Raw genomic sequence first — 70,434 nt, 5'->3', positions numbered from 1 at the left:
ATGAAAGACTTGGAGGACCTGCTGCCAAATAAGTCTCTAATACCACCTCCCACCGAGGAAGAGCCACCCCCACCTGGTACACACACACACACACACACACACACGCACACACACACTGGCTTATTCCTTTATTGCACACGCTATCAGCCAATTTGCACTTGACTGTCCTCATCGCTCTTTTTGTGCTCAATCTATCATCTCAGATGTCGTAACTGAGAAGGGCAGCAAGTCTCCCAAAACGAAGCCAGGTACAGCGGCGAAAGGGGTTAATCTGCAAAAGGATGTGTCACTAGCTGCCCCAAACCCCAGAGCACCGGTGACCCGTGCCCCGGGGCCAAGAGGAGCGCCTCCTGGAAATGTCAGGGGGCCTCAACCTGGGCCTGGGAGAGGAAGAGGTCGGGGTGGGCCTCCAAGACGATAAGAGCCGTGATTAATGAACTGAAATCCAGACAATACCCAGGATTCACCACGAACATCCAGTGTCCATGAACACGACCACTGCAGTCACAGTCATACTACACATGGAGGGTGCCACTAGAATAACCATATTTTTTTATTCTTTAGATGTAGTTGACTGATGAATTCTTACCTTTTAATGTTACACAAATTCATTAACAACTATTGACTTAAGGAAAAGCATCATAACTTATCTTTTAAACATGCCAATTAATCAAGTATGATCAACAACTGAAAAAGTCACACTACAGCCTCCACAGTCAAACCACAGTGTCCTCAGTGTGGAGGTGGAGATGAGCTGGAACAAGAAACTGACACAGCTGGTTTATCTGTAGTACTACTGCTATTTCTAGAAAGAAATGTAATTAAAAAAAACATGTTGTTGTAACATATAGCATGACCATATTTACTGCAATGCAATCAGTGTAAGGTTTACTGGTTATTGATATGGGTCAACAGTTTTATTGATTTCATTTGGAAATCTCTGTAAATAGGATGTAAAATGCCTTTCTATTTTTTGTATTACACCTATTAAAGTAATTCCTCTCTGGCAAAGTGCTGTTTAAGTGGTTTGCTCTGAACAATAGCGCGCTCTCTTAAGCTAACATATACATATAACAGACACAACTACAGAGAACATGCTGTCCACTAAACGGTGAAGTACATCTTAGATAGTACATTAGTGGAAGAGCAATGCATGAAAGTTGGCACTGACATGGTAATATGAAGAGACAGAGACACAGCATTGAGAAGAAGTTGAAAAAATAGAATATCTTCAGAGAAATGATAGAAATAGAAGTTCATGTGTTGACACAGAATCGGCGATGCCTTCGAAACACCAGTGTGAAATATGATTATTGCGTGTAAGTGTGTGTGGAAGATTTGAAGCCATGGGGGGGCAGGGAACTGAGGGGACGGGGAAAAGTTAGTCCTGTGATATGAAGGTATTATGAGTTCTTCTGTGAGACTTTGATGGTGACAGCCTTGACCTCGGTGTACTCCTGAAGAGCGTATTCCCCTCTGAAATGACAATAATAATAAAAAAAACAAAACACACCACTGATTATGTGAGGAACAACTGGACTAATAAGGTTTTATTGGTCACATGACATTTACCAGTCAAGTTACAAAGCAGAGGAGTACCAGCCTGTATGTAGCTGTGAGGTGGACATAAATACATACTAATATTATTACGGACAGCACGGTAACTAATGTCTTCACAATCTATTACTTGCAAGGTGATCTGAATCAATATAAATGAAGAAACTAACTTGAAAAACCTCAAACTTCGTTTTGCCACCCTCCAAAAACACTCCTTTGAGTACCATCAGTGCTAAACCTGCCATAATATATGATGGCATCACTCACAGTTCTCTGCCATTTCCAGACATCTTGAAGCCTCCAAAGGGACACTGGGCACTCATGGCATTATAGCAGTTCACCCTAATGAATAAACAAACAAATAAATACATAATGATAATTAGATAAATACTTAATGTCATTACATAAAATCAAAGTCATTTCACACAAGACGTCACTATGTGGCAAAATGTAAACGGATGATTTAATGGAGGTTTCTGTAAGGGTTTACTACTAAGTATCTCACCAGACCATGCCAGCCTGCAGAGCAGAGGAGACTAACAGGGCTTTGTCGATGCTGTTAGTGAATACTCCTGCTGCCAGGCCGTAGTGTGTGGCGTTGGCTCTCTGGATGACCTCATGGATGCTATGGAAACACATGATCTGCTGCACTGGACCAAAAATCTGACAGAGTGCGATCGCAGGAGGGAAAGATGAAAAGGTTACATGAGGAGGAAACTCACAGCACAGTGGTAGAATAAGGACAAATGGGTGTTTGTCACGTGTACCATCAAGTATGAGGTTATGTCGGTGCAGGTGTGCATTTTAGATCACAGTACCTCTTCTTTGGCGATGCGCATTTCGTCTGTGACATTTGAGAAGACGGTGGGTTGAATGAAAAGTCCCTGCTGACCCCACGCAGACCCCCCACACTCCAGCGTGGCGCCCTCCCTCTTCCCGCTCTCTATCAGCTCCATTATCTTATCAAACTGCTTCAGGTCGATCTGCAGACAGCAGCAAATCATGTTCTCTTTATGCGTGAAGAGATGAGCAGACAATCAAACCCCTGTCAAATAAAGGAAGTGGTCTTGCTCTGTCCTGTACCTGAGGTCCTTGGTCAACCCCTGGCACCAATGGATTTCCCAGGACTTTGGATCTGGCCTTCTCTACACTGCGGCGGACAAACTCCTCATAGATGGGTTCCTCTACAAACACCCTGGATCCAGCCAGACAGCACTGGCCCTGGTTAAAGAACAGACCACTGTGGGCCTGCTCCACTGCGTACTCTACTGCAACACAGACACATTCACATGGAAGTCCACGGTGCTGCAGCCACACTGCTGACAGGAAGTGACAAGGGCGATCCAGAGCGGCCCCTGTTGGAGCTACCAGTGCTATTTATGACTGTTTAAACATTTTGACCAGCATTAGGGGTTTACAGAAGTCCTGAGAAACAAGTTAGACAACAAAAACTGGCATTTCATCCAGTCTGATCTAAATTTTTGACTTAAGAATGAGCAATAAAAAGGGTTTGCCAGGATAATTAATAAGGATAAGAATAACAAGCTCCTTAATATTTTTCATCAACGAATATTGTCAAAAAAATAGAAAAAAGCACAATTTTTCTTTAAAAAAAAAGTTATTGCTCACTTTTCTAAGTATTTGTTGTAATACTAAATAAGAAATATGGCTGGTGGTGTTTAATAAGTCCCTGATGTGTTGATCTATCTAAGCAGAGCTTTCAGGTTGATGGTTGAATTCTATTATATCAGAGTGCCAGACGCACTCTGGTGGCTGAAATGAATATTACACAGCAAACACTAGTGTCACATCAGCGTTTAGCAAACTGAGCCTTTTTTTTTTCAACTTTGAGCGTAAAAATACACCTCCAGGAATTTGTTAAACACTGCCAGTCTTATTTAGAACAAAATATTACAACAACATAAACTTGAAAAAGTGAGCCAATTTCTTTATCTAAAAAAAATGCATGCAATGTTTTCACAGAAGAAGGTTTTAACAGATGAAAATGAATTAATGATCTTTTATCACCTGTGAGGCCTTTAATGGCCGCTCCACCGTCTACACTGATGGCACAGTAAAAGCTGATCTTGCTCTGCCCTGGAAATACTTTACCGGCAAGATCTGTCTAACCTGCTGCTGCTCTAATATTTTTCAGGTTTGTTCTATGGAAACATTTTAAAGCACACAGTACATGTACACCTTAACACATGGTGGCTGCATAAAAAGAGCACATTTCAAAAGTACCTATAAAGTAATCCATTATCTACTCACAATCACAGTCAGCAAAGACAATGTTTGGGTTTTTTCCACCGAGTTCTAGTGTGACTCTTTTCAGGTTGCTGTCACCTGCAGCCTTCTGGATGAGTTTCCCAACCTGGCAACCAATGACAAGAGTTACTTTATAGTGAAAGAGTTCATATAAGTTGGAGCAAAAGACACTAAAAACCAGTAGAGAAGAGAAAACTGAGTGACATTTGCTCAGTTTTCTATCTATTTCAATAGATACTAACAGCAGTAGATCCGGTGAAAGCTATTTTGTCGATGTCCATGTGGTGGGCAATGGCACATCCTGCTGTTTGACCATAACCGGGTACCACGTTCACCACTCCAGGAGGAAACCCAGCCTGAACACAGAGAGGAAGTTAGAGAGCTACTGCACGTGCTCATCTGTAGCTGAGACATAATCTTGGACATAATCTTTCTACCTCTCCAGCTGCGTCGGTCTTGACAATGTCTGAATGCAAGTTCATTGCTTTTGTCCACATGTTCTTTGTTCTTATATTATTGTTGGAAGGGGAGGGGGGGGCAGCAATAATCCAAGTACCTCTTTGATGAGCGCAGCCATGTGCAGGGCTGATAATGGGGTCTGCTCAGCAGGTTTGATGACTACAGTGTTCCCACAGCACAGAGCAGGAGCGATCTTCCACGCAAACATCATCACCGGGAAGTTCCACTGCAGCCCAGAGTGCATGAACACATTAGAGTTTCAACAACATGAGGGAAACTGTAAAATGTCTAAATCTGATTGAGAATTACATCACAAATAGTTTTAGTCTTTGTTTTGCAGCAGCTACACACAGATGCACATAGATATAGGTACAGTAGATAGACAGTAAACTTTAGCTTTGAAGTGTTTTTCCCACTCACAGGAATGATCTGGCCACATACTCCGATGGGCTCATGTCGTGTGTAAGTAAAATACTCTCCATCTAAAACATACACAGACAGATCATTTATTCATGCTTGCTTAGAACACACTGTGGCTTCTAGTTCGTCAAACAGGACATTATCTATAATCTGATTCTGCATTTAATGTGTCAGTACTGACAAGAGGGCAACTCACCTACTGGGATGGTTTTTCCGTGAATCTTGTCCGCCCAGCCGCCATAATACCTCAAGGTTTTAATTGTGGCCATCAGATCTACAAAATATGCCATGAGGAACACTTTGCCAGAGTCAAGAGCCTCTAGTGTCTGCAAATGAACAGACACAGTAATTATCACACTCAGGCCGTTACTTCACGGTGATAAACCAGTTCATCTTTCACTGCTGACCCAACGTTTGTGGAGCAATATTCACACTAAGGACTGATGGCATGTTTGTGTGGTCCTCACTGCCAATAGTAGCTGGTCTCTCTCCACTAAGTCGGCAAGCCTGTTAAGCAGTTGACCTCGGTCCGAGGCGTTCATGGATCGCCACGGTGACCCCATCTGGAAGGCGGCTCTGGCGCTCCTTACTGCCTTGTCCACATCTTCCTACGAGAGGTTCAAGTTGAGTCAAGTCCATTTTATTCATACAGCCCATTATCACAAAGCACAAATGAGCTCGTACTCTACAGTCTGTGCAGCATGAGGAGAAACTTTTAACTGGGTGTGAGGATCTCACTCCACCACTGTCAGTATCACATCCCTGCTGGTGAAGAGGCAAAAAGCATTCATTGGGGATGTATAATGTACTCACAGGGTCGGCCTCCTCCACTTCACACAGCAGCCTCCCTGTGGCAGGATCGTACACAGGAATCTTTCGCCCGCTGCAGGACTCTTGCCACTCGTTATTGATGAACAACTGCGATATCACAGGGGAATTAGAGAAGCAGAATACACACAGACACACACTCTTTAAGTACACACAGTCCCTTGCTCGTGTTCACGGTCAGTCACATGGTGCAGTGTATCAGCTCTTCTCAGCCTGATGAAATGAACAACAGGCTCCTTGTACTTAGTGGGAGTCATTTTGCCTGCTCTCATATCTTTTATGAGCTACATCTGCACACTGTAAAGCTGGCAGACTTTTTTGAGGTAATTACCCTCGACAGTACCCTAACTGATAAAGCACCAGTAAATATTTCCCTGTTTCATCTTTTTAAAAGCACATTTCCATTCTCCTCTAATTACAAGCAAAACTCAATCCCAAAAATCTTGAATGTCTTGTTGGTAAAAGTGGAGCTCTGTAAACTCCATCCCTTGAGCTAACTCCACTAATAAAGGAATCTGAGCCAATCTGGAGCTCAGTTGTACATTTTCTTCACGTTTGGTTCAGTCCTGATGGCTTTGACTCTTGGCTGTCTGGTGCAGCTTACCTTGGTGTGCACAACGGGGGGGTCAGGGATCGGCACGGGCAGCGCCTGCGTCTCTGGTCCATCTACATGGTCTAGTTTGTGGCTCTGGTTCGGACCCTTGTGGTTGCACCCGTTACCAGACTGCTGCTGGTGGCCGTTGTCGGGCTGGGAGGTCATGTTGGCATGCTTCCCCTCTGGAAAAAACAAATGTGAGCCAGTGTCCACGAGGTTAGTTCACTAAAACTAAACTATAAACTAAAATTACGTGTGAAAAAGAAAAAAATTACTACTCACTTTACTGAAATAAAAACAAAAACTAGACTTTAGAAACATGCAAAAAACTAGACTGAAATGATTTTGTGTACTAAGACAATGAACTAAAATAAAATGAAAATGCCTTTAGCTTCAGTCTTTGTCAATTTAGTCACATTCGTCAACACAACCAGCATGAGGAGGCTTTGAAAAGAAAAAATACAATACTACAATAACTCTGCGGTGCACAGGAGCTTGTTTTTGTGCTAATCCACACACTGTCCTGTCCTGCATGTGTGTGCGAACACTTGATTGTGAAAGTTAATATCTGGATCACTGAGTGAGAAAAGCTCCTTTCGTGCTTCATCACAACCCTGTGCATAAGTTGCCATCCCAACCCGCTAGGGAGAGACTGTGCCAAATGAGGTACTGGCATTGTCCGCAGTGTAACACCACGGGGTCAAGGGTCACGACTGGCACCATAAAGTCGGGCTGGCTCTGAGCTCTGGACTGGACTGACCTCATTTGGACAGCGAGGATCGGAGAAGTGGTTTGGATTTGGGACTGTAAAGAGCCCTGCACGCCCTGAATGATCTGTCTTTGCTAAATACGTTACTGAAGTGTTTATCTAGATGTTGTTGTTATTATGCAGGATTCAGTGGTTTGGCTGAATGGTGCTAAAGAGGAAACTCTCTTATCCTGAACAAGAACCTCAAGAAAAAATCTAGCAATTTGGTGCTCCTTCACGTGTTTTCACCTTTTGGTCATCCACACACACACAGTCCACAGGGGCTTATTCTGGGGATCTACCATTAGCTGGTTGTTGTTTGATTGATATGATTCAATGCATATCTCGAACTTCAATAAAAATTTGATCACAAAAAAAGAAGAGAGGATGCAAACTGGGATAAATATCCACCAGACCAGTGTGCTTCCTCATATTTATCAAAAAACTTTGATCATAAATGGGTTCAGTTGTAAGAAACAGTGAAAGGTTGCATGATGAAAAAGACACGGTTAAAAATGTGTTAATGATAAACACACCACAGTTTGTGCTTACATCTTTGGTTTCTTGTAACCTGCTCCATTCAAAATATTCTGAATTTTTTTGCAGATTAATTGATGTTTCAATGATTCATGTCAATGAACAAAAACATAATAAAAACAGAATGAATAATGGGCTGAGTTTTGCCCTGCAGCTTATTAATTGGCTGATTTTCCCTCCAGAATTAACTACACTTAGAGCAAATAAAAAAAAAACTACTGTTAATCTGTGAAATTTAGAAGGCAAGGCAATTTTATATCACACACAAAGGGACTTTTAAGTGATTAACATGATGCATTAAAGACCCAAGAAAAGGGAAGAAAAGCACAACTACATTACATTTTTTTTTATAAAAACATGAAAAGAATAGACGCATTTAAAAGGAAATCAAAAAGTTATTTCCCCCAGGATTTAAAGTTTAATGTCCCCTGGAATAAAAATGCCAATGCTTCTTTACCTTCATCAGACAAATAGCTGCTCCACTACAAAACACAATATGATGGTAATAAATTGGTCTTCACAGCCTCATAATAAGCCTGATACAGTGTTCCTACCTGTGGAGGATGCTGCTGAGGTGTCTCCTGGCTGCTGGATCCCCGCTCCGCTCACCGGCATGCTGCAGCCGTGTCCCTCCTCCCGCCGTCAGTGCGCCTTCAGCCTCCGAGCAGCTTTATATACCTGCTCTGCGCTCCGAGCCGCGAAACGGCAGCATCACATACGGTCGCACCGGGAGTCCCGTGAAGGTCCTGCTGCACGCGCTAATCACCGTTCAGATGGAACCAATCCCAGTTTACCCCACGTGCCCCGCGAGGCAGGCGCGCGCACCGCTCAGATTCCTTGACCACAAAGCACAATAGTCCCCGTTACATGGTAGGTGCTCCTCACTGCATGCATGTGTCACACACACACCATCTGCACAGCCAGGAGTCAGGACATGTAGTCTTAGCTGATATCATCTATGAATCATGATTAGTCACAGGGTTAATATCTTTCACCTTCACTTCCCCTTTTCTAATTAATCCCATTCCCACTTATCCTGCATGTCTCTAGTTTTAAGGTTTTAACCTCGTTCAGTAGGCCTACTGTGCATGTGTTTGGTCGATGTGTTCAGGTCCTGATTCTCCTCATGGGGTAATTTCAGTTTTCTCTGTGGAAACAAGACAAATTCACCTAATGACCAAGTCTGATCAGAACTTCGGCTCCAAGCGAAGGTCTTACTGTCTTACTGTGTACGATGAAGCACGCAAAAGGCTGCTTTGAGCTATAGGCCAGACATTTGGACTTCTCAGTCTCCGAAGTGATGGCCACTTGTTGCATCGCTCCAAATGCTTCACTGCATTACTTTGGTGTCCGCATGCAGCACATGCAGAGGACAGGCCCGTCTATGAGGCCGCAAACATAATTGGGAAGATGTTTGCTTTGATAATGGGCCTCCTGCTGCTTCGCTGTCTCCCAGGAACAATGCAATCACATAACTTTGTCTGGTGCACCTATTTTGATCTTGGCTGTCTGGAAACACACACATCCTTTTGAGAATTATCCCGAGGGACAACACAACCTCTTTAATTAACCCTTGTTAGACAATGAAAAGATCAGCAGAGCTGCTTTTTGGAAGTGTTGCAAAACACAGTGGAAACTACCTCCCCATACTAATGTGTGTAGCACTGCTTAGTCACACAGACGACTTGGAGCTTGTGACATGAAGGCAGTGGGTTTGGGTTAGTTTGATGAGTATTAAGAAACTATTCATCCAAATTCAGCTTGCTGTTGTATGTCTTTACAGTTTTGTGCCGAAGTGTGGAACTATATCAGGTATTTACTTGATACCTCACATAAATTGTTATATTTGCATTGTTTCCCACTTTGTATTGCAGCTGTCTGTTTTATTCACTTTTGATCCAAATGTACTATCACTGTAACAGAGAGAGTTGCAGACCTGCAGACCTGGTCTTGCTTTAATGTTTGAATACAAGCAGCACATTCTTCTCGACACTTCACCGTGCAGTCTGGCTCCACAGAGTCAGTGTGTGTGTGTGTGTCTCGGCTCCGTCTGCCAGAGCTAATGACGAGACCGGACCGCCTCGGCCTGGAGAGGACGTGGACGGCCGGGTCAAAGGAGCTGTCGCTCGGCCTGACAGCACCGGGTGTCCCACTGTTGAGCTTGAGCTAAATTGACAGTTTGGTGGAGAGCGAGAAAGAAAGGAGAATAAAAGGAATGAGGGTTAGAGAGTGAGAGGTAGTGAGAGAACCAGGGAGAAGGCACCAGACAGAAGGTGGGAAAAAGAGTGAAGAGAGAAGAAAGGAGGGAGAGAAGTTGAAGAAAAGAGAGAAACAAAGGGCTTTGATCTTAGATGCCACGAGATGCATATTACAAAAGCTAATATATAAAAAAAGAGGGCTGCTAGAATGAAAGAGAAGTAAATCAGTCAGGTTTTAAATGATTAGATCGTAGATAGTGGGAGCCTTTGTATTTCTATAACAGTGGACACATCATTATGCTGTTCTCAGTGTAACACCAATACTTTGTCTTTGGCAGATGCTTGTTCGACCATTGCAACAGACTTCTTAACATCATGACTGTAACTGGACACTATTTTTCATAGATACTCATAATTGTACACAACTACCTGGTGGTGCCAGCAGCTGTGTGTGAAACGTACAATGTGGATCCTTGTGACTTGGACTCAGCTTTTATTGTTTCAAACCAAGACCTGAGGCTGTTTTAATACTCACTGAGATGTTCCTGTTGTTTGTGTGTGTTGTTATTATGTGCTGTGGTTATGGTGAGGCAAGACGATCATAACAAAGCAACAAATCACTAAAGTCTCAGTCCAAACTGTAAAGGGCATGAAGTCAATCTGCACAGAAGGAGAGCGCCCCCTTGTGACACATTACATAACCTACATTAACAGTAAAACAATGCAGGGGCATGTGAGCCAGTGACGGAGGAAGCACGACTTCCTGCACTGACATCACAATGTTTTATCACAAAGTTTTATCCTGTTCAAACAACAGTTTTTAATCCAATTTGGTAATAAATGAATATGTGGATGATCATGTTGCATTTCCAGGGTGCTCATAGTCACCATCCTTCCATTCTCCTATTTTGAAACACATTTCATTTACTCATTTACTAGTAATGATATCATAAACCAATGCACAGCACCAACAAATTGCCTCCAACTTTGTGAGGGACAGAGGGAGCAGCAGGGGAGGGGCCCATGTTGTAAAAGGTTCCGGTCTGCGGTCAAATGGGCTGACTGGCTGGCCGGGCCGGATCCATCCTTCACCCAGAGCCAAGTTTCTCGCCATGTTTGCCTCTCTATTGTGAGCGGGCAGCAGCTCCCTCTGCAGGGGGCCGGCTGCCGCTCAAAGGGACGTCCCGGACTGCAAGCTGCTCTCACCAGCAAGTTCCCGAGGATCAGACCTCAGGAGTGTTTTGGTCGCTGCTCTGCTGTCTGTGGTCTCTTTACTTCATTACACCAAACTTACAGAGGATACTGCATGGTGAGTTTTCTATCAGAACTGTTTCTTCTTTCTTTTAGTAGCCCACTGTTTACTTTTTGTGAAAAAATAAAACCTTCTCTAGATTTTGAGCACCAAGTCACAGTTTCTTGATTTTGAGTGATTTCCTGTTTCATTTTTGACTATCTCTCTCTCTCTCTCTCTCTCTCTCTCTCTCTCTCTCTGTTTCTCTCTCTCTCTCTGTCTCTGTCTCTCTCTCTCTCTTCAGTATTTGCAGTTTACTTGACAAGATGAGACTGACGTTTGGGCCTCTGCCCGTCAAGGAGGACCCTTGTGTCTCTCTGTCCAGTGTCACTGTTGGTCTGTGTCTCCTCACCCTCTTCCTGATGGCCCTCAGGGGACGAAAGAGCCATCACCACTACTCCCAGTTGGACCACACCAAATATCCGCCTCCTCCTGGCCCCACTCCGTGGCCCCTTGTAGGGAATCTGATCCAGATGGGGGACCAGATTCATCTTTCTCTAACCTGCTTGAGGCTCCAGTATGGTGATGTTTTCAAGGTACATACAGTAAAAAGTGTTTTAGAAAAATGTTAGATGGACAGAGGATTAACTTTTCTTATTCATTCAGTCATTTGTTCATTCTTCCACTCCAGATGCGTCTGGGCTCGTTGACTGTTGTCGTTCTGAGTGGATACTCCACCATCAGACAGGCGCTGGTCCGGCAGGGAGAGGCTTTTGCTGGGCGGCCGGACCTATTCACCTTTTCCGCCGTAGCCAATGGGACCAGCATGACCTTCAGCGAGAAGTACGGACCGGCCTGGATGCTCCACAAGAAGCTGTGTAAGAATGCCCTCAGGTCGTTCTCCCAGGCGGAGCCCAGAGGATCTGGTGCCACCTGCCTGCTGGAGGAGCACGTCTGTGCGGAGGCTGCTGAGTTGGTGGAGGTGTTTCGGGAGGAGGCCGCTGCTAAAGGGGATGTGGCAGGTATAGATCCAGTTATGCCCCTGGTAACCTCAGTGGCAAATGTTGTCTGTGCCCTCTGTTTCGGGAAAAGGTATGACTACAATGACAAGGAGTTCCTCACTATTGTTCACATCAACAACGAGGTCCTGAGGATCTTTGCTGCAGGGAACCTGGCTGATTTTTTCCCCGTGTTCCGCTACTTTCCGAGTCCATCTCTGAGGAAGATGGTCCAGCACATCCGCAGGATGAACGGATTCATGGAGCGGAGCATCGAGGAACACATCAACACCTTTGATAAGGTAAGGAGGCCAGCAGATACATATGTAGATCAGAATATTGTTTAAATGGAAAGATGTTGTAAAAGGAAATGCAGGATGAGACATTATCCATTCAGGGACAACATCAGCGTCTCAGCATTGTGGAGCTCTGTACATGAGTTATTTTTTCTGACCCATTATATTGAAGGTTTTCACTTTACAGATGGAAACTGCATGGAAAAGTCAAGAAGAGTAACTCCCAATATAAATATAAAGGTTTCAAGGACATACGATGCAAAACAAAGATGAACAAAGAACAAAGTTTCAAAGAAATGAAGAAAAAGTCACATCCCTCCTAAGAGCAAGCCACCACAGTGATTCGTTAAATATTCTATTAGTACAATATAATGACTAACCAATCACTGGTCTGATTAATATCATCTTACCCTTAGCCAGTGAATTGTCTACAAAATACCAACAGCATATTTTCAGGACAGCCTGTTGTGGATGGCGTGTCTGTAAGTGTTGTTTTCTTTAGATCTGTCCCACTAATTTGCTGTCCCACTATTTAATCTGACATTGCACTCATACAGTAGTAGCTGTGAGCACAACGGTAGCCAAAAAAATAACAAACAAGTTCCCTGGGAGGGACCATTGTTCTTGTGCAGAGTGGCTAAAATGTTCGCACGCACTCTAATTAGGAATTAGCATCCCACTGGAAGACACGCGTCGTACCATAACAGATTACTGTCTCTTCCATAACTATTGCTTTTAAAACTTTTAACCTGTGTTTTTGCATTATCATAAGTCACATACATACAGTGTATGTGTAAAAACAGCTTGATGTTTCAGCGATGGTAATGACAGTGAATGAGAAAAGATAGCAGCATGATCAGTGTGTGTGATTACAGAACTGCATCCGGGACATCACAGACGCTCTGATCGCACTTTGTGAGGACAGAGAAGAAAAGAAAGACACGTCGACGCTCTCCAACTCTCAGATTATTCACAGTGTCATAGACATCTTTGGAGCAGGTGAGGAAGTTTCACCTATATCATCATTGACAGAGCTGGTATTGACGCTCACATTAATCATACTGTTGAAGGTGATAACTCTGTGTTCACTGCAGTTGTGTTTTTCGTGCTTTTCTAAAGGATTTGACACCATCATTGCTGGTTTACAGTGGAGCCTGTTGTACTTGATTAAATTCCCTGACATCCAGGACAGAATACACCAGGAGATAGGTACTGCCTTATGTTGAAACATGACTCTGCTATACAAATGAATCCAAGTCCTGAAATAGAAGGTTGCTCATGAATGATAAACACAACGCTAATGAGCAAAGATTGTGGCTGGTAGTTTATTATTGATACAGCAAAGCTGCTAAATTTAGAAGAGGTGTTGCTTCACATACAATAGCTCTTAGTATTTGAAACAGATACAGAAATTAATACCAAATTTGCCTCTTATGTGTTTAAATGTGTATCAACAAGATGCTTTTGTGGATCTAAACTAGTGAAAATGCATCTTTTCATGTCAAACTGATCATCACAGGAGCAGCCAGGTGATGACTATGTGTTGTCTGTTAGGAAGTATCAAACTTTCAGGCAGAGTCAGTATAATAAAAACCCATCAATGGCCAAATCAAGTGCCCTTCCTGGACAGACAGAATACGACAGCCACCAGAGAAGCTCACAAAAGCTCAGTCCAATTTGCTGACGCCAGAGCTACTTTTGTGGGTTGACAAAACTGGCGCTGTCTGTTCAGAGGCAGAGAGAGAGAGGGGAAGAGAGAGGAAGAGACAGAGAGAGAAAGAGGGAGAGAGGAGGGAGACACTAAGAGGAGATGGGATGAATCAGAACGAGAGAGAGGCACAAATAGCCAGAGAAAGGAAGAAAGGTTAGAGAGTTGTTCCAGACCGACACAAAGGCTGTAACACGCAAGGCAGTGAACACACATAGTTTGGCATTCTTTACTTACTCATCGCTTCAATTAATTCCAAGTTAACACAACTGATTGACTGAGAAGCTTTTACTTTTGCTCACAGCGTTAATTTGAACAAGGAACATACTTTATTTATTGTGTGGTTATTTGTGAAGTGCATGTTCCAAACCCAGAAGATACAACACATCTCAGCCCTTTTAACCCCTCATGAACTGAAGTGCGTTAAAGACAGGGAGTTTAAGAGTTGTTTTTAAGTCCACAGGATGTAGATGCAGTTATATAGGAACCCTACTGTTCAGCCAAAGGGTGATTTCAGGGGCCAAACACTGACTTAACCTGCCCCCCAGTTCAGGGACTGTATCCTTCAGTCTGTATTCCAGCCATGATCCCAGTCAACTCATAAATAGTCTGCTTTGGAATATTCACATTTTGGAATATATTATATTATAAAACAGCTTGAAATCATGTTTGTCAATGGATTTTGATGGGTTTTTTTTCTTCTGTAGACGAGCACATTGGCGCAGCCAGACTGCCCAGGTTTTCAGATAAGCCCAACATGCCTTTCACAGAGGCGTTCATATATGAAGTGTTCCGTCACGCTTCGTATGTCCCTTTCACCATTCCTCACTGGTGAGACAGTAGCTTTGCTTACAGTACATTCATGTTTACAGTCGTATGAAGTGTTAAAACTTAACTCTGGTTTTCTCCCCTTCAGTACCACCAGAAACATCACGCTGAATGGATATTTCATTCCCAAAGATACATGCGTCTTCATTAACCAGTACCAAGTCAATCACGATGTGTGAGTAGCCACATGCAATCATCACCACGTTATGACTTTAAATTTGGCTTTCATAAGACACACTGCTGTATCAGTAACCATCTTCATGTTCTTCTCTCTATCCCAGTGATCTCTGGGGTGACTCGGATACGTTTCGCCCCGAACGCTTCCTGGGTTCCTCAGGAGTCCTCAACAAGGAGCTGACGGAGAAGGTCCTCATCTTCGGCATGGGGAAGAGACGCTGTCTCGGTGATGGATTTGCACGTTTGGAGATGTTTGTCTTTCTCACCACGCTGCTCCATTCGCTGCGGATTGAAAATGTTCAGGGGCAGGAGCTGGATCTCAGCACCGATTTTGGTTTGACTATGAAACCACGTCCGTACCGGATCACCATCTCCTCGAGGTTTTAGACTCTGTGTGGATGTTTTGAATTATCACAGCACAAAGTTTTCTTCTTATTGTTTTTTTTTTTCTTTAACAATTGCTAACAAGTGTTTACCTAATACTTATTTTCCTAAATGTTAACATAGCAACACACCTACATCACACAAGTAGCCAAATAGTTAATCTAGTTAGTTAATTTTCTCCTCGAAACCACGTTTAGGTGATAAAATACCAACTGTACATTTCAAAATACAAAAAAACATTAACGCTAACTCTATCAAAACAAACAAACCCGGCTCAATATCATGTTAGTCTTTCAAAACACCAACACACATTTTCATTTTTCATGCTAACAGTTGATGGCATTACAAAAACTGGACTACTTTTCATGTTTCAGTTCTACCTGTACACAATATACAGTATGAAATCCATTGTTTTTTATAATTCAGTTGCCTTCTTCTGTAAACCCGTTGACATTTTTGGTTGACTGTTGATGTGTGCATTTTTGGAAACATGCTATCTACAAGTAAATGAGTCATCTTTATAGAGTGACAGAAATGCTTCAATAAAGTCTTTATCACCCTGCGACCTTTCTCTGGCTCAGATGTTTTGATGACTGATTTGACTTGTATAGACCTTTTAGAAAAAAATGTGATGTTGTGCTAATTGTGCTTGGAGTTTTGAATATGTGACTACAGATTGAACAAAAGCATGTTAGCAATTGTAAAAAAAGAAAAGCAGTATTAGCCACCAGGAACAGCTAACCTTCACAACGCCACAGTTATTGTTCACAGGCTGAAGTTTCTGTTTGGGGAAATGTGGTCAAGCACATACACAAAAATCAAAAGGGAAATGTGCTGTAGTCTGCGTGCAATTGTGTTTCTAAGATTATCTAAAGAAAAGCTGAAATTGCTTTGAATATGATATAAATGTATGTTTGCATTGAAAGCAACATTCATCCCAATCAAAGGTCATTCGAAGGGCTTCTGTTCGGTACTCTGACGGGGTTGAGTCCCTCCGCCTTCCTCTCCCACCACGTTAAAAATGAAACTAGCTTGAGAACAGAGCCTCATTAAAAGCCGTTATCTTAAGTTATTAGTTCCAGTTAAACACCGAGGGAGGGGGAGAGGATGTGTTACAGATTGGGGATCAACACTTCAGGCCTCAAACTGTGTTCATGCAGGGTTCATCCTCACTCTCGTCGGTCCTCTACTCCTTTGCTTTGCTTCAACTTTCTTCCTATCTCCTCCTCATCAGTTTGATTCCTTTCATCTCCTCGTCCCCCCTCATGTCCTCATCTTCTTCCTCCCTAGCTCCTCCTCCTCCTCCTCCTCCTTTCAATGTAGCCTCAAGGCAAACACTGTTTAGCTAAGACATCTGCTCCCGTCTCCAAAGTGTCTCCCAGTGGCTCTCGGAGGAATGATGCAGAAATGTATATTAAGAGACACAAGTTCCCCGTCTTTTTGAACATCCGCCGCCTCGTCCATCAGCACTGTGACCTCCCACACACACATTAGACACAGTCCCAGACATCTGTGAGGGAGGTAAAAAGGACAGCAAAGTGTGAAACTGGGCATTTAAAAAGCATGGGAACAGAGGAACAGAGGAGTCAGGCAGAATTACTTTAAACTTTAAATAGAAAGTTTCCAAGTTTGTTCATGACAGTACTATCTCTTTTAAACTTTTATCTACCCGGGGAAAGCCTACTGAGGGCTACTGTTCTTTTCCACCTGTTCTGAGTGTAAAATTGAAAGCCTCCCTTCCACTCAAACATGTGTCTTAGCTATCATGACGCCTTGGATCTTTCAGCGCTGTGCAGAATAATGTACATGCAGTGTTTGACACTACAAGGCTGTTTTTTACATTCAAGATTCTCTGTGCTCGCCTGAGATCTGAGTTTAAGACGTGTGACCGCACACACTAGGCCAACTTGCATAGTTGTGACAACTAGTTTTGAGGTCAATTGTGGTCCAATATGAAAGTTATACAATTGTAATGTGAAAATCTGAAACATCCAGCTAACGTACATGGAGAATAGACTGAATCTGTAGTGTCGTGTATCTTAAACCTCTGAGATGAATGGAACAGTGTTTCTGGGTGTTTCAACAGATGGAATAGACGTGTTTTTAAATCAAGTCAAGTGTTGACTTGAGGATCAGTAGTTATTATTTCTGTTTATATGCTGCTGTAGAAAATACTGACTCAGTGGGCCCAACATTGGTCATGAGTACTGGGACAGTCATGGCGCCCTTGATGAATCCTTTGGTGACTCTCGGACTTTACTTCTAGCAATACCAGCAGATTCACGTTTGTGGTTTTGAGTGAGATGTCTCTGTTGGATGGATGGATTTTCAGGAAAAACTGTAATCAGTCAGGTGATCCCCGTCTTTTTATGTGCCGCCATCATCACTCTGTCTAATACTTTATGATTAAATAGCTGCCAAACGAATGACATTGACATCAGCCTCAGCTGTGTTTTGTGTTAATTGTTGATTAGTTATTGATAACATGTTAAACTAAGATGTTGAACATGGTATTCATTTTATGTCAGAAAGTTAGCATTATTTTCGTAAGCATGTTAGCATGCTGATGTTAGCATTTAGCTAAAGCACAGCGTCACTTCTTGTTAACAAAAGTTCTTAATTTTTGAAATCCCTTTTATTTTTTGTTTTCTATCATAACTGTCAAGTATTTATGGTTCTTTATTGTTCCCTCTGATAAGTATTTATATCTGTAAACATCTTAAACTACTAATTTATAGTCTAGTCTAATTAATACTAATTTTACTCAAAGAACTGTTATCATTATAGTCAATAATGTCATCAGACTGTTTGATTCTTAATAGAAAAATAATACAAGTGGCACCAGTAATCTCTTGTTAACCTGTTAATAATCTCAAGTAAAACAGCAGTTTTTGGTTGAATGCCAACTTCTGACAATCAATCTATGTGGTGAAAATTAGAACATCTGAGGTCATACTTTTAATTTGAAAATAAAGAAGACATTGCTCAACATCTGCGTTGTACTAGCAAAATATCTATATTCAAGCGAAACATGTAATTGAAAATTTCTTATTTTAGGAGTACTGTTATTCTCTCAATGTCCTCAATGACTCAAACTGCCAACACTGTCTTGTGACAGCAGGCCTTCAGCCATTTGCTGTATTTAATCATCATTCCCAGCATCTTTGTGTGGTCATGTATACAAACCCTTGACAGAGGTAAATTGGTTTGTGTTGATTAATTAACAAAACACACCCAGAGGATGAGACCTCAGCCCCCTCATCAACCCTGTTCCCCCTCCATGTGATCTCTGTAGCTCCCTGTGGTCTTTGTCTCTCACTTTGTTCTAGTTCACAGAGCTCACAGTATGATTTGACTATGGCCGTCATTATAGAATAACAAATCACGGTGAGCATGTGCTGAGCGGCCTCTGATCTAAAGCAGCCAATAAAACACAGCACGCAAAGCTAGGAATCATGGCTCTAATGTGGCGTAACAAAGAGAAGCACTTGCAGGGCCTGCAGTACAGATTAAAAATGCTGAACAATTAAGATTGGGCCCAGTTGCAGACAAAAGGCAGTCTACTTATAGAAACTGTTATCCCCCACCAGCACTGACATGTGACCCTGCTCAAACAGCTTCTGTTTGAAGCTTCGACTCTGTGTGCTATGACTGCTTTACTCCGAGCCATGGCCTAAAACAAGCCAATAAATACCGGAGTCAACCTCACTGTGACTTTTCAGCTGAAAAATTGCTTCACCCAGTCACCTGGATAGGAAACCCTGAGAACATTTAAAGGGGCATAATAAACTTTCGTTCATTTGATTTTTCATCCTCTATAGAAAAAACAAACATTTTCTGTTTTTCCCGGCAAAATCTGGCAGTTACCTTCTGTCATGAATCTAATTTTAGTGAACCAACAAAACAACAACAAGCGCTGGACAGGGCCCTTGCGTGTTACAGGGTGTTCATTCCCAGCCATGGGATTTGACCCTGTAATGTTATAGGAACATGTCACAGGCCCAGGGGACTTAACCTCTCGAGCTCTAATGGCCTACAAACTCGTTGCCTTCTCTCACACACAATAGGAGTGCAAACTGAGTGACCACCTGACTTCCAATTTGCCTCTTCGGTTACACATGGGGCCCTGCCTTGTGGAGGCCTCATTCTATAGACCCAGGCAGGCAGCACCTATTAACAAACTGCACGCAACCCCAATGAGTCAGTTCCCCTGTGGTGATGTCACCCATCACCATATGCCCAGTGATGCCCACTGGTGGAACGTAACTAAGTACATTTACTCAACTACTGTAGTTGAGTACAAATTCAAGGCACTTTTAATTTACTGGTGCATTTCCAGTTTTGCAACTTTCTGCTCCACTACACTTCACAGGCAAATATTATACTTTTTCTGATAAACCATGAATGATACAGCAGTAAAATGCAACATACACATGGATGTACCAGTAATATTAATAAAAAAACAACATATATGATGGCAAAATTATGTCAGAGACAATTAGAATAAAATAAATCCTTTATTATGCCCACTGAGTGCAATTAATTCTGCAGAAGGCAAATACGCAAAGTACACAGACAGAGAACATTAAAATGGGTCCTTAAGACACATACAGAACAAGTAGGAACATAAAAAAAACTCCAAGATTAAGTCTAAAAACCAAACAGCTAAATGGACACATGATTTCAGTGCTGGATGTCAGAGCATAAAAAGTACCTCTTGGCATAACAGTAGAAAAAAACAATGTCCCACATACCCTCCGGTTACAAGTTTAACCTTGTAGTCGGAGCAATAGCCTCTGGCACCAAAGAGCAACCATATCTATTCCTGTTGAATCGATGCATCCTATACCTTTTACTGTAGAATGTGTAGTTTTACTTTTGATCCTTGAAGTAAATTCAGCTAATGTGAAAATGTTCACATTGTGATATTGCTGCTTTTACTTAAGAAAAAGATCTGACTACTTGGACCACTGCCCATCCCTCCAAGTGGCTACATATAATATAGAAATAGCCTAAAATATATGGTAATACATGATGCATGTTCAGCTCAAACAATGCATACAAGATTAACAGTAGGCAACTCAAGAAATGGACTAAAGAACTAGTCCTGAACTAGAAGAACTAGTCCTGCTCTTCCACTGCCTGTCCTGACCTCAGCTTCTGGATCATCTATGGCAAAAAGAATGAAAAAAGTTAGTGTTAGTGTTCCAATGGGCTGTCACATTCTTTTTGTTTTATTCTGCATATAAAACCATGTTTTGGCACTCCCGGCTGTGACAAATTTCTTTCACCTCTTTTAGCTGGGCAATCTCTCTGCTCTCCACATGTCTCTGAGCATTGTTGGTTATGGCCTTCACTCTGGTTGCATAACTGGAAGGTTCAGGGAGTTCAGGAGTTACTTAGGAGCTTGTTGGCACTCAAATAAATGAAAAGATGATTCTCTCTCTCTTTGTCTCTTACATGAGAGATGTGAGCGTCTCGTCAAGGTTGTACTCAGAAGGAGAGATGTTGACGATCATGAGGGTTTTGGCATTTCCACCCAGAGAGTCCTGCATGACCTGAGAGAGATGAGACGCACAGGTCACAAATCAAACACAGCTGTTACTGTTAATTGCTGAAATTATTCTAACTTGTGTGTGAGGTCACTGCTTATTCTCATTACCTGTGTCAGCTTGCTATTCCTGTACGGTACATGAGGCAGCTCAGCGGACAGGGCTGAGATGACATCACCAAGGGCACTGAGAGACTTGTTAATGGAGTTAGCTTCCTGCAGAGGGGAGGCGAGGGGAACTTAAAGGGGCCTTGGGAATTATCTGACAAGGCAAGGATGACATATATAAGCAAACCTTTAGCTGGTGGTCCTTGACACCAGTCTTGGCTGCTCTCTCGCTGCCTGCCAGGTCCACGAGGCTCAGCTTCCCGGTGCTCACACTCCCATTGGTCAGGTTCCTGCTCTGCACCATGATGCCAACGATGAGATGGGAGCGGGAACTCTCCACATTCATCTCTTGAGAAACACACACCACAAACACTGTGGCTTATTGATATCTCAATTAACCATTTAAACTTTTGATCCAAAGTTTTTTAAGGGTGAAAACAATAGTAGAACTACCATTAACAAACCTAAATAAACTAGAAGTAGTGCCTTGCCGTTGTCTGCCTCTGCCAACCAGTCAAGTTGCTGTTTATATGAGTCACCAATTCAATATCCAGTGAAATGTGAAAAGTCCCCCTCCTGTCTCTGAGTCATGGTGTTGAATAACAGCCACAAAAGTGTTTTTGCAAAACATTATGATGTCACGGTGAGGTTGACATTTTAGACAATCACTGCGTCATTTCATCCTTTTAGACATTTGTGCAAAATTTTGTCAAAATGAGCAAATCAGTTATGAGTGATGGCACCTTTGACCTTTGACCTTTGACCACCAAAATCCAATCAGCTTGTCCTCGAGTGCAAGTGGACGTTTGAGCCAAATTTTATGAAACTCCCTCAAAAAGTTCTTGAGATGTTGTGTTCACAAGAATGAGACGGACAGATGGACAACGTGAAATCATAAGATGTGATAACACCACTATTCTCTTTTATTTTGTACCAGTTTTCCTACTATAGTATTGAAAGAATCTAAGTGTGTGGGGCTTTTTTGCTGCTAGTAATTGGTATCTATAATTTTGCAGTTCTTAGTGGCTCTAGCTCTCTTTCTGTATGTGAATCCTGTGTGAACTCTGATGACCTGTGTGCATCTACAAAACAATGTTGCTCCTCTTCCTACAGTATGCTGATTCACAGTTTGGCGGCTCTGCCACTTCCCGCCCAGTCCGGTAATGATGTACCTAGCTGCCCCCCCCTCACACTGACTGTAACTAACACGATTAATCCAAACCATTTAGCAGGGCCCTCTTTGAACTGCGCTGCATGGCACGTTATAGAGAACTCACTGGTGGAAGAGATGTGCCGGTTGGCGCAGGCCTGCTGGAACAGAGCGTAGAGCTCCTGGGCACTGGACGCCTCCTTTGTCTCTGCTCCTTGGGCAAACACAACCCCCTTTCTGTTCCTCTTGATCTCCACCCGCCTGGCCTGACCATGGGACTGGGACTGTGCATGGGCCTCACCAGCAATGCTCACAAAGAGGTCCTGCAGCCTGTCGTTGTAAAGCTCCAGCATATAGGCCGAAACCTGAAGTAAAAGGATGAAGAAAGCACAGGAGGGAGGAGGAGGAACTCAGAGAGGAAGAAGGCAGAGGGAGACAAGAGAAGGGAGGTGATGTGAGGTTCTCATTTTTGACATAAAATCTTTCATATCACCCAAATAAGATCTAATTACAATGATGATATACTGTCTGGAACCTTAAAGTCGAATTTGCTGCTGTTCTCTCGTAAGATCTCAAATATGGCATTAAAAGATCTTGGCATGATGCCGGGGTTCTTCTGTTCCTTGTCCCCCACCATGGTGAAGGTCTTCCCTGAGCCCGTCTGGCCATACACAAAGATACAGACGTTGTAACCGTCGATAGCCGACTGGATCAGCCTATGGGGGGGGGGGGGGAAATACATCCCAAGCTGCTTAGCTGAAAGCCTTTAAACATCTGTACTGTCATTACAGCCCCCATAGACTCCCCCATCATCAGTGTGTTACCTACTGTATGTGACTAATGTAACTGTACTTTTATCAGAAATGACTCTGGAAAAGGGTGTAGGATCAAAAGATGGGCCCATTATGTGTGATGTATGTGTCCTGCATTAGTCTCTGATTAGGAAGTCTCACCTGTTTGTGTCATGGAAAAGATCTTCCTGAGAGGCTTCAGCATTGAACACTTTGTCAAACTGAAACTCCCTCTGCCCACGAGGGCTTTCAACAGTGACAGAGAAATCATCTATTTTCTCAACCACGATGGCTCCACCCTGCGCGGCCTCGGTTCGGCTCAGTGGTCGAATCCGACAAAACACTCTGATTTTACCTAAGAAAAAACATGAAACCTTAATAACACAGGAGACTGTGAGGGTTCATGTTCATACATAAACTTTTAACACTAATGTGTACCTTTCATGTCTTCCACCATATTGTAGTACTTCTTCCTCATTGTCCTCTCTGACGTGTAGTTCTCAATTATTTTCTTATTCTCCTCTTTGACCTGCTTTAGCTTGAGAGAAGACGACACACAGCTATGACACTGAAGAACAGATGTCAAACATGTATTTATAGCTACTCACACAAGATAGTACGTAATAATCCCATAATGATCCAAAACACCTGAGCTGACCTGAGACTGTGACCTGTGTCATAAAAGACCAACCTGATCCTGCAGCAAGAGAAGTTGCTGACCAACAGTCTGCACTCCCTCTGTGGTTTGGATTGTCTCCTGTCCCAAAATGTCCTCCAGTTCTGAGACTGCGTCACAATCTGAGCCAAACAGATGCACCGTACGCTCAGTGAGCCAATTGTAGTGCAGAGACATACAGCTCTTGCAAAACTGATCTATGACAGTGACCAACTTTCGACAATGTAAGTATCACAGTTAATGGTAAAAGAAAAGCTGCTGAATGCATGTAGATGTAATCATCCATGTATTATTGTGTGCAGTGAGCATATTCAGGAGATTTAAGGCACTTATTTACCATTTATTACAGGGCTTTCTCCACTTTTGATGCAGGCCAAAGCCAACTGAGAGACCTCGTACCCCCTCACTGCTTCTTGTAGTAAAGACAAACTTGACTCATAGTCATGTAACCTGAAAGGTGGAATAACATCAGCCAAATAATTACTCAAGCTCAGACATAAAGGGATGAAAGTAATATGAAAAAGGACTTGATTTAACCTGCCACTCTTATATTGAGACTGGCTGAGGCTATTCAAAGCAATAATAATAATGTTATTGTAGTGTTGCTGCCAGTTACTATCTCCAAACTGTTCCAATGATCTCTAACCCCTCTTGGTCAGTGGTCTTGTCATCTCTGTCATCACTGTCTTGTTTGGCCATCTGTAGACGGTCCAGTTTGTCTCTGGCTTCGACCAGGGCGACCCGGTTGTCCTCAATCATCTGATCCAACAGAGCTCTGGTCTCAGCCGCTGCACTGCAGACTGCATGAGCCTGGAAGACAAAACAAAGCCGTCTTACTGCGTCCATGCAACATAGAGTGAAGAAAACAGAATCAAGTCTTCCCTGAGGCCAGCAAAACAGAGAGTGACATATCTAAAATGATTTGATACACAGGGTGTTATCAGCTGGCTTGCACATAGTTTAATAGTTGAACAGCACCTTTTGTATGACGGTGGGAAGTAGAATGCTGCAGGGCGGCTGGGGGACGGGGGGGACAGGGGGGACGGGGCTCCTCTCTGCCTCCAGCAGCTCAGTGATCTCCCTCTCCTTCTGGTACAGGCTCTCCTTCAGCTCCTCCAGACGGGCTTTAGCCCCCTCTAATGGCTGGTCTGACTCATTGCTGGCCTGAAGGTAGAACCACCTTAAAGGGTCAGTGCACCCAAATCACTAACACAGCTTTGGTCATGTACCCCCCCGGTATTAGGCCACGCATATAATGCTGACATGATTAATGTGGTTCTATCAGATTGTAAGTCTGTCCCCACATTTTTATTATGACCTTTTCCATGTATTGTCCCCACAGAGGATGTCTCTGGTTGCTTTGTTTTTGTGTTTAGAAGAAGGAGCTGTAGACTGCCATAGTAACTAATTCCAACCCACCACTGTCTGTTGTTGTGCTGACAGCTCTTTGTTCTCTGAGCTTTCACCTTCCTCAGCGGCTTCCTGCTGCTGTTGCTGTGATGATGCAATCAATATTTCTTGGATCTTCCCAACTTCCTGTCTGGCCATTTGCAGCTCCTGTATTGCTGTTTGGAATCACAGGGCATTAATACTGGTGTCATACACACACAGAGGTCAGAGGTTTTTGTAGGGATACATATGAAGGAGTTCATGCAGACTCACTGGAGGCCTGGTGGCTGTGCAGGACATCCAGCCTGTTGGAGAACAGCTCCAGCATTTTGCTCTAAAATAAAGATACGAACATGGTATGATAATTATGTAATCGTATGAAAATAAAGATACATGTTATACTCAGATATGACCACAAGAGTGAGCTCTGGTTCACAGGAAGACATGACTTTGCACATCCTGCCAGATTTCTGTCCAACCTTTTCCCTGTGCCACTGTAGGGCCTCCTCTTTGCTCCTCCTCCTCTCAGCTCTCTGCTCCTCCAGCTGCTGCTCGTTGTGTGCAGTCAGAGCCTGCAGATAACAGGACCAGGCGAGGAGAGAAATACGTAAACAAATACATAAAGCTGCTTATCGTGTCAGGAACAGTATATGGTCTCCAACGTGTCTGATGAATTACGCCAATAGTTTGAAGTAGAGATTGGAGAGTTTGACTTCATCACCACTTAGAACAAAATGTGCCAAAGGTAGAAAATGGACCGGGGAGTTTATTGGGTTTGAAATGATGGAGGCGCTCGGGTAAGAGATGGACTGACTGACATCACTGACCGCGACTCTTCTCTCCCAGTCAGCGTTCTTCTTCTCCACCTTCTCCTGATAGAGATCCAGGATTCTCCTCAGGGTGTTCAGCTTGTTCTGGTAATGAGACTTGATCCTCTGCACAGTGCACTCCTGATCACACCGTGAAACAAGCATTACTGTCATGTGTTGCTCTCACACTCATACACAGACACACAAAGGTGCTTCCTCACCTGGTTCTCTCGCGTTGCAGTCTGAAAGTTCTCCTCCAGCTCCTGCACCATTTCCTGGTGTCTCCTCTTCATGGCTTCCATGTCCTCGGCTATCTGTTTTGGAGAGTATACAACACACACAGACACACACAGGAATCTTCGTCCTGGTAGTATATACTGATCAAATGCCTCCCAGTGTCATACCAGCAGCATCAGGGCAGCCATGTGAGCATGAGGAGGAACACAACACAGTGTCTGACAGTGACTTCATTGTGTGTGTGCATGCTCTCACTGAACAACTGGACACGACTCACAGTCACATGTCTAAAATAAAAGGCAGTTTCATCAGAGGTGAGTTTGGAGTCACACATATTTTCGGTGTTTATGCTTAGTGGTATGGACTGATTCTGTTCTAAATAGGAACTCATTACTGTGGGAGACACAGTGCCTTTTTCTGTGACGATGCTCATTATTCTACCTGAGTGACGCAGAGTTCAGCTGACTCGTAGGGGATGTAGATCTTGGCATCTGCATCGCTGGCATCTGACAGCTGAGATTCTGATGAGCCTGCAGAAATAACATGCAGTTCAGAGGTGAAAGTGTTAGTTAGTAGTAACCTCAGTCTATACACATGCAGTATCTTTCACCCTCATCATCATCCCTCTCCACGCACACCCCCTCCTTTACATATTTCTTCATCTTTTAACAGGACCTTGGTTGATCTCTTCTCCAGGGTCTTTTCTGCGATCGGTGCCGATCCAGCGTCTGAACGCAGCCCACCTCTTCATCCACACAGGTTTATGATGAATGGCAGCTTGAACAATGAAGCAAATGTTGGGGGACATTTGGAAACTTGGAACAGCTTGGAGAGTGGAGTAACAGGAAAGGGAGAGAAGAGAGGAGTAACAGCAAGTCTTAACACACATATTCTCCTATTACTGTCATTGCAGTGTAGTGTATGTAGTGAATGTGTTATGTAATAAAAAAAAAAATGCAACATCCCCCAAATAGTTGCAGCTTAAATCACTGTAATAAAAAACATTCACTGACTTTTACTAATAAGTATTTATTTGATTTGAGATTTTTTGATCTTCTGCTCTGTTCATATTTCATGCACGTCGTTGGTTTAAAATAAAAAAATCTCCTGAGCAAAAAGCAAAAGTATTCCAGTCATCCAGGGAGTTATTTGACTAAGGAGAACTGCAAATATTCAATGATATAATCCTGATAGTGTTCAGATGAATGATGCCAAACTCATCTGACAGTTTTATGGGGTGCTGGAGCTCATAAATCCTTCCCCCAGCTCTGCATGTGAGTAACTGTGCTGAATTAAGTTCTGATTTTAACTGATCGCTCTCAAAAGTGAACAAACCAAAGAAACCAATCATACAACAACCAAGTGAAGTCAAAATAAAGTCATTCAACATGTTCCTTTGCCAGTTTTTCATAGTGTTTGTTTATAATTCATTTACCATTTTATAGCACTTGCATGGACACAGTGTTTAAAAAAAGAAAAAATAACACATTTCTGAGTTTATAAATGATTTATTTATTAGATTTAATACATGTTTTACATCTTTCTGATGAGTGATTAGCATGCAGTTTAGTCTCTATTTACAGTTTTGTATATTATACCCAAAATGTAGATGAATTCAATAATTGTATTATTTTCTAGTTTAATAAGTAGTTAGTCCCTGTTTATTTTCATTTTTCAGCTCGTCCATCCGTGTGTTCAGGCTTATCTAGAATATTGACACTTTCTTTAACATGTCATGTCCCCTTCTCTCAATATTTCATCACCCTCTGTCTCTCACATTCCCATCCCACCCTGTCCCCTCTTTGTTTCCTCATACAGGAATGTGGGCGTGCCGTCATGCTGTTACTTTCCTCCCAGAAATACCTTTTAGTAGAAAAACAGAAATGATGTCAGGATTTACAAGAAAGGTTGATGGGATAAATTACCTGCTGTTTGGGCTCGAGAAGCAAAACAGAGCAGAGTTCAAACTAAAATCAGTGTTGCAGTGTGTGGTTTGCATTTGGTTAGGGGTCAAAGTCTATCACATGGTCTATCATAAGGTAATAACTGTATCATTGGAGGTGGGCTCTACTGGTCTGACCTGCTCTGCTGTCCTCGTACTGGTCAAACTGTGTGTTATGAATGATCGGACACGGCCTCTCATCTGTCAGCTCTGGTACGCTGCCCGGTAAATCCTCCAGCACCGGCGCTGCCACTGGGGCCCGACCAGGCCGCAAGGACACCTCAGGGTCCTCGGGGCGGGTGGGCCTGTTAGTCGCCTCCCAGGCGCCTGAGAAAACCATGCAATTGGTGCATAATATGACAAGCAAGTTCAGATACACAATGCAGACATACAAGGACAGTTTTACTCCTGGATTCTAAACAAAGACAAACTATTAATGCATTGAGATAAAGCAGAAGATGCAGCTGAAGATGACCAGTTAAGATTAAAGGCTAAAAAGAAGCTGCAGCAGGAGAACAGCTGGCTTTCACGTGAAGAAAACATCTGGACAGAAGATGGTAGAGCTCGCAGTGGCATAGCGCAGGCATGAGGCCAGTCTGCACATAAGTAAAACTGTCAAACCACACACACACAGCACATTTTGCCATCATCCAAGTCTACAGCAGCTCCAGTGACTCCAGCTATATTGCTGCTGAAGGTAAAGATAAGTGTGCATTTGCCAGCTGACTAGTTTGCAAGTCTGGTTCTTGTGGAGCGTGCAGGCCTTCATATCCAGATCTCCAACCAGGCCCTGCCAGGAACAATATGTCATGTTTGTTCTGATGCACTGCCTGCTCCGCTGCTTCCCAACGCAGGCAGCCAAGCAGCTGAAATATTTAGACCTCATCTAACCTCACCTGTCCGCCTGCGGCACATTTATCACTCAGGAGGGCTTTTTCTACAACATCTGATATCTGATATGGAAATTAATGCAGGCGTGTTGTTGCAGATGATTATGATTAGTTTATTAATTATTGGTGTGTTTTACACTTACGTTGCTTGACCGCAGGGGCCACAGAGCGATGCCTCCCTACTTTCTTTCCCAGAAATGTCAGTGAATAAGATCCATTCTCAGCGCTGGAAGAGTTCACATACATCGTGTCTGAACTCTGTAGGAGAGCATATGTAGCTGGATCTGTCCAAAATCTGCAGCAACAAGAGGGTTACAAGCTCTTTAAAGATCATAGAAAGATCAGAGATTTTTATTTATTTGCAAGTGAAAAATCCTGGAGTACTTTAATCTGCATGATGAACTCTTGTTCAACCCGCAAACTATTTGCACGTCAACAAGCTGACATGGCAGATTCACTCAGAGAGCGTAATCCTCTTTACAGCCAAGCGACTGTTAGCTACAAGCTTCTAAACAGGAAACACTAAAAATGTTTTTATTTGGATTTTTAAATGCTCTGATTTGCTCTATAACAACACATCTTACATCTTGCTTGGCAGTAGTTGGCAAACTGCCAGTTCATTTATGAAGTAAAGTGATTGGAATTGACAATTGAAAAATGAGCCACACTGCCAAGAAACTGATACACATATACAATAAAAATGTTCACATGTGAATCAGGAAACACATCCGCTGTCAAGACAGGAGACAACGTGACAAAACTGATAAACTAACCTGATAAAAGGACCACCTGGTGTCAGAGCAGATCTGGTCCCTCCAGGTGTGATTCAGTGCAGCTTGTGTGCTGCTATGCTGACCAGGAGCAGGACCAGGATCTCTAAGGTGAACCAAACAGTCTTTAAATATTAAACCTGCAGAGATGGAGTTTCACCAGGTACTGGCTTAAACCCCACAGAGACTGCTGGTAAAAAGATGCCCCAAACAGTCCTCAGGTTTCCCGTGTGTAAGATAGAGATTGTAACTGGATGCTCTCTCACACTCAGACACACACACATAAAGTTCACACACACACACACACACACACACACACACACACACACTTCACTTCGGACTCTCCTGTTTGTTTTCCTGGTCCTCCTCCTCGGTCGTTAGGGTCAGGGGCACAGGGTGGGAAAAGGCTGAAGGTCACTTATACTGAGGAATATCATTAGATTATCTTCATGCAGCTGTGGCCTGGTTTATAGAAATGATATATTTGGTACAATACTGTTATCATATATCTCCCAAAAAAGTAATTATGGAATAAGATAAATGTCATGGTCATTGCTGCTGCTGACTTGCCCTGCCATTCTTGGCCAAGCCCTTGTATGAGGATTTCTCTTCGACCTTTCTCATTTGCACCACAGCTTGAGCATCTGTATAACACAAACTGCTTGGAGGTCGCTCCACCCATGATGCCACTTGAATGAAAATACATCTTTACTCCCTCCTTCTTTTTCACAATCCAAAACTTGCCCAGACCATATTCCATTGTGGATGTCACTTTGTCAACTGAAAAGATTTGAGACTTCATTTGAGACAAATCCATCAATGTATCACAAATGTGCTGGCCACAACAGGAAAAGGTAAATAAAATGTTCTTCTGTAAAAAGATGAGTGTGTGAAGACTTGACTGTTTACACTCCCCCCCCTAAGGTGTGATGACAAAGCTGATGACTGAGCTCTAATGATGTAATCATCAGTCAAACATGTCATCGTCCCGGCTGTTGAGGCACGTAGGCAGCAGGTAGTGTCAGGCTCTGTCTGTGCTGTCATGACAACCTTAAACACACTCATTTCATCATCGAAGACAGTGTTTTCAGGAATATTAATGTGGTCTGTATCTGCCACACAGGTTTTTATAATGCCGAGGTGTAGGGGAACATTCAAACTATTCCTAAGTTACTGCACTGAGCACATAGCCTGTGGAGCTGGGGGGCCGATGTAAAAACACATGATAAACATATATATAATAAACACCACACAACTAAAGTGCTGCTTTATTGTATTATAAGAGTTACAAATGGGCCTCAGACACAGTAATAAAGCAATACTCTGACTGTTTCAACATTCACTTGCAGGAAAGGCTGCATGAGATAAACTTTTAGATGTAATTGTATAAAATTAGAAAATACAGCAAAACTCACAGTTCATCTATGAAATATGAAGATTGAAAAATAACGAATTAGATCATAATAAACATAACAAATCAACCATTACAATAAATCAAATGATAGAATATATCAGGATTAACGGTATAAAGTACAATAATGCCCCAAGTGTATTCTAGGTATTGTTGGTTTTTCTTTTATGACAAGCTCTCTTTTATTAAAGATCTGAGAAATGAACAGCACATGCTTCCACGTAAGCAGCGTGCCTGTTTTATTTCCGACAATAATGAGAAATGAAGAAATGAGAAATTTTCTGAAAATAAAGGTTTAGCAACTCAAAGGCGTTTATTATGAGTATTATGAGATACTCTGTCATTATTCTGAGATGCTTTGCCATTATTTTGGGAAAGTTTCTCATTATAACGACTTACAGGATCCTTTTTTCCAAAACAGTGGCGGACATGGGGTGTTAGATCTGAAACTAGATGAACAGAGACACTAGTTCCTGGTTTTTACGCACGGCGTCGTCCCTCTGCCGGAGCTCCGCTGCGGTGGCCAGCGGTGCAGTCCAATGGCAGCTGTGTATGGGCTGGACCCGTTACTAGGTGGGGTTTGTCGTGGGTATAAATAAACTCTCTGTGGAACTTTAACGCCCCTGGAAACTCCGTGAGACTAACTTCTTCCCTCTCAAGGCTGCACAGTAAGTTTCCTTCGATAAAAATCTCTAACCTGGTCTGCAGCTTGTAGTTTTGAAGTTTGATGATGAAGTCTGGTAATAGAATAGATATGATGGCTTTAAATCTACTCTCCTGCAAGCTGTTGATGCCACCCAGGAGGGTGTGGTCGGGAATGAGACAATTTGGGAATTTACACATTTGAGTGAAGTGATGAGTTGGTTTCAGTCCTGTTGATGATTTAAAAAGGTCCATCATAGGAGAGTAGATCTCCAGTCCAGCCTACAGCTTACTGTATATCCATACTGGAGATCAGTGGAGATCAGCGTGGGTGTGGCCAGGCTGTTTCCACATGCTTTCCATCATGGAAAACCATCTAACATAACCCCACAGTAAATACTGCAGAGGCTGTGCTCTCTAGGAGTGGATGAAGGAGAAGCAAATATGTTTTCTTTCTTTCTTTCTTTCTTCTGCTAACAAGTTTGATAGATAAGAACGTTACCTAAGTGCAGTGGAATCAATGAGAGGGTGATCATTTCTTCTTTGGATACTGATAGGTTTAGTGGACTTTGTTCTATTTTAGCCTCCATTCTTTCTCCCAACAAGATCACATCACTTCTCTTCTGTTTTCTTTTCTCCTGGTCTCTAACGCTGTCCTCTCCCCCCACAGACAGACTCCAGAAGTCCCACCATGTCTTTCATCCAAGAATTCATGAAGCAGACGGTCTATATGGGCTTGCCCGATGAGTCAGTACGTAACTCTGTGGTTCTGTTCCAGCTGCTCAGGCCAACCACCGTGGTTTCCTTTTTTTCTCTTCCTGTGGTATGCTAGGGTGGAAAATTTTTATCAGGCAGAGTTTAGAGCAAGGGAATGTGTGACAATGAGGGAAAATGAATGAATGAGTGGGAAGTTTAAGGGTGGAAAAGAAAAGGAGTGGAGCAGTGCAGAGAGATAAGATGAAGGAAGCCTGTGCTATAAAGATTAAAATGAGAAAAGAGAGAGATGCCCACACTAGGTCTTGTGAGTGTGTGACTCAGAAGCAGGAATTTGAGCCCCTCCCTTTATAAACTCTGCAACAAAATGCTACTTCTGCTTTCCCTGGTTTCTTAAAGTGAACAAAGGGAAAGTTGCACCATTTATCCTGCATTATTTTAATCTGAGCTCTCCGACTCTCCTGTTATCGTTCAGTTCAGCCCAACAGGGGCGTGGACAGGCGCTGCAAAGGGCACTGTCACGGTCCAGGTCTGGAGGCATGCAGGTGTAGGTCTGTAGAGGTCTGTCAGGGCAGGTGGGCATAAAATATGTCACAATTACTATTACTATTACTACATGTATTGAAGCTGGATGATAGATCCAGGAAAAGTGTAAGAGGCTGTGATTTTGTTTAAAAAGAACAAACTCAAAAACACAACAACCTGTGCTGCGTCTCTCAGGTCCTAAAGAACGAGGGGACGGTGACTGCAGCGCCCAATTTCAGTTCCAGTGGAGATGCATCAGTCTTGGACAAGGCCATCAAAGTGAAAGGTGAATTTAAAATGCTCTCAGGGAGGCTTCGGAGCGTGTGTGAACACGTCTTCTCTTCTCTGCAGTGTGCCTCTGCAAGGAGGTCATGTTTAAAACTTTACCGCCCACTGCTGGCCATCATCCATCACTACTACTGACGGTGACATCATAGTGAAAGTCTAACCCTGCTCTCTGTAGGGGCCAACCAATACTACGCTGTGAAACACACTGGTACAAGCAAAAAGTCCGACATTAAAATGCTACTTAAGTAAAAATATGAAAGTATGATCATGAAAATTTACTTAAAGTATTAAAGTAAAAGTTTTTGGTGCAGAACAATGTCCTCTGTGACTGTTATGCTACCAGGCTGCAGCTAATGATCATTTTCATCATGGATTATTTGAACAATTAATTAATAATAATTAATAAATGAAATATTTAATAAAAATAAATGAAATATTAAGACAATGACAGGTTCAACCAACAGCCCAAACCTCAACATGATTGAAAACACATTAAATTATAAAAAATCTTTTAAATGTAGCAGATCTTCACATTTGAGAAGTTGTGAAAATGAATCCTGTAAGTTCTTAATAACTTTTGTGTTCCAGGTCTCCATTTGCAAAGTTGTCAGACACATGTAATAAAGTAAAAAGGTTCCCTCTGAGATGTACTGGAGTAGAAGTAGAAAAGAAAAGACTCCCTCACTCTAGCCTCTACAAAATGATCAATACTATAAGCAGTAACTGTGTCTGTCACACAGACGCAGAATAAGAGAAATGATCATGCTACTTAACACTGTGTCCGTTGTGCAGGTGTGGATGAGAACACCATCATTGAAATTCTGGTGAAAAGGAGCAACGAGCAGAGACAGCAGATTAAGGAGGCGTACCAGCAGGCCAGTGGCAAGGTAATAAGAATCAAAGTGAGATGCTCACAGCAATAAAGTAGAGACACCTTAGGTTTTGTTCCAAAGTACAGACACAGTTACAAAGTTGTGACCAAACGCTCTCAAACAATCTGTTGACTCGTCGGTGGCTCCCTCATAGTCTCTGGAATCAGCTCTGAAGAGCGCTCTGAAGGGAGATCTGGAGGATGTGGTGTTGGCTCTGCTGAAGACACCGGCCCAGTACGATGCCCAGCAGCTGAAGCAGGCGATGAAGGTACACACACAAACAGTCTCTCTGAAAAAGGAGCACTGATATAAATATATAAGTTCCTCTAACGCTCAGAAGCAGAGCACATTTGAACACATTCTGGACGAATGCTTTGGCCTCACCACCATCTGTTATTTTTGGTGTGTTCTGACATCCACCCACTTCCACGTATTCATGTATTGTTTTCTTAACCGGAGGGTGAAAGGTGTGTTTTGTTTGAATTGGATCTTTCTCTATATCAATCTGTCTATCCGTGCATCCTTTTCTCAGGGTCTGGGCACAGACGAGGACACCTTGATAGAGATTTTGGCTTCCCGAAACAACAGAGAGATCCTGGATATAAAGAAAGTCTACAAGGAAGGTGCGTGCCAACAAATTTTAAGCAACAATCTCCGGTTTCATCAAGCTGGTGTTTGGAAATAGAAGTGGTACAACATGTGACAGTGGAAACTTACAGCCTCTGGGATAGGGGACAAAGTTTAAACATTCAAACAGCACTTTGAAAACGTTAACATGTGTTAACTCTGTGATTCCTTTGCCAAGAGTACAAGAAGGACCTGGAGGAGGACATCAGGTCTGACACTGGTGGAGAGTTCAGGGCCGCCCTTCATGCACTCTGCAAGGTACTTTTTTGTGCATCTCATTATGTGTTTGTTGAAATATTCTGAAGACTCGTTTAGCACAGACTCTCACATTCACAGCACCAGGATGCAATTTGCATTTGCAATGCAAAAAGTTCTGAGGCAACATAACACTCCCTTCTGCAGCTGCTGCAGTGTCAGTGGTTCATTAAAGCTAAACAAGCCTCCCTCTATACACACACACGAACACGACGAGCCTTTTATGGCTTTATATTTGGGAAATACACCGTTTGTTGAAAATCTGAATCTGGCGGGTAAATTCTTCTTCATTAGGCTTATTTATTTATTAAGCAGCATTTACCTTAGATTTTTGTTGCCTTTGCTACTTTTGTTTAGTTTCCACGCACAAAGCAAATTGTTTAAAGCAATGTTAAAAAAAAGAGTCAACTATAAAGAAGGACTGCTTTAGAATAAAAAAACAGTCTAAAAGTGTAAAGTGCTGGTTGTGTGCAGCACGGTGAAGCTACTCTGTTTGTATTTATTACAGGCCGGCAGGACTGAGGGAGTTTGTGAGCAGCTGATTGACAGCGATGCCAGGGCTCTGTACGAGGCCGGGGAGGGGAGGAAGGGCAAAGACTGCTCCGTCTTCATCGACGTCCTCACCAGCAGGAGTGCCATACATCTCCGTAAAGGTCAGCTGGCTCACTGTCCTCTGGAAACTGAGTTTTTTTTACCGTTTGTTGACACATTTAACTCTGTGATCCTTCCTGTCCTTCAGTATTCGAGAGATACTCAAAGTACAGCAAAGTGGATGTGGCCAAAGCTATTGACCTGGAGATGAAGGGAGATGTTGAAAGTTGTCTCACAGCAGTAGGTAAAGGCACAAACCTGGACTCCTTTATGACGTGAGACGTGATCTGGTGATTTAATGCACAAACTTGATTTGAATATTTTTTCAAATAACCACAGTGAAGTGTGCTGGAAGCAGGCCTGCATTCTTTGCTGAGAAGCTCTACTTGGCCATGAAGGTACAGTACGTATGGACTACTACTCAAAAGATGTTGAAAAAAACATGAAGGATACTGGGCCTCATGTGGCTGATTCTTTTCCACCCATCAGGGTAAAGGTACCCGCAAAAATATCCTGACCCGCATCATGGTGAGCCGCTCTGAAATCGACATGAAACGGATCAAAGAAGAGTACAAGAAAAACTATGGAAAAACACTCGCCCAGGAAATTCTGGTGAGCAAACACACATGCCCACTGATAATGACAGACAGACAGACAGACAGACAGACAGACAGACAGACAGACAGACACATCCTAGATGTCAGAAATGTTGGTTTTTTTTGTATACACATGGCAGTTCAGAGAAAGTGCTCACTGTCTGTCCTGTCCCTCAGGATGACACCAAAGGAGACTACGAGAGGATCTTGATTGCTCTTTGTGGGGGTGAAAACTAAAAGCCAACGAATGGGATCAAGGCTCACACAACTGAGGATCCAGAAGCAAATCCAGCTGTGGAAAATCACCTGTAATCTCTTGACACATGTTGTGCCCTGCGCTCTCCTGGAGATCTGACAAGCCGACTGTCGTCGTGACTGTCATGACATTTAGTAAATATATAACAGCAAAGATTAAAATGGAATCGGCACTGCTTCAGCAGATATTTTCTCTCCAAGTTGTTCCTTTTCATTCCAGCACCTTTATTCCAACATAGATCTGACAGCAGTGTGCCAGAGGAGCATTACCCTGGGACAGACTTAGCTTTTACACTCATCAGATTCTCATATCTGGTGCTCGAAGAGAAGATGAAGTCACAGTGCAGCTGCTAACAGATGTATACAGAACACCATGTGCCAATCATATTCAGTGACAGCAGTACGCCTACCCTTGAAGGAGTTTGGACATCCTGCAAATAAAAGCTTTTTGTATCAAGGCCTGTCTGAGTGGTCTTGGTTTTCTGCATGCACACAGTGTACGTATCAGACGGACATGAGCCAATCATGGAAGATGTGTTATCAAATATTAAAGCACTAATGATATCAGTACATGTTATTTTATACAGAACAAAATAGATTTAAGCCCAGCACTCCTCACGAGACACAGACAACCACACATGTTGGTTCCAAATCTGATCTAGAAATCAAAATGTTGGTGCAACTAAGTACATTTACTCAAGTATTGAGAACATATTTTACACACTTGTATTTTCTTCAGTCTTTTCATGTTCCTTTCATGTTACATGTTACATTTTAGAGGGGAATATTTGACAACTTTGGTTGCTACTTACTTCATATATACTAGTTCTGTAGATATTAAATTAATGCATTTTTTTATAGGACAATATACTTAAAATAAAAGTATATTTTCCTTATTATACTGACTTTATTTCGGTAACATTTTCAATGCAGTACTAACAGTGTAGCCTGCAGCCACTGCATATTTTAGTGGGCTTGGCCGACCTGGGGTTGCCAGGTTGGATGATGAAATATTTTCCTGTATTGCAATAGTTTAATAATGATAATAAGAACTTATCAAGTGGAGATCCTAGAAGGGAATCACAGACACAGGCGCTTTTACGTTCCTTTTTTTTTTTTCTTAGTTTGCAATCCGCAGAAGGGGGATAGCTGTCACAGAAGCTGGCAACCTGCTAGCTCACACAGACCACAACTATAAACAAGCGGAGCACCTCACCGGTCTGCTAACGCTAGGCTAACCAACTTTGTTTCCTCGTATGTGTGAAGATTTATCTCATAACAGATACGGAACTGCTTGTTTTCAGTGTAACAAAAACCCCTAATGATATTTGCGTGTCGCACAAATGTGTTTAAAAGCTGTTCGTGTACTAAGTTTAGCATGACAGCAAGCTAACTAGCTAACAGTAGCTAGGCAGCGTGTTTGACAGCAAATGAACTAACAGCAAAATGTCAACGATTCATAGTCACGTTTGTGTTTTACTTCACGTGAAGTGATGAAAACACACGTGGTTACCGTGATATCGAGCACGTTTGTGTGTGTAAGTCATTTGACTTTGAGCAGCTAACGTTAGCCAGGTTAGTGTTACTGATACCTGAGCTGGGCAGAGGAACAGTAAAACGGCAGCAGAGCCGCATCCCTTTAAGGAGCAGCTGATGTCTGGAGCCTCTCCATATCTTCTTCAACAAGATTAAAAGTGCAACACCCACAAAGCTGAACCTGACACCCTGTCTTTTCATTTCAGGTCAATCAGTTCATCAGGATCAGCCAGTCCATTTGAAGAGCTCCTCTACCAGCAATGACCTGACCGATGGACCACTGCAGTGTCTGCTCAGAAACAGGGGCTCACTATTTAGAGGTAGATCATGAATGACAAACTAGTCTTTCTGGGCCTGCTGTACTTTGTCCAGGGCATCCCCTATGGTCTCCAGTCTTCTTTACTTCCCGTCTACCTGCGTGGAGCCGGTCATTCCCTCACGCGCATCGGCTTCACCAAGATCCTCTACTTCCCCTGGGTCCTCAAGGTGCTCTGGGCCCCTTTGGTTGACCGGATTGGCACCAAGCGTCGCTGGCTGGTGGGGACGGTTTCTGGGCTGGCTCTGACATGCCTCTCCAGTGCCGCTCTGGCCCCAGAAGCACATATCTACGGAGTAGCAGGAACCCTGTTGGCCATGAACACTTTGGCCTCTGTCCAGGACATTGCCGTAGATGGGGCCGCGGTGGGGTTGTTGAAAGGTCGCGGGGAGCTGGGGCTGGGCAACACAGCCCAAGTGGTGGGCTACAAAGCCGGATCGGTGTTTGCCGGAGGCGGTCTGCTGGCTGTGATCGATGTGGCCGGATGGAGCTGGATGTTTATGCTGCTGACGTTTGTGTACGCAGGCGTGGCTCTGTTTGTGTGGGGGGCCCCTGTGCTGGACGATGAGACCGTGAGGGGCCCGCAGACAGATGGCAGCAGGAGGGGAGGGCAGGGCGCGGACGCTATGAGACCATGGAGGGTGTGGAGGAAGCTGCTGGCGGTGCCTGGCACCCCTTGGACAGTCCTGTATGTGCTGACATACAAACTAGGTGAGTCTGATTGACAAGCAAACACTTGTTTATATTGACACGAATAAATAAATACTGAAACCACAATGCTTTTGGAGCGGCTTCAAATGATGATTATTACTGATCAATCTGCCTGTAAGTCACTTTTTACGGTGACAATTTCAAATATTTTGCATGACTAGCAGTCGTTCAGTGACATGACACTGACAAAAGCAGCAAGTCCTTACAGTGGCAAGGCTGGGACCTGGGAACCGCAGGAGATTTTGATTGTTTAATGCCTGAAAAACTTAATCAGTCATTATTTTCTTTCAGCCGACTAACCGTTGAGCGCTCATTATGTGCACACTGAGCTCAAATGATCATGACGGATACCAGTAAACGAACAAAAATCTGATAAGAAAAGCTCAGAAAAGAGAAAATAGGAACACTCCCAGCACATCCAGCTCTAAACTGGAGACCAGTTTATCAGACAGGATAAAGAGACACTTATCCTGAAGCAATAACCAGTTAGATTTCCTAAAATGGTCTGCCTTGTCCCACTGTGGACTTGAGTTCCTCCTCAGCTGTGCTCCTGCCTTGGTGTGGGGCACAGAGCTGTCCACTAGATGTCTCTGTTGGTGTGTTCATGAGGACTGAACTGAACAGTGAGTGTGCTGAAGAAGTTAGGGAAGTTATTATTGTTAGACAATTTATTGTGTGGTAGCAGGTCCCGTATACACAAAAACAGGCCCTGCTACGATATTACAGTTGTTGTTAGTGTCACTGTTATAAGAATGTAAACCTAAGGCATTTGAACATGAATGCAAAGTTGGTTTGAATGCATAGTATGTTCATGCACACACTTTTGTACGTGAGGAGTTCCAGTAAGAAACAAAAAATTTAAAGTGGTTTTGGATCAGTCGAGCTTGTGTGTGTGTGTGTGGGAGAGAGAGTTGATATGACCAGAGTTTGGTGTTTGGTAGCAGAAGGGGATTATGTAAGGATTAGAGTGTCTTTGTTTCTGTTGCGTTCAGAAACTGAAATGGAAGACGGCGCATCACGCTGATGTGTGTTTATATGTGTGTGTTTGTGTGTGGGTGGGTGGGTGGTGGAAATATAATTGTCTCCTCACATTTGCATAGTCTTTACTTGTGTATGTGCTTGGATGTGTGTGCCTTTGTTTTTAATTTGTCTGTGTGTGTGTGTGTGTGTGTGTTTTCGAGAGAGTGTTAAGGGTGGCTCAGTAATCGGATGAGCCCAAGCAGACGACACTACTAGACAAAATATGAAGGCTGGCTGGACCCCCTAATCTGTCTAGGGAGCAATGCCTCCCCCCTCGACACTCTCTCTGTCACACACACACACACACACACACACACACACATCGGCTGATGCTCATGATTACAAAAAGAATTAAGTGTTTTCAGTGTCGAGACTGAGCTCTGTAGATTCATTAACAGCCTCGTCACTTGTTAGCGTTTCCTGTTGTAGTAGTGTAAATATTTCTCACCTTTGTGGGGAAAAAAAGAATTGTGTAATATTTTCGATTAGGCCTGGTTGTGCCGGCATAATTGCCTATGTGAGACAGTATTGTTTTTGTTCAAGGGGTGTGTGGGTATGTTTGTGTGAGACCAGTGATCTGTCTGTCTGAACCCACCCCCCTGCTTCTCACACACACACACACACACACACACACACCCACACCCCTCTCCCTCAACCATCCCTAATGAACTCTGAGTTTGCTCAGGGTCCAACACAGTGGCCAATCATTGAGAGACTCGTATCTGAACTGTGACCCCTGTGCCATCTGAGGTTACAGGCATGATGGGAGAACTGTCTGGGTAGACTCAGCGGGACCGACGGCGATGTGAGGGGGAGGAAAGTTGCTCAAGTGTCGGGTACAAACATTCTAATATCTTGTTGTGGTAAAACACAGGGAAACATGGGCTTGTTTCCATCTGCCTTTGTGTGTGAGCACAGATGTGAACAGATTGTAAACTCAAATGTTAATGATTTTGATAATTTGACCATTTGAGGAACATAATTATTCTACTATCCTTCTGACGTGGCGTACATCAGAGCTGGTTCTTCTTAAGGATACACAGCCAGTGGCCTTGTGTGTTTGACAGGAGATGAGAAGGATGGGGAAAAGAGGAGGACCCTGATGGTGGCGTTCTCAGGGAATTGACCAGGTGGACGGAGGAATGGATGGATGAACACAGATAAAAAGCTGTGCCCCTTTAACCTTTCCCAGCTCGGAGGCTTGATGGTAAAACGCGCTCAGTTGCTCATTTTTTTTAGGTACGCCTCATTGATTTAAATATGTATGACAAAATATTAGCAGCACCTCTCATTGTAAGGCAGTACAGTTTTTTTTTGGAGGCAGTACAACTACTGCCTCCAAAATGACCATAAAGTTGAATTGACTTCCCTCCAAATCAGCTTCAGCAAAATCTGGACATTATAATTTTCAGGGCTGTTTTAAACTATTAGTTTTTGTTAGTTACCTACTAAACTGGTACCTGGTGCTGACTATAATGGGAGGGTCATGTGTACAGTGGAAACCACTTGACCATGAGTCTTATGTTGTTGTCTTTGTGTCATTGCAAATTTAATCCAATGTAATGACCATTATCCTCTACTGTATTTTTTTGTTTTGGCCTTCTGCAACATGTTTAAGGTGACCCTTAATGCATAGCTTTCTCTTCCTTAAAATGTCTGATGGGAGGGAGAAGGGGAAGAGAGTCATGTTTTTTATTTACCAACACATTTGACATGCATGCACAGTCTGAAGGTGGATGGGCTGAGGTTGAGAGGGTAAAGTGAGGGATTTGGAGGAACTGTTTTTAGGGATGCACTGAGTGTGTGAATACAGTAAAACACATTCTATCATTAATTAATTGATTTACAACAAAAGCAGTATTGACATGAAACATGTGGTCCAGTTGGCACAACAGTCTGAGAAACGTGGACGTCGGATGCGGACGATAGTGGTTTAAGGGTCGTGATGGTGTTCAGAGAGACGAAGGGAGACAGAAGAGTGGGAATGAGACGAGAGAAACTTGAGCAGGGAGTAGGAGGGGGCTTCCAGAGGGAGAGAGAAGGACTGCAGGGAGGGAGGCTGAAGGAGGGGATGAATTAATGAACAACCACCACATGGTGCCCTGAGAGAGAGAGAAAGAGCAAAATGGCAATAGAAATAAACACACGTATGCATGCAGAGACGTATAGGTGCGAGATCTTTCTACATGCTTAGATGTCCGGTCCTGTTTTTTTAATACAAAAATCTCACCCAATGAGATAAAAACAAAGTGTTGTATGATGATCAATGATCAAAAAAGAGCAGTGTGTGCTTTCGTCAGTGGATGATAATTGATCATATTGGGCCATTTTGTTGGTGCACTTGCAATAAATAACCTTCAACAACATTAGAAAACACTGATCACTTATTTGATTAATTGTGGTCTAGAGTTCTGTGGATTTCAACACCATCTCTGTCAGTGTCATACTTAAGATATAAGATACAGGTCCTAAGCCTTTAAATTTGGTGGTGTGTAGTCTTTTTTCTTCATGTTTGGATCATGGATTGCATCTCAAACTAGACTGAGAATACTGATGAATGGCTATTAATGAAGCCATCAAGTACTGCATATGTGAAGGTATTATAGGAAATACTTCTGTAACCCAGAGTGCTTTTTAAAAGAGACATTTTGATTTATGTATCATAGACAAACTGAACCATCATATAAAATTGTCTTTACTCTTAAGAATCTGAATAGAAATTAACATCACCTCATTTCTCAGAATTTAAACACATAGAATAAATAAAATCAACCCAATAACCTTGCAGGTCTGGGTTGGGTGGAGAGATGGTTGGTAGGTATAGAGTATATTTTCCCATGCTCTTGATCTGCAGGGACTCCTTGTGTGTTTGAGTGTGTCAATATACTAATATGCATAGGATATTGTGAAAGTGTGTATAGACGGGGCTCTGTTTACTGTTTTGTCCTTAGGGAGCCAAAGGAGCTGAAAGGTGTGTGTGCATGTGTGTGCACATCGACCTTTGTGTGTGTGTGTGCATGTGTGTGCTGTGCATAAACGTGTAGTATGTATGAAGCTGTCTCTGTTTACTGTGCTCTCGGCAGGGAGTGATAATGTTGTTCTGTGGGGGACTGAGTGTCCTCACTGATCTCTCCTGCTCTGCCAGCTCTTTTGTCTAAGCTGCAGCATGGACGTCAGGATTTGACCCCACTGTCCTCGTCGACCTCTCACCCTCATCTCACCCTCAATTCACACTCACCCTACCCTGATCGCTCCCTATACTAACACCCAGCCCCCCTATATGTATGTGTGTGTGTGTATTCGTATTTTTATGAATGTACAGACAGACTGTTTCTACCATCTACCCGCCGTGGATTAATCATTAAGGTGTTATGTGTGGAACTTTTCAGTCCGTACATAACAGCAAAGCTAACAGTGATAATATAAAACAGCTTCCTTTTGTGCAATAAAGCTGTCAGTCAATTTTTGATGAAATCCATTTTTAACAAATTATGGATGTTGTATCTTTTACCAACTAGAGTAACGGAAACAACACTGCTCCTTCTCTCACTTTCCCCGTTAAAGCATCTGAAAACTCTGTTTCTAAGCTTCAGTATTTATCTAACATTAAATATTCATGACTTAATAAGCAACAACTAAAGTTAAAGTAAAAAAACATACCTTTAATGAGATAACACTGAAAAGCTGGACTATGTCAGTGTGATTTGTTTATTTATTTATTCTGAAACATTAAAAGTCACACTGGAGATACAGGATATTGTGTCGAACGGTGACAATAAGCGAAACAACTATTGTCAGATTTTTATTCAAGCCTTGCTAAAATCTGAGAAATCTGGGACCTTTACACCCTTTTGTAGTTGAGCCTCGCCCACTTCAAACCAAGCAGGAACACAAACACAGAGACAGAAATGTCTTTGGTGAAGTAACCAAAGCTGTTCCAACTGTGTGCTCTCTATTTGTATTGATCAGCCAACAGAGAAAGAAGCTGATCAAAAATTTGTCTTAAATTGTTTTGTTCTTATCCACATCTTTATTTCCTCTGGGTGCCTGGACACTGCTATACCTGCATGCAAATCTAGTAAGTGATTGCAGTTGTCATAACTCACCTTTAAATGATGAGGATAAACAAATCAGCCCCGCCTCCTGCCTTTCTGTCACTTTCCCACTTAAAAATTGTTGAAATTGTTGTATCTGTCTTTGCCGTCTGTCTCTAATGTAAATATAAACAGTTTTTTTTTAACTGAAAAACTCCCTTGCTGTCCCCGCTCTGCTTCCTCTTCACTAACCTCAGAATAACGTCTCTGTTTCACTCCCATCTTTTTATTTTTTATAATTTCCTGCTTAACATCTCATCTTTTTGTATTGACTTCTATTGTCCGTCTTCACCTCCTGCCGTTGCTCTCTCTCTATTCTTTCATTGTCGTTTTTCACGTTATCATTGACTTTCTTTTTTGTCTTTCACTTTTCTCTCTTTCTCCCCTCTCTGCTTCCTCTCTCGCACCCCCCCCCTCGCTCTTGTTCCACCCCTTTCTCCTTACCCTCCACTCTGCTTGTTTAATCTTTGCGGATGTCTAATGAAATCCCTGCTGAAATGGACAATTGTTGCTTTGAGAATATTTATAGAAAGGAATAATCAGCCTGGTTGTGTTTGTCTGCACGCCCTCCCCCAACCCCCCTCTTTAAAGAAATAATTAGTTGAAGGCAGGACTGTGAAAGCTCTGAGCTCTGAGCTAAACAACAGGCAGACAGGATCGGGAGCACAGAACCATGGGTAAACAACCCAGGCATCATGGGTACCGCTGCTGCCAATGTTTACTTTATTATGACTAATATGCTTACCGCACAGTTGATGCAGCTCAAAACAGTTCAGCACAGAGGATGACAGAGATTAAAATGTGAATAATGCACAGAGAGGGTGTGAGTGCATCAGTGCAGCTCCCACTGGGTGCGTGAAGTGGCAACAATGGCATGTGATTTGTTATAAAGATCCACTTTAAGTGTAAAATTACAAGAGTACAGTTTACATGTTGCTGTCATGTGACTTATTTGTAAAATGATCCTACATTAAACAAATTCAGTTTGTTCTTTGGTTATTGTGCAAACCACATACGGTTCAGTAGATCTGCTGTGATGTGAGAGACCTCTGTAGACTAGCAGTAACAATAACTCTTTGTCTCCTTGTTTCTCTTTCACTTATATTTTAACGTTTCTAAAACAAAACACAACACCTTCGTCTACCAGACGGTTGGATGTGTTATGGAAAAGTCTTATCGGCTAATTTAATTTTCATGTCTGTGTTAACCATGTGTAAATTGCCGACAGTGAAACATGAGTGACAGGATTGAGAGACGAGTGTTTCCTACAGTACACAGAGAATCCACATTTCCTACCCCACGTTTCTGCCGGGGTGTCACACCACTGTTACAGCGGTGACACACTCGTTCTGCTGCCACACTCCCTATCACTGGGAGCTTCTCAGCTTTCTCTTATTATTATTATTTTTTTTTATTTCAGTCTGTTTCATCTGTCTTTTTTCTCCCTCTTTCTCTATTTTTGTTTGTCTCCTGGCTGACTGAGTGAGTGAGTCGTTGGTTGTGTTGCGTCGTCTTTGACAGCAGTCTGGGAGCCAAGCTGTCACTCACGCAGCTCCTTGGTCCCACTGTCTTTCTGAAGTCAGTCTCCATTAATATAATAATGGCGTATAGTCGGTGCCACTGAATATTTTACTGTAATGTTCAGCAGAACATTACCCCCACACTCAACGCCACACAGAGAAAGTCTTACTGTGTGACAGAAACTTTTTATTTTGACTGAAAGGTCTTTGTGAGGTCTGTTTCATCTGTGGAAGTTTTTGTGTTTTTGTTGTGTTTTCCTTTTTGTGCTTTAGGAAAAGTGCTAGGCCCCCGTTTGATAAAGTGACTGAGGGTATTCTTTTTCTTGTCAGGCATCTATTATTGACACTTTCCAGGAATAGGCCTAGGTGCGCAGCGTGTTGGTGTGCTGTATTTGATTCTGCAGTTGTCATCTCAAGAAAACCATGTTGTTCAGTCTTGCAGGCTAAACAGTTTGCTACAACATCCTCATCGTATTTGACTGTGATTGGAATAGACGAACATCCTCATCGTATTTGACTGTGATTGGAATAGACGTGTGTATTCAGGAAGTGTCTCGCGTATTTACTGTATGTGAAAAACAGTAATGCTTAGTCAGAGACATGCCGTGCATAGTACATGGTTTGTTAATTGTATATTTCACTCCTGCTTCCCTTCTTCCCCTCTCTGTCCACCACCCTCTCTCTCTCTCTCTCTCCTGCCCCACAGGTGAGCAGGGCGCAGTGACCATGTTTCCTCTTTTCCTATTGGATCATCACATGACCGCGAGGGAGCTCGGCTTCTGGAACGGGGTAATCGCCATGGGCTTCTCCATCTGTGGGTCGTCCCTGGGAGGCCTGCTGCTCGCTCAGTGCAGGTAGCCTTCATCAGCACCATCACTCTCAACATCATTTTCATTATCACCGACTTCACCAGCGCCGTTTCTGTGTGGCAGCAGTATTTTGTGACCCTGCAGGCATTTTGCAGGGTTTTAAAATTAATTGGCGCTCAGGGGAAAATGCCCTTAAAAATTTATAAAAATGCATGTGAAAGTCAAAGACTGCACACTGTGAAAGTACACATTTTTTGCATGTCACCAAATCCTCATTCTTCAGTGGAGCTGGCCAATATTCACTAGACTGCAGCTAACATTTAGTTTAACTAGGGATTCATCTGTCATCTTCTCAAGAAATCAATCAAGCATTTTTTTATTTACAAATGTCAAGAATTACTGAAAGACAGATGATGTCTTTAAATAACTTGTTTTGTCAGTAGTCCAAAACCCAAATCTATTCAGTTAACTGCCATAAACAAACAAATATCCACATTTGAGAAGATGGAAGCAGGTAGTTTTTGATTGACCATCAAAATAGTTTTCTGCTAATACACATATTTATTAATGGACTAATTGTTTCAGCTCTAATATTCACGAATGAATGTGATCATTTACTGGCTCCCATGGTCACAGGTGATTTGTGGGATGTCTTGACAGAGTAATTCTCTCCAATACATTGAGAAGGTGGAAAACACAACAATTCTTCATTAGAAACAAGCCGGTCTGAAAGTAGTAGAAAAACACTGGAACCATGCTGCCGGCAGAAGAATAAAATTTCAGCAGCACACAAGCTGCTGCAACACAACTGAAAACAACTAGTGTTGGTAAATCACATCAGAATCGAAGGGTGAAAATGAGCTGTTGTAGGATAGAAAAACCTGGTTGTGAGTTTCCAGTGGTGCGAAAGAAGAAGAAGAAGAAGAATGATGAGGCACAGTCCACTACACCACATGATCATTATGTCTCACGGCATCAAACTCTCATCCCATCAGATGTTACAGTGCAATCATCATCGTCATCATCATCTTCCTCCTCTTCTTCTTCGCCCAAGCTTTTTGTGTGCATGGACTCCTACTTTCCTGCAGCTTTTTTTCCTCCTCCTCTTCCTCTTCACTCTGTGCCCGTTACTCCAGTTTTTTTTTATTACTCTTCATAGGCCTTTGTGTGTGTGTGTGTGTGTGTGTGTGTGTGTGTGTGTGTGTGTGTGTGTGTGTGTGTGTGTGTGTGTGTGTGTGTGTGTGTGTGTGTGTGTGTGTGTGTGTGTGTGTGTGTGTGTGTGTGTGTGTGTGTGTGTGTGTGTGTGTGTGTCGCCCGTCTGACTGTGTGTGTACAGTAATTTAAGTAAACATAGCCTTGTTTGAGAGCTCAGGGACCCCCTGTGTCTGGTGTGTGGTGTGAGAACAGCATGAGCAGCAAATCCATCACACACGCTCATGCACACACACACACACACACACACACACACACACACACACACACACACACACACACACACACACACACCCCTCAGGGTTTGATCACAGAGACAACGTGCAACTCTAGTTGAATTTAATTCTCAGATTTACAGGCACATACTAAGATGTGAGACTTTCTGATTGATATATCAAAATGGCTGTATTTCAATATATTAGATTGGATTTATTGTCATTAGATGTTCGGACCCCGGTGTTCTCCTTAAGTGCGATGGTTTTGCTCGGGTATTCAGCGTTAAGAAGCAACACAGACGATAATGCATGCAGAGAAATCTTTATAATGAGCTGTTTGAGCACAGTTGTACTCAGGGTACAAATGTCTGTCGTAAAAATATGATTGTATGTAGCCTTTACATGTTTTCCCCCCTTCAGCACATTGACGCTGTGCCATTTGTGCCTGACCATCGTTGCATAAGGTTTTATGTCTACTTATACTGGGAGTACAGCATAGCTCAACCCTGCCTATGGCCATTGTGATGTAATGGGAACTATATATAACAATGCCTTTATGGAGGATAGTGTGTTAGTTCCCACACTATGCATTACTGTTCTCTTAACTCTCATTTAGAAAATGTTAAGCTAACTTGTTGCCTGATAACACCAGGGGGATCAGACTAACTCTAGATACAGTATGCCAGTCATTGTATTTGAGCCTTTTTCTGTGTTGATATCTGCTTTTACTGTGTGTGTTTGCATGCTTCGCCCAGCAGTCGACATGTGTCAGTTGATCTGCGCTCTGTCTGATGTTGCTCTTTTTGTCCTTGTGTTTTCAGCTGGCTCCAAGGTGATTTCTCCTCTTGTAAAGTGACACTTTTAGTTGAGGGGAAAGCAATATCAAAAGATGTCATTGTCATACGTTGGGTTTCGATCTTTCGTTCTCTCTCTCTCTCTCTCCATCTCACTTGTAAAGGCAGTAAAATGTTCACACACTGACAAAGACAAAAATCTAAATGACTTCTTCTGGCATAGATTGAAATGCTTTGGGAGTCAGGCGTGCTGCAAAAGCCATGTAGACTTATCAGCGTCTTTGGAGCGTCAGGAGTTTCAGTCTTTTCTGGCAGTACCATGAGTTAATGTGTATCTATATGTGTGTGTGTGTGTGTGTGTATATGTATCATATGACAGGTGATGAAACATATTGTCGAGATATTAATTTAATGATTTCCCAGCCATTTCCAGTCAGTGTCATGATTAAACAACTCAGTTCTAGATTATGTGCTAAAATGTGATAGTTGCATTTACCGTCTAGTGTCAAATGAACAGTTCTCCTTCCTTACTACTTACTGTCACACACACACACACACACACACACACATACACACAGAGAAAACGCTGCCCAGTAGGCTGTGGTCCCACCTCTAAAAGCTCAGTTGGAAGGTTTATCCTCCCCACCATCAGAAATGGCTGAGTGGTCAGTGAATGACCCCCTTTACCACCGCCACTGGCAACCTGAGAACGTGGCTATTCTTATCTGGGCCCGGCCCGTGTGAGGTGGCAGCCAGGCAGGTTCTTTTTCTCACACACACACACACACACACACACACACACACACACACACACACACACACACACACACACACACACACACACACACACACACTCAGCATCTCTCGAGAGTGCGTGATATGAAAGGCTGTCATTGAGACGGGAGGTAAAGGCGCAGCAGAGAGAAGAATGTCTTTAGCATGTGAATGATGCAGGATTGGTTTTCCAGTGGAGAGGTAAGGAAAGGCTGGGCTGAGAAGGGAGAGACGGTGAGGGGAGAAGATACAGAGAAGGGGGGAGGGGGGGAGAGAGAGAGAGAGAGAGAAATAAAAAGTGAAATAAATGGAATTCTTTGTTACTTAATATTTGTAGCATTTGCAAACTGTTTTATCTCTTCAGAATGAGTCAAAGACAGTGTTCACTACCAATTGTTTTCTTTAATAGTCAATTTAATTAATCACACACACAAGTGGGCTTGTGTTGTGTTTGTGGTATTTGAAAGGGCCCAGGCGCTTCTCTTCGAGTGTGTATATCACAAGGGCAAATATAAAAGAAGCATTCAGGTGGGTGTGTTTGTGCCGTACAAGCCTGAGACACTGAACGTATTGGAGTTGAAACAATAATCAACTGTTTTTATCATCAGTTTATTGTTTTTCAATATTCAAGCAGATATCTCCTACATTTGATTGCTAAAGCTTCTCAAATATGAGGATTGTCTGCTTTTCCTCGTCTTAACATCACGATAAACTGAATATCTTTAGGTTTCAAACTGTTGGTAGCACAAAACAAGACATTTGCTTAAAAGAGTGTCAACAGTGAATCAAGACTTAAATAGCCAGACAGTGAGGAGGGTCAGCCAGGGTGGACTGGCTTTCATTGGGTTTACACTTACTGGACAGAATGAGTGTGTTGGATCACTGCTTGGCCAAATGCCGGTCAGGGGCTAGTCTCTCGCAGCAGGAGAGTGAAGTTAGCTGGTAAACTTAGCAGAGAAGAACATGAAACTTTGAATCCCAACCATGGACTGAAACTGTTCACAGTTTCACTCAGTGCACTTATCCAACTAAAAAGGAGATATCCTGTTTTGTGTGACAGGTCCCTTCTTCTTCACAGCCTTTTTTACACATAAATAATTACATGCAAAAAAACATAAACAAACACACACGCAGTCCTTTGAGTGGCAGGCATCCTCTGAGTGATTGGCATTGTTAATCCCTAATGTCACACAACAGTGTGAGTGTGTTAGTGTTTGTGTGTGTGTGTTTTAACAGTGATTAATTATCTTCCTCATGCTGGGGATCTCCTTAGGTTATTGATTACGTCACGAACCAAACCCACAGGGGGATGATTTTCTTGCACTAACAGGGAATCAATTAGTGTCTGGGGACTTGTTTACTTAAGCATGTGTTCGCATGTTACTGTCTGTCTGTCTGTCTGTGAGTGTGTCTGTGTGTGTGTGTGTGTGTGTGTGTGTGTGTGTGTGTGTGTGTGTGTGTGTGTGTGTGTGTGTGTGTGTGTGTGTGTGTGTGTGTGTGTGTGTGTGTGTGTGTGTGTGTGCAATTGTGTTTGACATGCAAAGAAATACAGAATGTCTCCAAATGTAATGATACTGGCTTTGAGCCACATATCACACTGCTCATCAGTCACCCTCGTAGCTAAAAGTTGGTGGACGTCTGTCTGATGTCTGATGTGCTTGTTGGCTGGTCTCTCCTCAGCATCGGTGCTCTGATGCGACGTGTGTTTGTATTGCGAACCATCAGCATGGTCTTCCAGAGCTCTCTACTCACCATACTGGAACCATCACCACTCATGAAAGGTGAGAGACAGACTGAAATACACTCGCAGACCAGGTGTCAGGTGCCTGTTCAACGGTTTTCAAACATATTACCAATTGCCCTGATCCTATATGGTCCAGTTTGTCCATTTCTGCTGGTGCTCAGGTGTAAATGTGATGTGAAGTGTTCTCAGATACACCAACCATCCTCATTTGGCCTGCTAGAACCATGGAGGTACATAAAATACACAACTTTAGGTCACAAAGGAACAATGCAAGTGTATGTGGATGAACACAATAGTCATACTGACTGAACTTAAAAGGCTTCCAATGAGATCAGTCCTGTGAATCAGTCACAAACTACTGGATTGGTGAGTAATCTCAGATATAATGATGCTGTACACCAAACACTGAAAGACGTTAAAAACACAGCAAACTATATTCTCAAAAACGAGCATTGAGAGCCAACTCCCCTCCAGTCCTCTCACTTTATTGTGTTCAGCCCCTGGATATTTGTGACATAAGGTGGGTGTTGTCCATTTTTTCTATTGTCATTTATTTCTGTCACCTCAGCTGGCTGGCATGTCATCGGATATTGAAGTGAGGTAACATCTGAACAGCAGGACTGATACTTACCCTCACAGTGAAAGTTGTAAATGTTTGAGTAGAACTACTGATGCCTTCACCTGTCTGGTCTGTTGTCGGGTGACGTGGCTCCTATAAACACTTGGCCTACAACAGGTTTAGTTCTGGGCGCCCTGCTTGGCCTTCACTTGGTAGGGTCCTATATATCTGCTCTTCACTATACTGTCCAATAAAGGTGAAATTGCCACAAAAAAAAACAAATGAGGAAAAAAGTTCAGTTCTCTAAAAGTAAGTAAATGAAAGAGTCTTTCAGCAGAAATCCCTCTTTGGTTGAGCTGCTCCTGGTACAGAGATGTTTTCAGGATAAGGGGACATTATTTCATCTTAAAGGTGGTGGTTTTCTTTGAAATGAATTGTCTGACCACGTCAGAAGGTAAAATACTGGAATAACACATATTCCAGTCTTTCTCAGCCTCTGGCCACTCGCTGCGTGAATGTTGGATCGTCGATTTCAAAGAATTATAGAAATTGTCAAACACAGTGTCACAATAAAAAAAAAAAAAAAGGTGGGGAACCACTGGCCTCCAGTACGAGCTTTGAACCAGATGCTCAGTATTAATACATCATGAGTGGATTGATAGGCAGGTGCGTGCTCTCTCTCTCTCTCTCTCTCTCTCTCTCTCTCTCTCTCTCTCTCTCTCTCTCTCTCTCTCTCTCTCTCTCTCTCTCTCTCTCTCTCTCTCTCTCTCTCTCTCTCTCTCTCTCTCTCTCTCTCTCTCTCTCTCTCTCTCTCTCTCCAGAGAGCCATTCAGTTATTAATGTCTGAATGACACGCCTGATTCTGTTCCAGCCGGTCGCAAAGCTTTTGGGATTCAGATCCGCGCCATTCATCTCTGTTAGAGTTGTCTTTTCCCCTATCAAACCTCTCAGACTGAAAGTTGAGCCCCCCCCACCCACCCCCCCTCCATCCCTTGCTTTAAACCCAGAACAAAGATTTCAGGAAAACTCAACCAAAAATTAAAAAAAAAGAAATGGAAAAACATTCAGTTACTGATTTTTCAATATTACATGATAACCCTCTGCTTCCCACACTGGCAGTCTGATCAGTCGGATATCTCTGTGACTCCAACAGTCTTGTGTCGCTTATACTGAAGAATCTTATTCAGGAAAAACTCTGGTGGCTTGAGTGAATTATTCAGTGTTAGCGGGAGCAGAGACAGATAGGCTCTGTGGTTCCTCTGTGTTTTCCCACTAACACCGCTCTGCCACTTCCCCTCAGAGGATACACTACATGTGTTTTGGGTACAAGAGGGGGGGATGGTGATGATGCGAGAAAGTAGAGGAGACACTTCAGCAGCTTACCGTTTCCCACTGCTTTGTCTCCCCGCTTTGACTTCTACATAGAATAGTATAGTGAGAAGTGTAGCAGAGCAAAGGCAGCGTTGTAAAACCGATACTTTTCTGTCTTTGTCAGAAAAACTTGCCTGCTTTCACTTGACTTGGTCGCTTGTGTTCGCTCCCGCAGGTATGGCCGTCCTGAGCATGAGCGTTCAGCACTTCCTGGGAGGTCTCATCACCACGCTCACCTTCACTACCATGATGCATTGCACTCAGAGGGCCGAGGAAAGCATTCAGGTAAAGCAGACTTTAATCATACCTGCCGACAGCCTCATTCTGGACACCCAGGCTGCTGTTATTCAATAATTCCACCCTCATCTCTATTCTCTCACTGCGTCTTTAGCCTTAATTGTCTCGTTCTTCGGCGTTAGGTCATCTCCTGTGGCTTAACAGACAACACAGTCTTTCTTTTCTTTTCTCCCTACTTCCTTCCCTTCTTTCCTCTCCCCTTCATTGGTTTAATTGTGCCATTATATAATTTTAGGTCATTTCCTGTGGTTGTCAAAGAGCGGGCCGGAGAAGGAAGTGTTTAGCATACAGTGCCACACCTATTGTCACCCACACCTGTCAGTTCCCATCAGCTGTTTCCACCTGGAAAATCTCAGACCCAGTCTCTATTCATCACTTCTTTTCTCTTTGGCATTGTCCCTCCTACCACCTCACTCTCTGTCTTTGTCGTTCTCCAGTCCTTCAAACGCTCTCTTCTCCACTCCTGACTTTTTCCTCTCCTCTCCCGTTTTCTCTTTTTTGACATAACTCCTTTTGTCCCCGTCGTAACTGGGCCATCGTTGCCTGGAGGTGATCGCTGTTCACACAGCCATTCAGACGTCACTCCGTCAATCTCTGAAGGTGACAAATTATCATTTAAATTGCTGTCACTCTTTAAGTGGAAAAGAAAGGGGGTAGAAAATCACTGTGGCACAGTTATCAGGATATGGTTACTGATAAAATAAATAACAGAGGAAAATCAATCACAACATGCGATGTTGAGAACTGCGGTTAATTTGAGAGCTTCTCATGACACATATACTGTTTGCTTTTTTGTGTGTCGGTGTGTGAAACTCACTGTGTGTGTGTGTGTGTGTGTGTGTGTGTGTGTGTGTGCACGGGAGGGGAGAGCATTAGCTCGCCTGCACCCGTTGTGTGTATCTGTGTGTGTTACTGAAGGTAGTGCTATCCAGTGACAGAAAGCTGATAGTGTGAGTGCTTGTTAACGATCCCCAGGAGAAAGAAACCGAATCTGTTAAACAAGTTGCTCAGAATAAAGGCACTCCACTTAGCTGTGGTCACACAGGCTCTCAGAGCTCCCTACCTCAGTGTACAGACCACAGTTACAGCTCAGGTAGTCTAAACTCACCACCCCCTCGACTCCCATCGCGCTATTTCATTTTCAGACTCTTAAGAAATGTTCTGTACAGAACAGAAGTGGTACAAAGCAGAGCAGGTGTTCTCAGTTCTGCTGTAAAAACTTCATTCAGGCAGCGTTCGTGGATGAAAACATGTCAGAATTACTTGTCAGTCCAAATTTGTATGATTTAAGGATTTAGGGCTGCAAGCCATTATCAATTAATCTGTGTATTGTGTTTTGATTAACTGATTAATCGTTTGGATCAGAAATACTGAAAAAAAAGGCCAAAGTGACATCTTCAGATGTCTTGTCTTGTCTTACCAACAGTACAATACTAAAAGACTTTTAGTCAACAAGGATATAACATAGAAAAAGGCAAATCCTGACATTGTAGAAGCTCGAACCACAGAGTGTTTGTTATTCATGCACAAAAAATAACCTAATGGATTTTCAAAATATTCATTTTCTACTCAATCTGCTAATCAATTATTTGACTAATCACTGAAGCTCCAGTTCTAGTTCTCGTGCTTTAAAACCAGCTAAATCTACAGCGTCCACTTGAACTGACCAAACTGACTGAAGGTCACATTCCCTCTATTGAGTCATTTGTGCATGAACATTTCAGAATCACTTGTTTTTCAACTCATGATTCCTACAAATTAAACATGTGAACTATTTGACAGAAGGGTTAAAGACATTTGCTATAATGAAGAAAAGAATTAGTTGTTCAGTAAACGGTCTAGGTGTCACTAGAGTCCTTCTGCTGTGTTGGAGCTACCTGCCTCACCTAAATGCTGCACTCTCATGCGGAGGGAGGAGGCTTGGGGAGATTAGGTAATCTCTGTCCACCTCTCTCTCTCTCTCTCTCTCTCTCTCCCCCTTCTCTCTCTCTCTGTCTCTCTCTCCCCCCCCCGTCTTGAAAGCCTTAAGGCTGAGATCAGATACTCTTCTTCGTTCGGTCTACATCGTCTCAGGCCATGATCTCACGCTTTCTCTTTCAGGCTTCCAGTCTTTCTTGTTTCTTTTTTTTTTTTATTTTTCTCTTCTATTGTTTTCTCTCCATTTTCTCTTGTCTGTTTTAGCCTGTTGTTGCCAATTATTCTGTCTCACAGGTTCAAAAACATCAGCTGATAAGCAGTGCTACAGGACAGGATGGAGTGTCGCCTTTTCTACCCACCTACTTTCCCATCTACTACTCCCTCCTTAAACCAACAATGTGCCTTTATTTTCCAAACTCTCTCCTTCCCCCTCGTCCTTTTTCTCAGCTCACTTCCCTCTCCTTTACTTCCTCCGCTTAATCTCTTCTCTCATCGATCCTCCCCTCCTTTCCCCTCTCCACTCTTCCTCTCCCCTTCAGGCGACCCACTACAGTTTCCTGGCGACTCTAGAGGTGCTGGGGAAGCTGACGTTCAGCGCTCTGGCCGGAGGTGTGGTCGATTGGTTCGGTTTCCAAGTTGCCTTCCTCGTCTTCCTCACCCTCTCCGCCGGGACGGCCCTTCACGTGTGGACGGCCACCTTCACTGGTGCTCTCAGGGAACACCAGCTCAAAGATCAGCCCAAGTGAGACCAGGATCAGGGTCACGAGGTCCTGATGCGGAGTGTCTGCAGGTGCTGGAAATGTGTTGAGATAACTTATTCAGACACCTCAAAAGTCCATGACCCGTTAAATACAACACTTCAGCAAATCATTTCAGTATAGAACGTCTTAAATAAGTTTCTTGTTCTACCATTTTTTAAGGAGAAATCAGCCATGTAGTCGAGAGCTCTGTTACAGAGTGTATTTTTGTCATTGCACTGGCAAAACTGGCCTTACTTTTATTTATTTTGCATTTTAAATGTCTGGAAAAGTCTTAACCTTTACAGTAGCGCGGCGAATGTTTTCAGATACTGCTTTGGTAAGAATGAGCACGCTAAGCATTGCTGTGTTGATTTTCCTGGACAGTGTGGGATTGGTGCATCGCGTCAGCGCAATGAATTGCAGCGCGTTGGGAAGTGACATTCAGGCGTACTGCACTGAGAGTGGTGAAGTACTTTGGGAAATATAATCAAAGCTGTTTTCATCATATGAGCCATTTTAATTTTCTAATAAGCCAGCAATAAGAGCTGTAGCCAAAAGCAATATCGCTACTTTGTGATGCTTGTTCTATCATATGTACTGTATGTGAATATGTTAGTCTTTCTCCTGAGTTTACAGTTATAAATGAACTAATCTCTACTACCTCGTATCAGCACTATATGGTACGATACACAGGAGGTCAGTGTTCAGTGGCTGCTTCATGTAGAATAGACGCTCGTCCACAATGAATAGTTTCACCAGTTAAGCCCACGTAGGTTTGTAGTTAACCTTTCATTTCAAAAAGGGGAATAAAAATGCGGTTCAGCCGTTGAATGAGGATCATTTATTCTGTTTAATTCACTACAGACTTTCAGAGTAAACTCCCGGTAGACTTCAACCCCGACAGCTTACTTCCGTGTAGGAACCCTCAGCCTTACACCCTGCATGGTGCCATCTTGTCTCAGATTTCCAGTCAAAGACTCAGACTTATCAATAAACTCTGAAAACAACTGTTCTTTATAAAAACTTGAAAGTCCAATACCACTGACATTGGCTTCTTGTATTGTTTCACATGTTTTGTGTTTAAAAAAAAAAAGCCAATAATAATACTAGTAAAATAAAATACGCTGTAACTCTCCATGGCACTGTACTGTGTAAAATGATTTTCTCCACGCTTAAGGTATGAATGAAGCAGCAGCGCAGAATGTTCTTCTTTCACCAGGCTCTGTGGGAGTGGGTATTAATGAAAATTAAGACTTAAAATTGTTAATTGTGTTGATAGGAGACAAGGATAGATTGGTTTACATAAAGCTGGTGAAAATCAGCAAATTTAGCCAAAATAGAACAGCTGGCCACCTGCTTTCACCCACACCATAAATAAAGGGACGCTGTACCACATGTAGCCAGGTCCTCTTCATGAGATTTGCACCAAACAATAAAGCTGCTAAGTGAAAAGTAGAGTCTGGTGTATTTTTGCCTGACCTCTGGTATTTACGTCCTGTCACCAAGATTTTTACCACATTTCCGTCCCCAGGGGAGAGGCCCTGTGTGGTCTTTAAGGACGCTCCCACCTTTGAAAATCCACCGTGGCTTAAAGCTGCTCCAAACACAACAGTGGCTCTCTGCAGTGAACTGGCTGAGGGCTACGGGAGTGAATAGAGCCCGTGTCACAGGATCCACAACCCATACAGCTCTAATGACACAACAAATGCTGTGAAGGAGGATTAGGCCAGCTTACACGGCCCCTCAATACACCTCCACTTTACACTTTCTCACCCGGCTTCATTATATGGGCGTACTGTTTGTGTAGCAGGATAGACGGAGGGTTTGAAGAGAGAGGCTTATGTTTTAATCCACTCGCTATTCTCTGAAAACAGGGAGGTGTTTGCTGTATATACGCAGGAAGGCCTTCTTTTACTTTACAGTGCAATTTTAGCAGAGACTCTGTGATCATGACGTAAAGATTCAAACTGTCTGCATTTACAATGTACTGGACAAGCTCCAGCCTACATTCATGCATTCAGACTAAAACATAGTTTTCTTTGTCATTTGTGTCGGTGATATCGCCTGAATAGATGGTTGGACTAAGCCAAAGGAAAAGGGAAACCTTAGCGTTTTATGTTTACAGAACAATCCCACCACGAGGTCCATTTAGTAGCTGTTCTGGGGCTTTAGATTGCATCCCCCCCCCCTGATCATCCCCAGCAGATGGCTGTCTGTCCAGTTGTCACTGAATCATAGATGTTCACATTTCCGTTTTTTCTGAGCTTTTGAAGGACTTCTCATCCGTGTTCCCTTAAAAGCTGAGATTGAACTTCCAACTGTGCAAGTGAAGATCAAGTGACACAATCAAAAGCTACAGAACTCTTTTTAAATGGACCGTACAAGGAGATTCTTTGTCAACTATTCCAAGGCTTCCAAGGTCAAACATGAACTTTCACTCTCAACATAGAGCTGGATTTTTGAAAAGTGTTTACCTGAAATGGAAGAAAGATATGGAAGCAGTCTCCCCCTAGAAACTTCCACTATCACCCCTATTCAACGGAGGTTAACTGAATTTTATTTCTACTTAAAGTGTAACAGTGTAACTAGTCTTCGTCGGGACTATTTCTTCAGAGCAAGGTTCCACTTAAACACACAAAGTAGAAAAAAACCCCACCGTGTTTACTGCACCCACATCCTCTACCAGCTCCATTTTAAAGCCTGTGCGCAGACTTAGAGAAGGAGGAAAGGTAGACAAGTGGTCTGGATCCTATAGTGCTGATGAGAGTGAGACCTCCCACTGCGGTTGCCAGATTGGCAGAAACCCCCCGCGGAGAGAGTGTGTGTCTGGGGGCCACCCTCCCTGCCAGGGCCGCCATTGTAGTGATAGATTGGTGGGTTTCATGTGCGTGTTGCCTCACATGTAGACCGCTGATTTTGCGGCATCACAACAGTGGTGGGAGTTGCATAAGACTGGTTGCCAAGTGTGAGAGAAGCTGGCTCAATTTGCTGCAGACATAAAGAGCACCGTACACCTGAAAGTGTTGTGTTATCGCAGTACATGGATCGGGCAATTATTCAGTGGTTAGATTACTGTGAAATAGTGGTGCACATTGCACTCGTGTTTGCACATGTGCGAATTCCTGAGCTGTTAACATCAGAGTCAGATTGCCTATATGGAAGGGAAAGGCTGGGTATTCTTTTATGTCAACACCTATTCAGTTTCAGTCATTAACAATCAGGCCGGGGCACAAGTCTGGTCACATCACCAACTTTATACCCGTGTCACACAGGAGACGCAGCAAAAGGATAGGCCTGCTCATTCACCCCGTGCCAAGCCCGATCCGCTAATCACAGCGTCACAAGGCGCGCCACAATGATACCTGAACAATGAGAAACACGGAAATAATAAGGCAGATTTTATGAGCCACCAAGACTGGAGAGAGAGTTCACTGACAGTTGCATCTCTTGCCTGGTAGAGTTACCTCTGGGGAGAGAGGGAGGGAGGGGAGGAGGAGAGAGGATGGGAGGGAGGCAGAGAATGCAACATGTTTTAATCTCAGCAAACAAAGGTGTTGTATCACTTTTTTTGCCTCCTTTGTCTCCGAGTGCCGCAGGGGGAGAGAGGTGTTGGCTTTTTGCGCTGCTTTTGTCCTCTGGCCGGCAGAATGGCCTTCTGGGAAACCTGAGTTGGCAGGTGGAGGAGCGATCAGCAGCATCAAGTGTCACTGTGTTTCCTCCACTGCTGTTTACTTTTTGTTTATTTGCAGAATGAGAGACATGGACACCTCTCTCCCTCTCTCTCCCTCTCTCTCCCTCCTCTCATCCTTCCCACCGTTTAGTCCCTTGTCTTTGTTTTTCTCCTCTGCTTTTTCAACCAACTTCATCATACAGTCACATGAAGGCTCCACATATGTATTTGTGTTTGTTTTATACCAGAACACACTTTCCTCACTGAAAACCCCCCCAGAAATATTTATCATTTCTCTATGGGTGTAAACAATATGAAAGAATCATCTCATCTGATGTGATTAGAAAATTATAGGTCAATAAATCAGAGCCTAAATTGGAGCAAATTCCCTTATAATTAATCTGCCTGAAAGCAATTTGAACACAAACCTACATCAAAATGTATTCACAAGATTCTGGATCAGATTCACTCTTATTTAGACGCTGGTTTACTCTTTCACATGTTTGCCACACATGAAATGGTGATATCTTTTTAATGATGAGCCAACTGCACTGACTATTGCTTACTGTCTTTGACACAACAATCTTTACTGGAGGACCACTTATGTAACAAATGGTCTGATTAGAGTGACAATGGTAGTGCTCCTTAGAGGTTGGAGTTATCAGCTCTTCTTCCATATGTACTTGATGGCCTTAAATTATGCATTTTAATGCCAAACGTGTTCATGCGTTCTGTAAACTCACTGTTCTTGAGGAGCATCACTGGAACTCTCTGTGGAAACCAGAACTGATAAAAGAATGTGTTGGAGCAGGCCGCCATTAAACCTGCCCTTCAGTGGTAGGACAAACTCTGGGCCGCACCTTTAATGACTATCATACTTTTAACGTAATTAAAACGGACACTGTTCACATCAAACATGTCTGGACAAACTGTTTCATAAAATGTGATTTTCAAAGAAAATAAAACTGCACTGAAAGTTTACAGACAGCAGTTGGAGCACTACTACTACACAACACGAGGCCACCACAGTGATCTAACCATAGTAATGATATTCCCACTTAAACACAAGGTGAGAGGAAAAAGACGAAAATAGAAAGTAGGACAGAGAGAGACAGTTGTTCAATTAGATATCTGGTGATTTCAGCAAAGGTAATGTGTGACAAATCATCTCTAATATTGCTGGAAAGATCTCACTATCATTTCTACCTAAAAACACACACAGACCACAGCCCTTTACTGTGAAATAGCTGTTTTCTCATGCCTGTCAGTGTCATGGTTCAGGCCAAAGAGGTCAACGTGTAAAGTGTTAACTAAAGTACACACTTGAGGTGTGTAGCTGCTGGTGCAGATGGACCATATAAACTGTAAATATGCAGAATCTCATCATCTGAGCTGTTCCTCTGTTTATGGACACAGAATAACTACCTGTGGAGGCTGCAGACTGGAGACGCCTGCGCTGAATTCAAAACAAACATTCAGCTTCTCTTGCAGGCGATGCTAACACTCTGGAGGCCGTGAAAGCAGATGGAGCAAAGTTGAACAAGTAGATTTTTTTCAGCCACCTAATGGATTCTCTGCATGGCATCACATCAGCGAAGGCTCGTGGAGGAAGTGGAAAAGAAACCGGAGACATGGCAGACCAGGATCTATGGAGGAAGTATAGGAGCGAGGCGGCTTTAATGCAGGATGGACAGAGGAGCAGTGAGGGTTCAGTTTGCTGTTAGCCAAGACACAACGGCCGAGCCGTAACTCTAGCCCGAGGAGAGGCGAGCGCTGGTGTATTTTCTTCCATTGCAGGCAGGCAGATATCTTTACCTGGTGACAACACACACCTGTGTGTAGATCACATGACCTGATCGCCACTGTGGGAACGGGCAGAGAGATGCACTCAGTCGACCTTAATGCAGAACTACACATTCAGACAGTGCTTCTGTGCAGTGGTTTTGACTTAGATGTGTTTTATGTTGGAAATGCTCCTGTAAGTCTACTGTAAAATTATTAACTGAGGCAGTGTTTGCCTTTTTTGTGTCTGAAAGCACACACACACACACACACACACACACACACACTGAATCTGCAAAATAAATCCAGCACATGACCATTTATCCTGCTCTGTTATTTCAGGGTGTCTGATAATCGTGTTTTTGAGAATTTTTCTTTTTGGGAATTACCAGTATTTGAATGCTGTTAATTTAAAAAATCACGCACATAATCCCCTGCACTTAATTTAGAAACAGCCCTTTTCCATTTTGATGAGAGCCTGAGCAGAATTTTCAATTAGCTTCCACCGAAATGCCACGACTTCACCTTAACCGCCTCTGAGCAGTAACCACGAGCCCGACCCCACTGAATAACTTGAACTGTGTGTTCTGTACTCATTTCATTAATAATACACAACTAATTTTCATATAGGATCTCTGCTCCCTGCCAACATAATCATAGTTGTCTATTTTTAGGCACAGGCTTTTAATTGGCATGAATATTCCAATGAGAGACAAAGAAGCGCGTGTTGAAGATGGCAACGTAAACAGTGTGTGATTCTTTTGGAAAAAGAGAGAAAGAGGCAAAGACAGAGACAGAATTTCACATACAGAACAGCAAATGTGCACAAAGATGCACTATTGTCTATATATCATTGCACTGTTGTTGCTTGTGAGTCTGCAGTATGTGTGTGTGTGTGTGTGTGTGTGTGTGTGTGTGTGTGTGTGTGTGGTGGTATCCTCGCAGGTTATTTCAAGATCACAACTTAGCGTATCAATGAGTTTTTACACTGTCGTTTGGACTGTGTTAACTAACAGCCTTATGTTCCTATTTTTATCCATCACAGGCATTAATTGTGCCTTTGTGTGCATGTAAACATCTAAAACCATCCATATTTTTCTTTTTTTTTGTGATGATGTTTCATGGCTGTATGGCTTTGGTTTTTTCACAGTCCACTGCTGAGATCAGAGGAATCCACGCCGTGTTCACAGCCTGTTTACAGCCATATACTCAGTTTCTAATTACCACTCGGAGGCTGACGTTTATGGCTTTTCCCAGTTGGATTTGCATATTTGCAGAAAATCCAAAACGACATGAAGATCAAGCTAGTTAGAATAACTGTAATAATATTTGACAATGGCATCTATGCAACTTTCAGGTGGCGGCAGAAGGAGAGGGTGCTAAAGACACGTTACTTTGTGGAAAAGAGATGTTTTAATCACGCTGTCGATTTAACTGAGACGGCATCAGGGCCGTCACTGTGTACCAGCGTTTCTCCTTTTGTCTTCCTTACAAAGGTATTGATGTTGTTAAATGATGTCGTTAGTCAATGCTGTGCTGTTAATGTCCGTCCTTATTAATTGTCTTGAGTGATAATGAAGTAAAAGAATGAAATGGGGAGATAGTATTAAAATAAACTGCCACCACAGTATCGTGTAAGGTTAAGTTTGTAATAGAGAGCTTAAAAAAACAAGCTTTAAGGGCAAATTCCCAAACAAAAAAGCTTCAGTTTGCCTCCTGAATTCATTAGTTTGGTTGAAGAGAAGAATTCAAAAATGAATAGGGTGGTCATTAATTGCAAGAGACACAAATCAAGACCAGGTCAAACTAGAAAGTGACACCACAAATTTCATCTGCTAGAGGCTAATTGTCAGTTTGGAGGATCATTAGCTTAGTCACTTACGGGACAATAATTTAAAAGCTTACAGGCAAATGCATTCAAAAGACCAACTCCCCTCAGTTCATTCAGCTGGAGGACAGGCGGAGGGCTAATAAAAGGGTAAAAGGGAGGGTTAACTAGTGGAAGGGTAATAAAGGCAGATGGTGCGATGCAGCCAGCTACTATAACTTTCTCCATGTTGGACTCTCTGCTCCCTCAAGGTCAGCACAGTTCAGCTGACATCCTACTGGTAAGTGGTGCACAGTCACATGTCAAACTCAACAGAAAAGTTTCAAATGCTGGTGTGAATGTGTCTTTGTGCACATTTCGAAAAGAGAAACAATGAAATCATCTAAACCACATGTGTGTGCATTTGAAGTGATGGGAGCTGCTCTGTGGTGAAACAGGCTCTGCTATCCGGTCCCTCAGTGACGCGCTGGGATGTGACAAGCTGCCAGCTCATATGGTGTTGAGCCTGAGTCACTTAGCTCTGGTCTGCCTCAGTCTCCAGGCTCAGACCCCTTCAGCCCAGCCCTCCCGCATCAACACTCTCTCTGCCTCAGCCTCAGTCTCGCCGCAAACTCCCCCATGCTCTCCCCCAGCCTCATTTGGACCATTAGGGCCAAGACAGGAGAAGCCTCATTCTTGTGCACACACCCCACTTCTTCTCTTTCGTTTCCTGTCATCTATTTTCCGACGCCTTCCCTCCACTTCTCCATCTCTCTGCCCTCACATGTGGACAACCCGTCGGGACTAGTTGTTGACGGGGGAGTTAACAGCGCATTGTGATGGTGTTTAAGGGGTTCCGGCTCTATATGGCTTTCTGTCCGACTGGCTGAGCCCATGCCTCCTGGTGATGGTGCCTTTTTAGGTCATTTTACCCATCCATCCGTCCATCCATCCATCCGTCCATCCATCCGTCCATCCATCCATCCATCCATCCATCCATCCATCCATCCATCCATCCATCCATCCCCTCATTCATAACAAGTAAAAAAAAAACTCTTTTTAACTGCTCATTGAGGAGTTGTTGTTGGCAGACTCGACCCTCTCATATTCCAGACCTACATTGTTTTCAGTATCTCTCAGGGAAATCATTCTTTGGCAAAGTTTAGCTGAGAACAAACTCTATTGTTTCTTAGAGTGCAGTCACACAAGAAGGACTCAGATTTCTCATAATCCCGTATAAGATTATCTGCGGTATGAAACTGAGGCAGTGAGTAAATGGGAAATGTCAAATTTGTCATGCTGATATCACTTACAAAAGTTTGTAATAAAGATATTGTGCAGCAACGAACAGAGACACCCAGCTGTTGGTCTCAGAAAGGTTTTCATTCCTACAGATGCACAACATTGTTGTAGAAGACCATTAACTTTAATATTATCTTATGGCTAATTTTGGAGAGTAGAGTTTAGTTTTAGTATGAAAAGGTATTTATTTCCAGCGGAGTTGAAAGAACAGCTCCATTTAATGCCAGAGGGTTAGGGTTAGGTAAATTCATTAATGGGAACCGTAGACTCCATATTTCTCATACTTGCCTCCAGACAATTTTCACATGTTCAGCACTGACTAAAAGATCCACAAGCTGACATTAGCAATTAATTTGAGTTCTTCACCAATTCTTGCAGGTACATTTGCACACAGTTTTTGAAGGAACTCGACGGGGAGGTTGCTCCAAACATCTCGGAGAACCAACCACAGATCTTCAAATCCAAAAAATAACCTTGAATCCTTCTGTATAATCCCAGAGAGACTCCATGATGTTGAGATCAGGGCTCTGTGGGGGACACACCATCACTTCCAGGACTCCTTGTTCTTCTTTACACTGTAGATAGTTCCTAATGACATTGGCTGTTTGTTTGGGGTCGTTGTCCTGCAGCAGAATAAAATCAGACGACTCCCTGATTGTACTGCATGATGGATAAGTATCTGACTGTATTTCTCAGCAGTGAGGACACCATTAATCCTGATCAAACCCCCAACTCTATTTGCAGAAATGCAGCCCCAAACTTGTAAGGAACCTCCACCAGCTTCACTGTTTGAAAAGAGTTTGAACAGCACATCTTCAAACCCCAGCCTGCTCTGAAGTGTTTGCCTGGAAGAGACCTTGCTGATGCAGTGTAACTACCTTATGTCTTGTTTCTTGCCATGATGACCTGTGACATGAAACTGTCTTCCTCACCCTCACCTTGGTCATAGAGTTCCTCACCCAGTTTTAAGCCTCCTACAGCTGTTTCTGTTTCAGTTAATGCCTGTGTTTCAACCTACATATGAAACTGATGACCATTAGTACCTGTTTGGTGTAATTGGTTAATCATACACCTGACTATGGTTCTACAAAATCCCTGATTTTGTGCAAGTGTACCTGGAAGAACTGATGCTGTTTTGAAGGCAAAGGTTGGTCACACCAAATATTGATTTGATTTAGATTTTTCTTCTGTTCGCTCACTTTGCATTTTGTAAATTGATAAAAATAAACAATTACATTTATTTTGAAAGCATTCTTACTTTACACCTGCACAGTACTGTTGTTAAATCTATGACATTTATTGGGACATTTTTAGAAAATGATTAGTCAATTACAGAACTGTATTCACATTGGCAAGTTTGGATCATGATGATAAAAAACATTTTCAGATTTGTATTAGTGTTGTACTGAACTTTTTGGAGAAGTGTATTAAAAAAAAAAGAACCAGCTAAACACATGCAGAAACGCCCTGTAAACCCACCCAGTCACTGTCATGATGCTAACGTCCATACAGGCTTCAGCTGTCATTACAAAGATGCAGTCCACTGATATCCAGTGAGTGAACTTTAGAAAAGGTAACTTCACATAAAACAGTGCAGAGGGACACAAAAATCAACACGCTCTACTAAATGGATCAGTTGAGTCAATAAGAGGAACCAAAACTGTAACACATTTACAACAGGAGTCAGACGAGGAGAGTACTTAATCTCCTCTCAGTAAGAGCAGGAACCCACATCACTGAGCCACTTTTTAAAATAAGGTGGGGACTGTGGTTTCCTTTCTCTTAATATATTTTATCTTATGGTCATTAAAGCCCTCGTGGTCTCACAAGACAGTTGTGGAGTTTTGCTTGTTTTCAGTTTTTAGCAATAAAAGAAGAGTGCAGGCTTGTTTTGTGTGGAAATATCTTACAATATCGCAACTTCCAATTACCTGCCACTCTCCAAAAATGAGTGTATGGATGATGGGTGTGTTGATGTGGAAGAAACACAAAGCGACAAGGTGATAGAAGAAGGGTGGAGATCTGTGGAGGAAGGGAGCAGAGGAGGATGAAAGGACCAAAGGACAGAGGAGGGAGAGATACAGGACCATTACTACACTGTTTGACATCATCAGGGATTCAGCCTCAGGCCAGAACCACTAATGGGGGTCTCTTTGCCTCCCTCTCTCACACACACAACAATCACATTCAAAATGCACACTACGTGTACAGATATGAATTCATGCATGCGTCAGTGCTTAGAGCTATACAAGCGGGCACATGCGAATACACATGTGCACATTGTGCACATGATGTGTATTCACTTGTGTCCGTTGTGCACAACTATGGGCGCAGACGCACACACAGCTGAGCTGCCATGTCCAATCCTATAAGGTTTTCATGCAGAGTTTAAAATAACAAATGGCTGAATCTATACTTCTTTTTCTTGGTATCTCAAACTGTTTCCATGTTAATTTGGTGCAAAGCTGTACTGTAAATATTGTTTTGTTGCATTTAAATCACCTCAAAAATATGTACAGCATGGTCCTATACATCCTATTTTCCTGTTGCTTCACGGGTAAGTTAATCTTGTATTATCATTCATGTAAGTGTTGATGTGTCATCTGTGAGACAAAAGGGAAACAGTTTAGCCCCTCTATCTCACCCCGTACCTTGAAAGCCACAGTACTTGTGCATCACCGAAGTCTTTGAGGGAAAAAAGGCTTACAGCGCCATGCTGCCGAGAAAAGCCAACTCATCCCCACCAGCATTTGTTGTGCTCTGCTTAATCTAATTCAACCGCTAAAACCCCTGTGACAGCAGCTCCTATGCTTCAAGCAGTAAATCATAGTCTTACAGGGAAACGGCAGCAAAAATAAAGATGAGAGGGAGAATAAGCAGAGTGGAGACAGAGAGACAGAGAAGGTAACGGATCCAGATAAAAAGAGATGGATGTTGGATAGAGAGAGAGAGAGAGAGCAGTAGAGATACAGTAGAGCAGTTGTGTATTTGAGAGGTCCGACCATCAGAGGGGCCCTGTGATGACTGATGTAGACAGCTGGACGTGGATTTTTTAATCTGTCCAAATAGGATCTGCCCAGGCTTTTCTCCAGACCAGCAGGCCCAACACTGGAGTTGTGACAGTCAGGAGACAGCATGGGACCACAGCACTCATAGATGACACCACTGCTGTCTGTCTGTGTGTGTGTGTGTGTGTGTGTGTGTGTGTGTCTCTGTGTGGGTGTGTGTGAAACAGAGCAATATGCGCATGCATCTGTGTGAAGAAGAGGAGGCAGAGAGCCTAACAATAAGACAGGCAGTCAAAATGTCTGCAAGTGTTGCTGACAGAAGTGTCAGATGAACTTTTCTTTTCAGAGTTCCATCGGATGCCAAACATTAGTTGTGATGCAGTTTGTTGTGGACAGGCTATGTTCAGGAAACAATTGGTGGCCATAATTCTCCAGTTGGATACCGTTAAGACTGCTGCAGAGGAGGCGGGCAAAATCACATGACGACACCAAAATAGCCCTCAAAGGGTGGAGAACCATGTAAACATGTTGAAAATGTGATGGAAATATGACATTAGTTTATTTAATGTGTTCATTTCAGGAAAGTCACAGCCTGCTTGTCACTCAAGTCCCATACTTCATCATGATTCATCACTATTTACCCCCTAATGGTGAGTTCACACTACAGGATAGTAGCCCAGATTAGAGGCTAGTCTGAGTTAACTCCAGTGAACCACGATCGTTATGTATGAACTGTTCAAAGATGCAATCACAAAGCTCCCCATGAACTTGTCTCTGCCTCACCGTTGCTCAAAAGATATCAAGCAGGTGAAATATCCAGTTGTTTTGAGGATGAGTTGAGGAGCTATGCAAGGATCTCTGGCCAATGAGAGCGTACATGGGCTGAGGGAAGTTATTGAGAAAGAGACACGTAAGAGCACTGAAGCAGCATCCGGGGACACATCTTTTATTATTTCTTCCTGTTTTTGCTGCAAATCAGCGCACAAACAAGTTGGACTGTCATGGATGTATAAAGACACCGAGACACAGCGTCCATGGGGAGCCCTTGTTCATTCCTATGAGATTTGCACAGTGGCACACGGAGCCAGAAAAGGTCAACTTCCCAGGTATAAAATTACCTGGATCGTCCGGCAACGTCTTTTTGGACCCAATGGCATCACGTGATGGATGCCTTTGCTGTAATTACACATATTGGCTATTATGTAAAATTCCTTCCTGAGGGCTTGTGGGCCACTTGTTTCTCGCAGTCATCCATTTTGGAAATATCCAGGCATTTGGTTCTTTCCCGTATCAGTTCTCACATGTGTTTTTAGTTTAGAGACCAGACAGACTCGTAGAGGTTCTTCCTGGTGAAAGATCTTGTAATGTGTGACCCCGTGTCGCTGATCAGTCATCGAGTCAACGAGTTCAATACTCCAGATAGAAGACAGGAAGCTGTGTAGTGTAAAGAGAACAGCGAGCTGGCAATTTTGAGAGTCATGTTGGAAGGTAAAAACTTTTTTGCAATATTCAGACTTTTTAGCCAATTTTCTGGCACTTTTTTGAGCACAACATTTAAATGGTGGATGGAGATGTAATTAATGGAGGGTATCATGTGCACAATCAAAGCAAATGTTAAGATGGTTTTGGGGACGTCGGCTGTGAGGCTGTGTGGTGGGATGGATTGTTTTTGTGTATGTGCTTTAAAAAACAATTTGGATGTGTATTTGCTCTTGAAAATATTTGCGTGACCTTCTGTGCCAACAGTTTGACATTTAGCTGATATCTGTTCATAACCTGACGTCAAACTTGGCTGTGCATCTCATAAATGCTTACTGGTCTGAGTCTTTAGAGCTTAGAGGTGTTTGTATGCAGTATATTAATATGTCAAACACTGAGAACCTTAGCTGCATTTTTATACATCTGTGAGTGTGTGTGTGTGTGTGAGAGAGAGTTTTTAAGTGTAAAAGTGGACATAGAAGCTAAGACCACTTCATGTTTCCATTTTTCATGTTTCCAATGCAAAAATTTTTAAGAATCAAGTGAGAATATTTAGAAAGAGAGCTGATGTCTCTGCTGGTGTTATGAGAAAGTCAGATTTTAATATGAAATGTACGTTTGTAAGAACTGTATCAAAGTGGAGATTTTCTCCAGAGTGTGTATGTATGTATGCTTGTGCTTTAATGTGTATGGGTATATGTGAGTGTGTGTGTGTGTGTGTGTGTGTGTGTGGCATGTAGTTGACTGGGTGCGTCAGCCTGGCCTATTGTCAACTCTTTCAGACAGGCTAACAGGCTCTCGGGGCCCCGGGACCCAGAGACGGTGATGGGAACATTGTTTAATTGGGGTAATCGGCGCGCTTTTAGGGACCTGCTTATTAAGAGAAACCCCTCACTCACTCACTCACTCACACACACACTCACACACACACACTCACACACACGCACACACTCGCCTCAGCAGAGACAGACAGACAGGCAAAGTGACAGCTCTGCCTCTCGCCACCCAGTGTCTTCGCCCACATCCCTGCGTCAAAGACCCCGAATCAGGAGGCGGGGATGCAGTGTACGATGAATGTGTAAGTGCAAGAGTGTGTGTGTCTGACGATGACATCTCAGTAACACTAACAATGTTTAACAATACTTAAATGTGTCAGTGATACAGTGCCTATGCCTGGAGAAGGAGACAGGGGGGAAAAGGTGTGGTGGTGATGAGAATCACTGAGTCTGGACATTTTTCACAAATCTGGACATTTAAAATCAAGAACAAGGAAGTAAAGAAAACATTGGTTAATAGAGAATATTAATATCTTGGATCTTTAACATCAGTACATCTATAGATGGATCTTTTATCATAAGTAATGTTACCTATGTTTCCAGTTATTGGTATGCCTTAGTGTAGTACTACTTAAACAAAATGCTCACTGAGCATGCTCA

General features: G+C 42.9%; 6 protein-coding genes across 6 annotated transcripts in view; 4 read left to right on the top strand and 2 right to left on the bottom strand.

The window, feature by feature from the left end:
* Positions 1-421, top strand: part of tmc2b (transmembrane channel-like 2b) — a 9,247-nt gene extending 8,826 nt beyond the window's left edge. Inside the window, exons 19-20 of the mRNA XM_070834558.1 lie at positions 1-76; positions 204-421. The exon at positions 1-76 is cut by the window's left edge and continues 54 nt beyond it. Coding sequence (XP_070690659.1) covers positions 1-76; positions 204-421 — 294 coding nt within the window. The remainder of the gene's footprint in view (positions 77-203) is intronic.
* A 982-nt stretch (positions 422-1,403) lies between these two features.
* Positions 1,404-8,027, bottom strand: LOC139204523 (aldehyde dehydrogenase 1A1-like). The gene is made up of 14 exons (XM_070834559.1): positions 7,967-8,027; positions 6,137-6,309; positions 5,518-5,622; positions 5,172-5,312; positions 4,901-5,030; positions 4,705-4,766; positions 4,382-4,510; positions 4,068-4,181; positions 3,829-3,931; positions 2,641-2,825; positions 2,376-2,540; positions 2,063-2,220; positions 1,825-1,899; positions 1,404-1,476 (listed from the first exon to the last, which is right to left on the bottom strand). The coding sequence occupies exons 1-14, from the start codon at positions 8,025-8,027 to the stop codon at positions 1,404-1,406; spliced, it is 1,674 nt and encodes a 557-aa protein (XP_070690660.1).
* Positions 8,028-11,167: 3,140 nt separating this feature from the next.
* Positions 11,168-15,235, top strand: cyp1d1 (cytochrome P450, family 1, subfamily D, polypeptide 1). Its single transcript, XM_070833201.1, has 7 exons — positions 11,168-11,437; positions 11,533-12,141; positions 13,011-13,134; positions 13,255-13,344; positions 14,551-14,674; positions 14,760-14,846; positions 14,953-15,235. The coding sequence occupies exons 1-7, from the start codon at positions 11,168-11,170 to the stop codon at positions 15,233-15,235; spliced, it is 1,587 nt and encodes a 528-aa protein (XP_070689302.1).
* A 5,118-nt stretch (positions 15,236-20,353) lies between these two features.
* Positions 20,354-23,347, bottom strand: LOC139204304 (uncharacterized). Its single transcript, XM_070834302.1, has 9 exons — positions 23,271-23,347; positions 22,995-23,187; positions 22,577-22,757; positions 22,169-22,406; positions 21,079-21,239; positions 20,895-20,999; positions 20,693-20,790; positions 20,524-20,602; positions 20,354-20,401 (listed from the first exon to the last, which is right to left on the bottom strand). Exons 1-9 carry the CDS (start codon positions 23,308-23,310, stop codon positions 20,354-20,356), a joined length of 1,143 nt encoding a protein of 380 aa, XP_070690403.1. The 5' UTR covers positions 23,311-23,347.
* Positions 23,348-31,535: 8,188 nt separating this feature from the next.
* On the top strand, positions 31,536-36,779 carry anxa1a (annexin A1a). The gene is made up of 12 exons (XM_070833959.1): positions 31,536-31,624; positions 32,269-32,349; positions 33,033-33,123; positions 33,918-34,012; positions 34,152-34,265; positions 34,530-34,620; positions 34,803-34,882; positions 35,388-35,532; positions 35,619-35,714; positions 35,810-35,868; positions 35,960-36,082; positions 36,244-36,779. Exons 2-12 carry the CDS (start codon positions 32,290-32,292, stop codon positions 36,301-36,303), a joined length of 1,014 nt encoding a protein of 337 aa, XP_070690060.1. The 5' UTR covers positions 31,536-31,624; positions 32,269-32,289; the 3' UTR covers positions 36,304-36,779.
* A 723-nt stretch (positions 36,780-37,502) lies between these two features.
* On the top strand, positions 37,503-57,387 carry mfsd3 (major facilitator superfamily domain containing 3). Its single transcript, XM_070834535.1, has 6 exons — positions 37,503-37,575; positions 38,064-38,884; positions 46,225-46,372; positions 51,003-51,103; positions 53,172-53,281; positions 55,750-57,387. Exons 2-6 carry the CDS (start codon positions 38,185-38,187, stop codon positions 55,954-55,956), a joined length of 1,266 nt encoding a protein of 421 aa, XP_070690636.1. The 5' UTR covers positions 37,503-37,575; positions 38,064-38,184; the 3' UTR covers positions 55,957-57,387.
* Positions 57,388-70,434: the final 13,047 nt, after the last annotated feature.

This window comes from Pempheris klunzingeri, chromosome 7 (genome assembly GCF_042242105.1).
Source record: "Pempheris klunzingeri isolate RE-2024b chromosome 7, fPemKlu1.hap1, whole genome shotgun sequence".
NCBI lineage: Eukaryota > Metazoa > Chordata > Actinopteri > Acropomatiformes > Pempheridae > Pempheris > Pempheris klunzingeri.
Note: the sequence above shows the minus strand (reverse complement) of the source record. Positions and strands in the feature narration are given on the sequence as shown.

Bases quoted from the DNA above. Each gene is read 5' to 3' on its own strand.
- anxa1a (XM_070833959.1), top strand. From the start codon at position 32,290: ATGTCTTTCATCCAAGAATTCATGAAGCAGACGGTCTATATGGGCTTG. The intron at 33,124-33,917 runs GTGAATTTAAAA...TCCGTTGTGCAG, and splicing joins CAAGGCCATCAAAGTGAAAG to GTGTGGATGAGAACACCATC. The intron at 35,869-35,959 runs GTACAGTACGTA...TCCACCCATCAG, and splicing joins AGCTCTACTTGGCCATGAAG to GGTAAAGGTACCCGCAAAAA.
- LOC139204304 (XM_070834302.1), bottom strand. From the start codon at position 23,310: ATGAGGAAGAAGTACTACAATATGGTGGAAGACATGAAAG. The intron at 23,188-23,270 runs GTACACATTAGT...GTTTTTTCTTAG, and splicing joins TATGGTGGAAGACATGAAAG to GTAAAATCAGAGTGTTTTGT. The intron at 20,402-20,523 runs GTGAAAGAAATT...TTTTTGCCATAG, and splicing joins AGATTGCCCAGCTAAAAGAG to ATGATCCAGAAGCTGAGGTC.
- LOC139204523 (XM_070834559.1), bottom strand. From the start codon at position 8,027: ATGCCGGTGAGCGGAGCGGGGATCCAGCAGCCAGGAGACACCTCAGCA. The intron at 4,182-4,381 runs GTACTTGGATTA...CTCTGTGTTCAG, and splicing joins TGGCTGCGCTCATCAAAGAG to GCTGGGTTTCCTCCTGGAGT. The intron at 1,900-2,062 runs GTGAGATACTTA...TTTATTCATTAG, and splicing joins CTGCAGGCTGGCATGGTCTG to GGTGAACTGCTATAATGCCA.
- cyp1d1 (XM_070833201.1), top strand. From the start codon at position 11,168: ATGAGACTGACGTTTGGGCCTCTGCCCGTCAAGGAGGACCCTTGTGTC. The intron at 13,135-13,254 runs GTGAGGAAGTTT...GCTTTTCTAAAG, and splicing joins CATAGACATCTTTGGAGCAG to GATTTGACACCATCATTGCT. The intron at 13,345-14,550 runs GTACTGCCTTAT...TTTCTTCTGTAG, and splicing joins CAGAATACACCAGGAGATAG to ACGAGCACATTGGCGCAGCC.
- mfsd3 (XM_070834535.1), top strand. From the start codon at position 38,185: ATGAATGACAAACTAGTCTTTCTGGGCCTGCTGTACTTTGTCCAGGGC. The intron at 38,885-46,224 runs GTGAGTCTGATT...CCTGCCCCACAG, and splicing joins TGTGCTGACATACAAACTAG to GTGAGCAGGGCGCAGTGACC. The intron at 53,282-55,749 runs GTAAAGCAGACT...TCTCCCCTTCAG, and splicing joins GGGCCGAGGAAAGCATTCAG to GCGACCCACTACAGTTTCCT.